General features: G+C 43.0%; 2 protein-coding genes across 5 annotated transcripts; both read right to left on the reverse strand.

The window, feature by feature from the left end:
- Positions 1–20,831: 20,831 nt before the first annotated feature.
- Positions 20,832–46,459, reverse strand: LOC110504814 (putative monooxygenase p33MONOX). 3 transcript variants are annotated; one of them, XM_036969777.2, is made up of 8 exons: positions 46,176–46,459; positions 41,843–41,944; positions 41,419–41,606; positions 41,066–41,183; positions 30,393–30,520; positions 24,121–24,260; positions 22,610–22,797; positions 20,832–22,416 (listed from the first exon to the last, which is right to left on the reverse strand). In XM_036969777.2, exons 2-8 carry the CDS (start codon positions 41,868–41,870, stop codon positions 22,208–22,210), a joined length of 999 nt encoding a protein of 332 aa, XP_036825672.1. In that variant the 5' UTR covers positions 41,871–41,944; positions 46,176–46,459; the 3' UTR covers positions 20,832–22,207. The 3 variants fall into 3 exon arrangements, with proteins under 3 accessions (XP_036825672.1, XP_090075573.1, XP_090075574.1); XM_090219447.1 differs by lacking the exons at positions 30,393–30,520; positions 41,066–41,183; positions 41,419–41,606; positions 41,843–41,944; positions 46,176–46,459 and adding exons at positions 26,310–26,377; positions 27,885–28,044; XM_090219448.1 differs by lacking the exons at positions 30,393–30,520; positions 41,066–41,183; positions 41,419–41,606; positions 41,843–41,944; positions 46,176–46,459 and adding an exon at positions 27,885–28,089.
- A 9,773-nt stretch (positions 46,460–56,232) lies between these two features.
- Positions 56,233–60,395, reverse strand: LOC149971572 (uncharacterized). 2 transcript variants are annotated; one of them, XM_090219450.1, is made up of 2 exons: positions 59,727–60,395; positions 56,233–57,598 (listed from the first exon to the last, which is right to left on the reverse strand). In XM_090219450.1, the coding sequence occupies exon 2, from the start codon at positions 57,585–57,587 to the stop codon at positions 57,078–57,080; it is 510 nt and encodes a 169-aa protein (XP_090075576.1). In that variant the 5' UTR covers positions 57,588–57,598; positions 59,727–60,395; the 3' UTR covers positions 56,233–57,077. The 2 variants fall into 2 exon arrangements, with proteins under 2 accessions (XP_090075576.1, XP_090075575.1); XM_090219449.1 differs by having other exon boundaries at positions 56,233–57,601; positions 59,727–59,929.
- Between the last annotated feature and the right edge of the window lie 11,694 nt (positions 60,396–72,089).

Consider the following 72,089-nt stretch of genomic DNA (forward strand, 5'->3'; position numbering starts at 1 on the left):
ATGTGTGCATGCACCAAAGAAATATATTGGCCATATCATAGAATTACATATAGAAACCCTATTAATTCAATATGATCTATGTGGGCCTTGTCTTAAACATTTGTCAATTAACTTGGACCTTTTATTGTGGCATAAACACAACCAGTCATGATGTTTTCATCTGATTGTCAAACTCACTTCAATGGACTCCTTTACTAGGCTACCTGCACACCTTCATCCACTTGCAATATATTTCCAGCCTCCAAACACTGGTGACTGGAAAGAGTCATCTGTACATGTCTCTCATTACATTTTAAAATGAATTATACAATTGTCCTATCATGGTGGAACTGCATTTTTAAAATAATTGATACATCTCATATATTTTCTTATGGTCTTATATTGACGGGACGGTCCACAACCCTAAACCCTAGATACCCACCTGAACGACCCAGATATTAATGAGAAGTCCCTTTCTATTTTATGGGCTGCTGTAAGAGGCCTGTCCGCAGCCAAAATGCGGTCTGGGACCTTCTAGAGCAACACCGCCCCCTCAAGATTCTGAGCCTGCCTGGCAGGGTTGGTCCTGCAAATCCAGAGCCCCCTGATGAAGAGCTTAATATACAAGGAAATTCTCAAAGCTGCTAATGAGAACCTTGATGACCTTGTACCTAGCCGGTGGGGATTCCGGTGGGGTGTCCCCAACCAGGCAGTGGCAATGCTGGCAACACTAGCTGCTGGGAGGGGGTCACACTCTGACATTCAGAGAAGGGGCATATTATTGTGGCCCTGGTGGCACAGAGATGCTTGGGAATATGGTCACAATGGGGGACCGTGTGGGTGTTTCAGGGGAAGGGGCTATATCTGACCTCCATCACCTAGGATGTGACAATGGTTAAATAAATCTCCCCGTTTCTGCCCTTTTTTTGCTTCATTTTGCAGGTCTTCTCATACAGCTGCAGCTGTATATGCATTCGTAAATCAAGATCTTTCTTGAGTTGGGCTCAGGGATGGTGCAACTGTTGAGAATCTGAGTCTATGGTTGTTATGTGTGTGTGTGTGTGTGTGTGTGTGTGTGTGTGTGTGTGTGTGTGTGTGTGTGTGTGTGTGTGTGTGTGTGTGTGTGTGTGTGTGTGTGTGTGTGTGTGTGTGTGTGTGTGTGTGCATGTGTGTGTATCCAACAACTGTTGCGAGGGAGTAAAAGATGTTAGGGACAATGTAGGTGTCACACCCTGACCTTAGTATTCTTTGTTTTCTTTGTTATTTTGGTTAGGTCAGGGTGTGACATGGGTGATGTATGTGTTTTGGTCTTGTCTAGGAGTTTTGTATGTTTATGGGGGTGTTTTCTATTCTAGGTGTTTTTGTAAGTCTATGGTTGGCTAGATTGGTTCTCAATTAGAGGCAGCTGTCTATCGTTGTCTTTGATTGGGAACCATATTTAGGCAGCCATATTATTTGGGTATTTTGTGGGTGATTGTTCCTGTTACCAGTGTTCCTATGTGTTAGTGTTCACGTTACGGTTTCATCTTTGTTGATTTTTGTCGGTTTATTGTTTTGTTCGTTGTTTAAGTGTCCCATTAAAATATAAAATATGGATTATCATCACGCTGCATTTTGGTCCTCCTCTCTTTCACCCGAAGACAGTCGTTACAGTAGGATGAATCACAAGAATTGTTTGCTAAAATAATAATTGATTGCCATAATGTATTTTGGTAATGGCGATACTGGCGAGAGGTAAAAATCCGTTGCATAAACTGCCTACATTATTACAAATATTAATTAAAAATAAGATAAACAGGATTTTTCTTATATAGGTATGTATTTTAATGGAAGTAAGGATGGTGGAAATGCATTTAGCATCTGATCTGCTTCTGTTCTGATGGTGGCACTATGTGCTCTTTTCGAAGGAAACTCGGGATGAGGAGGGGTCTTGTGGACCAATTGGAGGTTTACTTTGTAGCAATGCAAATATCATGGTACAGCTATATAGACACTCGATCATCACGTTACTTTTTAATGGTACGTTTACAAACATATATTATGATAAATAGAATTAAAACATGTTTCTCATTATGGTAATTGGTGAAATAAGTATAGCCAGTTATAATTGTAATAGCACATAGTAAAAAAAAGATGATCAATATTTACCTGGCTAAAGAGAAGGAATATAATATCTATTGTTGACAGGAAACTGATTCAACTATTTTAGAGGAAGTTTTGAGGAAAAAGGACAGGGGGCAAAATGTATTTCTCCCATGGGCAAAGAAATTCAAAAGGGGTAATGATATTAATTAACAGTCATTTTGATCCAAATGTGCAAATTGTCCAAACAGATCCTCAAGGCAGATGGATGATTTTAAATATGTTATTGGACCATAACCAGATATGGCGTATTAACCTATATGGTCCAAAGCTTCTTTGAAAATACAAATTAGAATTTATCAACTCTACAAGCAACACTAGACTCTATTATTATGGTGGGAGATTTTAATATGGTTTAAAATACCTCTATTGACCATAAAGGAAATCACACTACAGCATATCACCCTCAGGCACTTAAGGATATCCATGAATGTCATGGATATATTGGAATTAGTGGATATATGGAGGCTTAAATACCCTGACCAGGTGAGATATACATGGCGGAGGCTTAATCAAGCTAGTCATCTTGATTACGTTCTTATGTCATTCTCTCTGGCACCAAAAGTCACATAATTGGCACATAATTTATATTACTCTTACAGAATTTCCACGTGGGTGAGGATATTGGAAATGTAATCAAAGCCTACTGGATGATAACTTGTTTTTAACTAGGACAGAAGAATTTATAACTGACTTTTTCCGACATAACATAGGTACAGCAGATCCCCTTATTGTATGGGACACTTTTAAATGTGCATTTAGAGGCCATGCAATTCAGTTCTCATTTATAAAACACAAGGAAATTGAAGGACTAACAGTACAGATAGCTAGCAATAAAAACTGTACCATAGAGGCTCAGAGTAAGTTAGAGGAAAAACAAAAAGAAAGATCCAAGTTCTCCCACTTAAAAAGATGACAGAGGCCTGTAATTTTCATCGTAGGTACACTTCAACTATGACAGACAAAATGAGAAAAAAAATCCAGAAAATCACATTGTAGGATTTTTAATGAATTTCTGGATTTTTTTTTTCATTTTGTCTGTCATAGTTGAAGTGTACCTATGATGAAAATTGGTGGCTGACTAAATACTTGTTTGCCCCACTGTAGATGGGAGCTGACAACAATAAGAGAACAAATGTAAACATACGGGGTCTGTAAAATATATATAGGTTCAGAACTTTTGTGAAATAGCACAGTTACAAATAGAAATCAAACTGGATGGACATTAGAAATAGAGGAAGGCCAGAACTAAAAACAAACAAAATATAACTATTGTAAAATAGATTGTGTCTGTAAAATGTGTATAGTATGTATAAACTGAAGGTAGAATTGATTAGTTTACTCCAATTGGGGGAGGGGTGGTAGGGTTTGCGGGGAATAATAAAGGTATGTTCTAAAAAATTTAAAAGATTAAAAAGACATTTGGTGGTTGTCATTGGGTCAGAATTTATGCCTCCACTGCTGTCCTCGCACGTCTCGGTATCGGCCAATCATCTCTGCCTCGCCAAAATATCAGTTGGGGGTAGAAGCTGTTCAGGTGCCTTTTGTCCCAGACTTGGCGCTACGGTATCGCTTGCCATGAGGTACCAGAGTGAACAGTCTATGGCTTGGGTGGCTGGGGTCTTTGACAATTTTTAGGGCCTTCTTCTGACACCGCCTGGTATAGAGGTCCTGGATGGCAGGGAGCTCGGCCCCAGTGATGTACTAGGCCACTACCCTCTGTAGCGCCTTGTGATCGAGGCGCGGTGCAATTGCCATGCCAAGCGGTGATACAGCCAGTCAAGATGCTCTCAATGGTGCAGCTGTAGAACTTTTTGAGGATGTGAGGGGCCATGCCAAATATTTTTAACCTCCTGAGTAGGAAGAGGTGTAGTCGTGCATGTGTTTTGTGTGCAAGGTGCATGCGCAGATGTGTGTGCGTGCCTGTGAGCATTGGCGTGTTCTTACGATGTGTTCACCATCCCTCCTCCTCATCCTATCAATTCCACCCCAGAGATCAAAGGTTCCCTAATCGCTATGGTGATATGAAAGGATGGGCATCCATTCAGCACTCAGCCATATAAATGAGACAGGGATGGTTTGCTTCAACATTCTGACTTCATCATAATTTTTAAGCCTTTTGTCGAGAACATACTTGGTTTTTACATTAGGGATGGTTTGGGTGGGTTGTATTTGTGTGTATGGATGAGGCATCAACTTGAACTTTATTTTACAGTTCCTCTAACATTGATAACACCATGTTAACCTTGTGAATTTACAAGTTATTAATCAGGGTGAGATAGATTCCAGGTGAGGTGAGAGAGAAAGCAGACAACAATTACTCCTTGGCAGGCAGCAATGAGAGGAAGACTGGCAGTTTATTACCTGTTTTACCCTCCTTTCAGAGGGACAGTTTAATCCCTGATACCCTCCTTTCAGAGGGACAGTTTAATACCTTTGATACCCTACTTTAATTGTTTAACTCACTATCAGATAGCTGCAGTATTTATATTTATTATTTATTTAACCAGGTAGGCCAGTTGAGAACAAGTTCTCATTTACAACTGCGACCTGGCCAAGATAAAGCAAAGCAGTGCGACACAAACAACAACACAGATTTACAGTAGGAGTTATTATTCATACCCATGTGAGAGACGCAGACTCGGTCTCAACCTTTAAGTCTTTACTGAAGACTCATCTCTTCAGTGGGTCATATGATTGAGTGTAGTCTGGCCCAGGAGTGTGAAGATGAACGTAAAGGCTCTGGAGCAACGAACCTCCCTTGCTGTCTCTGCCTGGCCAGTTCCCCTCTTTCCACTGGGATTCTCTGCCTCTAACCCTATTACAGGGGCTGAGTCACTGGCTTACTGGTGCTCTTTCATGCCGTCCTTATGAGGGGTGCGTCACTTGAGTGGGTTGAGTCACTGACGTGATCTTCCTGTCTGGGTTGGCGCCACCCCTTGGGTTGTGCCATGGCGGAGATCTTTGTGGGCTATACTAGGCCTTGTCTCAGGATGGTAAGTTGGTAGTTGTAGATATCCCTCTAGTGGTGTGGGGGCTGTGCTTTGGTAAAGGGGGTGGTGTTATATCGTTCCTGATTGACCTGTCCGGGGGGATCATCGGATGGGGCCACAGTGTCTCCTGACCCCTCCTGTCTCAGCCTCCAGTATTTATGCTGCAGTAGTTTATGTGTCGGGGGGCTAGGGTCAGTTTGTTATATCTGGAGTACGTCTCCTGTCTTATCCGGTGTCCTGTGTGAATTTAAGTATGTTCTCTCCAATTCTCTTTCTCTCTTTCTATCTCTCTCTCGGAGGACCTGAGCCCTAGGACCATGCCTCAGGATTACCTGGCATGACGACTCCTTGCTGTCCCCAGTCCACCTGGCCGTGCTGCTGCTCCAGTTTCAACTGTTCTGCCTGCGGCTATGGAACCCTGACCTGTTCACCGGACGTGCTACCTGTCCCAGACCTGCTGTTTTCACCGCTTTAGAGACAGCAGGAACGGTAGAGATACTCAATGATCGGCTATGAAAAGCCAACTGACATTTACTCCTGAGGTGCTGACTTCCTGCACCCTCGACAACTACTGTGATTATTATTATTTGACCATGGTGGTCATTTATGAACATTTGAACATCTTGGCCAAGTTCTGTTATAATCTCCACCCGGCACAGCCAGAAGAGGACTGGCCACCCCTCATAGCCTGGTTCCTCTCTAGGTTTCTTCTTAGGTTTTGGCCTTTCTAGGGAGTTTTTCCGAGCCACCGTGCTTCTACACCTGCATTGCTTGCTGTTTGGGGTTTTAGGTTGGGTTTCTGTACAGCACTTTGAGATATCAGCTGATGTAAGAAGGGCTATATAAATACATTTGATTTGATTTGATTAGAAACCGGGTAGTTTGGATCCTGGATGCTTATTGGCTTACAGCCTTGGTCTATCAGACTATATACCACAGGTATGATGCAAACTACAGTGGCTTTCGAAAGTATTCACCCCGGTTGGCATTTTTCCTATTTTGTTGCCTTACAATCTGGAATTAAAAATGTTTTTTTGGGGGGGTTCATATCATTTGATTTACAAACATGCCTACCACTTTGAAGATTGATTTATTGTGAAACAAACAAGAAATTAGACAACAAAACTGAAAACTTGAGCGTGCATAACTATTCACTAAAGTCAATACTTTGTAGAGCCACCTCTAGCAAGTACAGCTAAAAGTCTCTTGTGATATGTCTCTATAAGCTTGGCACATCTAGCCACTGGGATGTTTGCCCATTCTTTAAGGCAAACGGCTCCAGCTCCTTCAAGTTGGATAGGTTCTGCAATGTATAGCAATCTTTAAGTTATACCACAGATTCTCAATTGGATTGAGGTCTGGGCTTTGACCAGGCCATTCCAAGACATTTAAATGTTTCCCCTTAAACCACTTGAGTGTTGCTTTAGCAGTATGCTAGGGTCATTGTCCTGCTGAAAGGTGTACCTTCGTCCTAGTCTCAAATCTCTGGAAGACTGAAACAGGTTTCCCTCAAGGATTTCCCTGTATTTAGCGCCATCCATTATTTCTTCAATTCTGACCAGATTCCCAATCCCTGCTGATGAAAAACATCCCCACAGCATGATGCTGCCACCACCATGCTTCTCTGTGGGGATGGTGTTCTTGGGGTGATGAGAGGTTTTGGGTTTGAACCAGACAAAATGTTTTTCTTGATGACCGAAAAGCTACATTTTAGTCCCATCTGACCAGAGTACCTTCTTCCATATGTTTGGGGAGTCTCCCACATGCCTTTTGGCGAACACCAAATGTGTTTGCTTATTTTTTTCTTTAAGCAATGCCTTTTTTTCTGGCCACTCTTCTGTAAAGCCCAGCTCTGTGGAGTGTACGGCTTAAAGGGGTCCTATGGACAGATACTCCAATCTCCGCTGTGGAGCTTTGCAGCTCCTTCAGGGTTATCTTTGGTCTCTTTGCTGCCTCTCTGATTAATGCTCTCCTTGCCTGGTCCGTGAGTTTTGGTGGGCGGCCCTCTCTTGGTAGGTTTGTTTTGGTGCCATATTCTTTACATTTTTTAATAATGGATTTAATGGTGCTCATTGGGATGTTCAAAGTTTCTGATCTTTTATATAACCCAACCCTGATCTGTACTTCCCCACAACAATGTCCCTGACCTGTTTGGAGAGCTCCTTGTTCTCCATGGTGCCGCTTGCTTGGTGGTGCCCCTTGCTTAGTGGTGTTGCAGACTCTGGGGCCTTTCAGAACCGGTGTATACATACTGAGATCATGTGACAGTTAGATTGCACACAGGTGGACTTAATTTAATTACTTATGTGACTTCTGCAGGTAATTAGTTGCACCAGATCTTATTTAGGGGCGTCATAGCAAAGGGGTGAATACATTTACACGCACCACTTTTCCGTTATTTATTTTTTTGAATTTTTAAAAACTAGTTATTTTTAAAATTTCACTTCACCAATTAGGTCTATTTTGTGTATGTCAAATACACGAAATCCAAATAAAAATCCATTTAAATTACAGGTTGTAATGCAACAAAATTGGAAAAATGCCAAGGGGGATGAATACATTTGCAAGGCACTGTACTTGTTTACTGTTCCAATTATGTTGTTATTTGTATTTGTATTTATTGCCAAGGCAAAAGCTACTCTTCCTTGGGTCCAGCAACATTAAGGCAGTTACAGTTGAAGTCGGAAGTTTACATACACCTTAGCCAAAAACATTTAAACTCAGTTTTTTCACAATTCCTGACATTTAATCCTAGTAAAAATGAACTGTCTTAGGTCAGTTAGGATCACCACTTTGTTTTCAGAATGTGAAATGTCAGAATAATAGTAGAGAGAATTATTTACTTCAGCTTTTATTTATTTCATCACATTCCCAATGGGTCAGAAGTTTACACACACTCAATTAGTATTTGGTAGCATTGCCTTTAAATTGTTTATCTTGGGTCAAACATTCCAGGTAGCCTTCCACAAGCTTCCCACAATAAGTTGAGTGAATTCTGGCCCAATCCTCCTGGCAGAGCTGGTGTAACTGAGTCAGGTTTGTAGGCCTCCTTGCTCGCACACGCTTTTTCAGTTCTGCCCACAAATCTTCTATAGGATTGAGGTCAGGACTTTGTAACGGCCACTCCAATACAGTGACGTTGTTGTCCTTAAGCCATTTTGCCACAACTTTGGAGGTATGCTTGGGGTCATTGTCCATTTGGAAGACCCATTTGTGACCAAGCTTTAACTTGACAACCTGACTGATGTCTTGAGATATTGCTTCAATATATCCACATAATTTTCCATCCTCATGATGCCATCTATTGTGTGAAGTGCACCAGTCCCCCCTGCAGCAAAGCACCAGTGCTTCACGGTTGGGATGGTGTTCTTCGGCTTGCAAGCCTCTCCCTTTTTCCTACAAACATAACGATGGTCATTATGGCCAAACAGTTTGTTTTTTGTTTCATCAGTCCAGAGGACATGTCTCCAAAAAGTACGATCTTTGTTTCCATGTGCAGTTGCAAACTGTAGTCTGTTTTTTTTTATGGCGGTTTTGGAGCAGTGGCTTCTTCCTTGCTGAGCGGCCTTTCAGATTATGTGGATATAGGACTCGTTTTACTGTAGATATAGATACTTTTGTACCTGTTTCCTCCAGCTTCTTCACAAGGTCCTTTGCTGTTGTTCTGGGATTGATTTGCACTTTTCGCACCAAATACGTTAATCTCTAGGAGACAGAACGTGTCTCCTTCCTGAGCGGTATGACGGCTGCATGGTCCCATGGTGTACATAGTTGCGTACTATTGTTTGTACAGAAGAATGTGGTACCTTCAGAAAGTTGGAAATTGCTCCCAAGGATGAACCAGACTTCAGGAGGTTTACAATTTTGTTTCTGAGGTCTTGGCTAAAACTTCTGACCCACTGGAATTGTGATTAAGTGAATTATAGGTGAAATAATCTGACTGTAAACAATTGTGGGAAATATTACTTGTGTCATGCACAAAGTAGGTGTCCTAACCGACTTGCCAAAACTAGAGTTTGTTAACTAACAAGAAATTTGTGGAGTGGTTGAAAAATGAGTTGTAATGACTCCAACCTAAGTGCATGTCAACTTCCGACTTCAACTGTACATTGTAACTGCCAACGCCCCTGGGATAATGTACATTTTATGCAGCATTACGACAGCTCAACGACAAAATGTATTTGACCTGGGCTTGAGTCATTGATAAGTCATTGTCTCAACGCAACCTTGAAACGCGTGGACAGGCTTCAGTAGCCAAGATGATTTGGTTGGCCTCCGTCATTCCTGTAGAGCATCTTCTGTTTCCAGAAGGTGTCAAAGTTATCTGTAAAAGTTATTCCAACAGAGCTACAGTAATATTCTAGCCAGGTGTGCAATGCCAGTAGCCTGCTGAATCTTTCACACCCATGGTCGAATGATGGTACTGGACCTGATGGTCAGACCCGATGGACACGAGCCAGCTGTAGTATCCATTGTGGATGCTGAATGGGCTCGGAGTCTCAGACAGCCTCACGGTCCGATGGAGGGGAGCTCAGAGGATATGAACCCGAGGTTGAAGCCATCGGAGAAGAAGACAGAACAAAGGTTGAAGGCGCAAGTAACTCCCGATCTGATCTTGAATTGGAAGAACTCAGGGTAGAAGGCGTTGGAACCTCTGGATCCAGGGCGGCGAAGCTGTTTCTAGTCTGTGTCCAGTCCGGGCTTACCATTGCCAAGGAGGCCCCTATTGCCAGAGGTCGCTGCTTTTGACTTCCGCGGCGAGTGACATATCTCCAAGGCTGGTTTGTAGGATTGAGAATAGGAACATCCACCAAGTCATCCGGAAGCAACCTACTAACTCTGTTATCCAAGGAAGGGGGAAACCACTTTGGGGAGGGATCCCTGCAGAGCAGCGGCCAGTCGGCTGCAGAGCACCGGCCAGCCTGCTGTGGAGAGCCAACACGGCGGTGACACTTCCACCAGGCCAGAGTGGCATCCGGCTACTAGGGTAGTGTAGAAAGAAAAAGTAGGCGGGCATGGATTCCCCAGTAGCGTGTGTAAGTTCAATACTTGTTTGTTAAGAGTAGCCACTTTGCCCCTGTGGTCCTCTGCAAGCACACAGTTGCTACGTTGAAAGTCCGGGCGGTCCACATTGTTCCGCAATAGAGCAAACTAAACACAGCTCCTGCAGCTTTGAAAATGTTTATTGTCATCCTCCATTTGAGGTTACAGGATAGCTAGGCTAACCAGTTTACAGTGTATTTGGAAAGTATTCAGACCCATTTTTCCACATTTTGTTACGTTACAGCCTTATTCTAATATTGATCACATCGTTTTTCCCCTCATCAATCGACACACAATGCCCCATAATGACAAAGCAAACAAACAGGTTTTTAGAAAAATCTGAAATATTACATTTACATAAGTATTCAGACCCTTTACTCAGTACTTTGTTGAAGCACCTTTGACAGCTTTGAGTCTTCTTGGGTATGACTCGACAAGCTTGGCACACCTGTATTTAGGGAGTTTCTCCCATTCTTCTCTGCAGATCCTCTCAAGCTCTGTCAGGTTGGATGGGGAGCGTCGCTGCACAGCTATTTGCAAATCTCTCCAGAGATGGTCTATCTGGTATAAGTCCGGGGTCTGGCTGGGCCACTCAAGGACATTCAGAGACTTGTCCCGAAGCCACTCCTCGGTTGTCTTGGCTGTGTGCTTAGGGTCGATGTCCTGTTGGAAGGTGAACCTTTGCCCCAGTCTGAGGTCCTGAGAGCTCTGGAGAAGGTTTCCGTCAAGGATCTCTCTGTACTTTGCTCCGTTCATCTTTCCCTCAATCCTGACTAGTCTCCTAGTCCCTGCCACTGAAAAACATCCCCACAGCATGATGCTGCTACCACCGTGCTTCACCGTAGGGATGGTGCCAGGTTTCCTCCAGATGTGACACTTGGCATTCAGTTCAATCTTGGTTTCATCAGACCAGAGAATCTTGTTTCTCATGGTCTGACAGTCTTTAGGTGCCTTTTGGCAAACTCCAAGCAGGCTGTCATGTGCCTTTTACTGAGGATTGGCTTCTGTCTGGCCACCGTACCATAAAGGCATGATTGGTGGAGTGCTGGAAAGTTATCCCATCTCCACAGAGGAACTCTAGAACTCTATCAGAGAGACTGATCAGGCTCTTGGTCACCTCACGGTTCAAGACCCTCTCTCCGATTGCTCAGTTTGGCCGGGTGGCCAGCTCTAGGAAGAGTCTTGGTGGTTTCAAACTTCAATTTAAAAATCATGGAGTAAATGTGATACTTCATTTAATTTTTTATAAATTTGTCCCCCCCCCCCACACATTTCTAAAAAACTGTTTTTGCTTTGTCATTATGGGGTATAGATTGTGTAGATTGCTGAGGTGGGAAAAAACACATTTTTTATCATTTTTAGAATAAGTCTGTAACGTAACAAAATGTGGAAAAAGTGAAGGGGTCTGAATACTTTCCGAATGCCCTGTAAATGCTCATCCATACACACCTACAACCTCTGGATTTGAACAGGAGTTCCTGATGGAGTTCCTCTGGATTGGTTTCAAAAAAGTGTTAATTCCACAGTTAAAAAGGACAACCCTTCTATCCCTAACTCAGTGTAGCATAACCCTCCCCTCAGAGGAACAGGGTCACCTCCAGGCTCCAAGCCAGGCTGCCTGAATCACACACAGATGTGGCTATGAAGTCACAGATCATACCACGCACACTTCTCCACACTACACCACCCCCTAACACATGTTAAACCAGCCCTCTTGTCAACCAGCGTCACTAGTTATTTTTGCAAGTGTGTAAAAATTATTGCCTTTCTCTATGACTATCACTAGTTGTTTCTGCAAATGAGTGTCACCTTTGGTTGGTTCCTGTGAATGAGTGCAACTTTTGATTAGTTCCTGTGAATTAGTGTCATTTTTTTATGTTTTTTTGTGAATGAGATTCACCTTTAATTGATTCTTGTGAATGGTTGCCACTTTTGATTGGTTATTGTGAATGAGTGCCACTAGTTGTTCCTGTGAATGAGTGCCACCTTTGATTGGTTCCTGTGAATGAGTGCAACCTTTGATTAGTTCCTGTGAATTAGTGTCATTTTTTTGTGTTTTTTTGTGAATGAGATTCACCTTTAATTGGTTATTGTGAATGGTTGCCACTTTTGATTGGTTCTTGTGAATGAGTGCCACTAGTTGTTCCTGTGAATGAGTGCCACCTTTGATTGGTTCCTGTGAATGAGTGCAACCTTTGATTAGTTCCTGTGAATTAGTGTAATTTTTTTGTGTTTTTTTGTGAATGAGATTCACCTTTAATTGGTTCTTGTGAATGGTTGCCACTTTTGATTGGTTCCTGTGAATGAGTGTCGCAAGTTGTTCTTGTGAATTAGTATCACCTTTGATTGGTTCTTGTGAATGAGTGAAACCTTTGATTGGTTCTTGTGAATGAGTGAAACCTTTGATTGGTTCCTGTGACTGAGTGTCACCGTCGATTGGTTCCTGTGAAACATCAGTACTGTCATTTTTAGTATTTTGGTTAGTTTTCAATAAAACAATTATCAGAGCAGGCTCAAGTGACATAAATGGTCTTCTGTATGTGGACTAGTGTATGTGGACTAGTGTATGTAGACTACTGTAAGTGGACGACTGTATGTAGACTGCTCTATCTGGACTACTTTATGTGGACTACTCTATGTGGACTACTCTATGTGGACAACTGTATATGGACTAGTGGTGTAGACCTTACCGTGAAATGCTTAGAAAATATGTCCTAAATAAACTAGCATTATGACTAATGAATCCAGGTAACATCTCCAGCCCTCTCCAATAGGGCGTAATTTAATAAGGCCGATGGGGTGTGGTAGCTGACCAATATACCACGGCTAAGGGCTGCTCTTAGGCCCAATGTGAAATGTGTGTTATATTATACAGCGCCTTCGGAGAGTATTCAGACCCCTTTACTTATTCCTTTTTACCTTACAGCCTTATTCTAAAATGGATTAAATAAATATGAATACTCAGCAATCCACACACAATACCCCATAATGACAAAGCAAAAACAGGTTTTTAGAAATGTTTGCAAGTTTATTACAAATTAAAAACAGAAATACCTTATTTACATGAGTATTCAGACCCTTTGCTTTGAGACTCGAAATTGAGCTCAGGTGCATCCTGTTTCCATTGATCATCCTTGAGATGTTTCGACAACTTGATTGGAGTCCACCGGTGGTAAATTCAATTGATTGGATATGACTTGGAAAGGCACACACCTATATAAGGTCCCACAGTTGACAGTGCATGTCAGAGCAGAAACCAAGCCATGAGGTCAAAGGAATTGTCCGTAGAGCATCAAGACAGGATTGTGTCGAGACACAGATCTGGGGAAGGGATGAAGGTCCCCAAGAACACAGTGACTTCCATCATTCTTAAATGGAAGAAGTTTGGAACCACCAAGGCTCTTCTTAGATCTGGCCTTCCGGCCAAACTGAGCAATCGGGGGAGAAGGGCCTTAGTCAGGGAGGTGATCAAGAACCCGATTGTCACTCTGACAGAGCTCTAGAGTTCGTCTGTGTAGATGGGAGAACCTTCCAGAAGGATAACCATCTCTGCAGCACTCCACCAATCAGGCCTTTATGGTAGAGTGGCCAGACGGATGCCACTCCTTAGTAAAAGGCACATGACAGCCTGCTTGGAGTTCGCCAAAAGGTACCTAAAGACTCTCCATATGGGAATGTTTTTTAGGGGCAGGGACAGGGAGACTAGTCAGGATCGAGGCAGAGATGAACAGAGCAAAGTACAGAGAGATCCTTGATGAAAACCTGCTTTAGAGCTCTCAGGACCTCAGACTGGAGCAAAGGTTCACCTACCAACACGACAACAACCCTAAGCACACAGCCAAGACAACGCATGAGTGGCTTCGGTACAAGTCTCTGAATGTCCTTTTGTGGCCCAGCCAGAACCAGATTGAACATCTCCGGAGAGACAGCAACTCTCCCCATCCAACCTGACAGAGCTTGAGAGAATCTGCAGAGTAGAATGGGAGAAACCCACAAATATAGGTGTGCCAAGCTTGATGCATCATACCCCAGAAGACTCAAAGCTGTAATCGCTGCCAAAGGTGCTTCAACAAAGTACCGATTGAAGGGTCTCAAAACCTATGCAAATGGTATATTTAAGTTTTTTTTATTATTTAGCAAAATGCCACATTTCTTGTTTTGCTTTGTCATTATGGGATATTGTGTGTAGATTGATGAATTGGAAAAAACTATTTAATACATTTTAGAAAAAGGCTGTAACCTAACAAAATGTAGAAAAAGTCAAGGGGTCTGAATTCTTTCCGAAGGAACTGTATGTTAATAACAGCCTTATGACTTTTGTTTTGTCATTTGCCGTATATCAAGAACAGCGTAGTACTACTCAGCTAGAACCGTAAACAAGTATTTTTGCGTCATACCCATGGTTGCCTATAGTCTGACATACACACGGCTGGAATGCTGTTTTAGGTAATCAGCATCCAGGATCCAAACTACTCGGTTTGTAAACAGAGATGGATCCCTGTGGAGAGACATTGCGCTTTCATCTCCTTTGAACTCTCTGACACAGAATTGCGGTTGGACAAGTTACTCTGTCTTTTAAAATGATGCATAGTTGAGATGTCATCCATGGGGTGTTGTCTGAGTTAGGGTGGATTTAAAAAATATGTTTTGCTGTGTGCTGCGGCCTTAGGGTGCTGGCCTTCACACATCTGTGTGGACCACAGTGCGTGGAATAGGCAGAACGTACTGTTGGAGAAAACAAAAGGTTGGTTTTGGTTGTTTTGGATTAGGACTCCACCGCTCTCTCTCTCTCTCTCTTACTTCTCTCTCTGCTCTCTATTTAAATTTCTCTCTTTCTGCTCTCTCTCTCTCTGCTCTCTATTTGAATTTCTCTCTCTCTCTTTGAATTTATCTGTCTCTGTCCTATGTCTTTCTCTCTCTCTCCTCTCTGGCTCTCTCTTTTCTTTCTCTCCTTCTCCCTCACCCTCTCTTTTGTGTGGGTTTAATGTTACTGAAGTAACTAAGGGAATCCAGCGGTGGTTATGGGCTGAGGCCCCAGCTAATTCTCAGCTGGATGGATTTGTTTTCCTCCAGTGTTGTGGCATCCGCCTGTTTCCCACAGTAACCTGACGAGTGACAGGAGAGGCCTAAAGCTTGCTGCCTCCAGCAACTTTCATCTCTACCACATCCCCATGGTATGGGGTACACAGTGTGTGTGTATTTGTATGTCATGTGCGTGCATGCTTGTTAGTGTGTGAGAGTTGAGTGTATGTGTGTGCTTGTATGCATGTGTGCAGACGTGTGTGTGCAGACGTGTCATGTCCGTAGGGGGCACAAGGGCACGTGCCCCCTCAGATTGTATATTTTTTCTGATATTAATTTACTAAACTTAATTTTTAAGCCCACACTTTATCATAATTATTTATACACTGACGGGACTAGGCGACTCCCCTCCCCACATTCTCCCTAGTAAGTCATTCCTTCCATGGACACACAAAGCATTTGATTTGATTTTAGCTGCCGGTGAAGGGCAGGACTCGCAGCAGGTATGTTTGTAAATTAATTTCCTAAAGCTATTTACCCTATTGATTCTTTCTTGATGAATAAATACAACTAAAATGTTTTTGTTGTGTCTCTGTAACACTAGCCACCTAGACATTTTACGAAGTTGGCTTTAGCTTGCCAACTAGATATATTCTCATAACTAGCTACCAAGCTACTTCAGGAAATCAATCAAGGTAGATTAGCTAGCATGTCAAATTATCTTAGCTGGCATAACTGCCGGCAAGGTTGGTAGACTTTAGAAAATACTAAAATGGCTTTAATTATTGGGTTATGATACTATATGCCAGTGTGGCATTTGTACTACACTCCTAAGGCTTAAAAGTTCTTAAAGAATCAATTCAAATCATAATTGAACAAGAGGTACGCTTAGATAACCTATGCAGAAAAATACACATATTTTTAACATATAATTAGGCATTATGATTATGGCTAAAGATTGCAGGAAAAATCTGTTTCAGGTATTTGAAAAATGCAATATTCTCCATCCCCCTCCATCATCACATACTTTGTACCCCTTCTACAGTAATGGGTGCATGACACCCCTGTGTGTGTGTGCGTGCAGTCGTCTACTCTGCTGTTTAACACCAACATTAAATCGATCTCGCCTGCTGCTCTCCTTCTGTCAACACTTCACTCTCCCTTTCCCGGTTCCTCCTCCCTCTCTCCCGGTCCTCCATTTGGCCTTTCACTAAACACTGCAAACCTCTGGACCTAAGATTGTAACTCATACCTGTACATGCCTGGTCCATTTGATGTCTGCCCTCTCACTCTCTGCACCACTTGAAAATCAGATATGAATGCCCTGAAAGCCTTTAATTAGGCCAAACCAGAGCCATATATTTAGAGAGTTAGGCCAACCGTGAGAATTTGAAAATGGTTCTAATTCTAGATATTCTGTTACATAGCATTGTTTAAAATTTCCCCATGTTAATGGGGAGATAAACATGGCTGCCATAGAACATTGTAGTGTCATGTAAATGCATCATAATGCAGAAACTGCACTGGCCCAACTCTCTAAATACATGGCTTTTGGCCAAACTATAAGTGGAGGGGGTTAGGAAGCTACCTCCAAGGGCATTGGCAACTTCCAAACTAGTAAGGGTCATAGATGAAAGTTGTGCAGGTTGGCATTTATTGTCATGAATCTTGCCCTGAAGGCAGCTCCGCAGAATAGTCACTAGCTGGCACAGCCACACAGTCATTCAATCTGATTTTAAACCTAACCCCAACCTTAAAGTGTCTATCAGAAATGTATAAAACTAGCAAAGCATTTTGGTAAAAAGTTGAGGGAAGGGGCTGAAGAAATGTAACACTCAAATTCATAGACAGAGCTATAGATACATTAGGTGGTGTTTCGAGGCTTTACAGCTTTGCTTACATTGACATTGCTTACAAACATTGCAGTAAAACAAGCTTGTGTTTTGGGTTCTGATAGGGTATGACAGTTGAACTGAGCTCATGAAGAATTTATACTCTTCTTCAAGAATCAATGGATAAATATCATTCATTCAAAAATGGATGCAGCAACTGCAGATTTCACCTTTGACCTTATCCTTAATCACACTGCTAACCCTAATGCCTAACCCTAACCTTCAATTAAGACCTAAAAGCAAATGTTAGTTTTCATTCAATTGTTTTGATATAGACAATTTGGTCTTTGCAGTTGGGCCAAATAGTAGAAATCGCTCAGTTCTGTCTCCAGGGCAAGATTCATGGCAATAAACATCATCCTGCAAAAGTTGCTGGGAAAGTAGCCCTGTTTCTGCCCTAGTCATGACTGTACTATACATGCTGTAAACTACAAAGGGAGAAGCCAAATTCTGAACCACACCCTTCTCAAGTACGTACTCTGATACTCTTCACTCCGTTTTTCCCCCCATTTGACCAGATCTCAGCTATTACCAATGTTATCAGTAATTACTAGCAATTAATTTATCATAAGCAGTTGATATGCTATGACAAAACTCAATAAGTTACTAATTAATGTTGTATCCCTGTTCTGTCTTACTGGTTTCTTGTGGCAGGTGAAGTCTCAAAAAGTACTAAATAACACTGAGTGAACAAAACATTAAGAACACCAGATCTTTCCATGACATAGACTGACCAGGGGACTCCAAGTGAAAGCTATGATCCCTTATTGATGTCACCTGTTAAATCCATTTCAATTGGTTTAGATGAAGGGGAGGAGACAGGCTAAAGAAGGATTTTCAAGCCTTGAGACATGGATTATGAGCGTGCCATTCAGAGGGTGAATGGGCAAGACTAAATATTTAAATGCATTTGAACAGGGAATGGTAGTAGGTGCCAAGCGCACCGGTTTGTGTCTAGAATTGCAATACTGCTGGCTTTTTCACGCCCAACAGTTTCCTGCGTGTATCAAGAATGGTTACACGTGTTCTGCCACTGCGAGGACGATCAGCTGTCCGTCCTGTCTCCCTGTAGCTCTGTCTTAGGAGTCTCACAGTACGGACATTGCACTTTATTGCCCTGGCCACATCTGTAGTCCTCATGCCTCCTTGCAGCATGCCTAAGGCACGTTCACGTAGATTAGCAGGGACCTTGGGCATCTTTCTTTTGGTGTTTTTCAGAGTCAGTAGAAAGGCCTTTTTAGTGTCCTAAGTTTTCAAAACTGTGACCTTAATTGCCAACCGTCTGTAAGCTGTTAGTGTCTTAATGACCATTCCACAGGTGCATGTTCATTAATTGTTTATGGTTCATTGAACAAGCATGGTAAACAGTGTTTAAACCCTTTACAATGAAGATCTGTAAAGTTATTTGGATTTTTACGTATTATCTTTGAAAGACAGGGTCCTTGTTGGGAACCGTTGCTATAGCCTGTCGTACAGGGGTGTTTCTGCCTGGATGAGCAAGCTTCAATTATTACTGTTGACACACAGAGCCTGTCAGTAACTGGTGAGAGATTGATCAAGATTGTAATCATACAATTGCTCATGTCAGTCAGGCCGAGGAAGAAATGGAATCTGCACTTTATCACCAGGAAACAGACTAAGGGAAGGTGTGCCCCTGTCAGACATGTGCATTGGCACACTTTGAATCGCCATTGCAGGTGAATGGTCAGAAAGTCTAATGGGTAAAGTGTTGGTAATGCCCTTCAAATAAATATTGAGCTGGAATATTGTGCTGGAAATGCAGCATCCTATCTAACTATTGTAATGGCTGTTACAATACCCTATAATGTCAAAGTGGAATTATGTTTTTAGAATTTTTTACAAATTAATACAAAATTAAAAGCTGAAGTGTCTTGAGTCAGTTTGTATTTATTATGGATCCCCATTAGTTCCTGCCAAGGCAGCAGCTACTCTTCCTGGGGTTTAATGTGGATCCCCATTAGTTCCTGCCAAGGCTGTAGCTACTCTTCCTGGGGTTTAATGTGGATCCCCATTGGTTCCTGCCAAGGCAGCAGCTACTCTTCCTGGGGTTTAATGTGGATCCCCATTAGTTCCTGCCAAGGCAGCAGCTACTCTTCCTGGGGTTTAATGTGGATCCCCATTAGTTCCTGCCAAGGCAGCAGCTACTCTTCCTGGGGTTTAATGTGGATCCCCATTAGTTCCTGCCAAGGCAGCAGCTACTCTTCCTGGGGTTTAATGTGGATCCCCATTAGTTCCAGCCAAGGCAGCAGCTACTCTTCCTGGGGTCCAAACACATTAAGACACTTACATTACACATAAAACAAGAGATAAACCATCACATAAAATAACACTGTCACACCACCACAACACAAAATGTATACCACTAGACAACAATATTACAATGCACTGGTGTGTAGATTGCGTGTGCTAGCGCTTGTGTGCGTAGGCGTGTCTACCTGTGTGTGTGTCTCTTCACAGTCCTGGCTGTTCCATAAGGTGTATTTTAATCTGTTAACCGATTCTACAGCTTGCATCCGTTTTCTGAGGTGGAATAGAGCCTCATATAGTACTGTGCACATCCCGTAGTCTGTTCTGGAATTGTGAAGGATTGTGAAGACCTCTGGTGGCATGTCTTGTGGGGTATTAATGGGTGTCCGAGTAGTTTAAACAGACAGCTCGGTGCATTCAGCTCTTACAAAGACAAGCAGTGACGAAGTCAATCTCTCCTCCACTTGGAGTCCTGATAGACTGACATGTCTATTATTAATGTTGGCTCTCCGTGTACATTTAAGGGCCAGCCGTGCTGGATCAACAACATTATAGTTACTCCACAATACTGACCTAATTGTCCTGTAGGTTTATGCTCCAACCCTAATCTAGCACACCCGATTCTAATAATCAGCTAGTTGAAGGTAAATCTCCAGTAAGGTAAATCTCAAGGGTTCGAAAAACTCTGCTGTACAGAATAAAAATATTCCAAAATAAAGCAATACAGCAAAAAATGTGGCAAAGGAATGAACTTTTTGTCCTGAACAAGTGTAGTGTTTATGGCATATACAATACATTACTGAGCACCACATATTTTCAAGCAAAGTGGTGGCCTGCATCATGTTATGGGTATGCTTTTAATCATTAAGCACTGGGGAGCTTTTCAGGATAAAAAAAAAAACTAAATGGAGCCAACTAGAGGAAAACCTGGTTGTCTGCTTTCCAAACACAAGGCCAAATCTTTACTGGAGTTGCTTACCAAGAAGACAGTGAACGTTCTGCGTGGCCAAGTTACAGGTTTGACTTAAATCTATGGCAAGATCTGAAAATGGTTGACTAGCTATGATTAAAAACCAATTTCACAGAGCTTGAATAATATAGAAAATAATAAAGTGGGCAAATGTGCCACAATCCAGGTGTGAAAAGCTCTTAAGACACTTATCCAGAAAGACTCTTAATCACTGGAGCCTTGTGCCATCTAGCGTCCATGAGATGCAACTGTCAAATCAGCAAAAGTTTCACAACTTAAATATTTAACCTAACAGCGGACCCTAATGGAGGATTTTAAGACTGTGGAATGTTAGACAATCACGCAACATAAAATACACTAGTTTAGCAACCCCATTCCCCCCAAAAAGTCCATCTTTAAATCGACTGAAGCTGTTTCATAAACAAAGCCTGCCCTGTCCTTTTATATGGTGGGGAGGGGTCTTCCCGGCCCTTTAGAGTTAACCTTTAAGAGTAATAACATTCAGACCAGAAACATTGGGAGTAATTTCGTTTGTGTTGAGTTTATTTACAGCTGAATTCAGTGGGAAAAGCTATCCCTTGTGCAACAAACTATTGGAATTCATAAACATCTTGCAAAAACAGCATTGATTCTAAAATAATAGTTAATATAAAAAAACACATTTCAAATGACTACTTCAATGCATAGGCCTTCATATCTATTATTAAAGCATTACAGACTTGTATATGGAAATATCATAACACACCATTTAATACCAATAACATAATATCTGGATTTTATATTATTATTATTTTTAAAATTCCAGGTTAGCAGTAGCCACACTCTCATCCAATAACTAACTTAAGTAATAGTACTAAGACTGTCAAATAAAAAGTCAACTGATATGGCAGATGTCAGAAGCAAGCTTAGGCACAACATCAGTAAGACCACATCACTGCCCCACCCCCCAAAATAACTATACAAAACTATCAAACTACAAAAACATAAGACTGTCAGAGGTGATGGAGTCTAGTTGAGTGAAATTGCATTGGCTGGGGGCTGTACAGTGCTTTTAGCGAGTTCAATATAATGAACCATGGCGGTTTTTGTCAGTCAGAGCAGGGGACTGATTGAACCAGTAGCTGGGCTTAAGGAGACCATATGACAAGATCTCCTCTGACGCCCGGGATCCTTCAAGTCAAAGTCCCATTAACCAGCTCTTCAAATGTTATGTCAAAATACATTCGGTACTCACCACAATATGCCGTTTCGCAGAGCAACTATCTTCATACTGCCGTTACACACAGTATGTACTTTCAAAAAAGGTAAAAAATAATAAAAAATATTTGTTTTTGACCAAATCCAATGACTCATTACTGCCACGCACAGGTCAGCTGATCCAGCAGCAGTACAGTATCGCAAAACACATTTTTAGGAGGTAAACGCCATGCGTAACGGCAGTATGAAGATAGTTGCTCTGCGAAACGCCATATTGTGGTGAGTACCGAATGTATTTTGACATAACATTTGAAGAACCGGTTAATGGGACTTTGACTTGAAGGACCCTGAGCGTCAGAGAAGATCTCGTCATATTCACGGTTTCCTCAAACACAGGTACTGGTTTAGTGACTCATGAGACATTACGGTTTCCTCAAGCACAGGTACTGGTTTAGTGACTCATGAGACATTATGGTTTCCTCAAGCACAGATACTGGTTCAGTGACTCGTGAGACATCAAAACCACCATTTCAATCTCATGACATCGCAGACGACAATGGCAACCGGGCACCATATGCCAAAGCACCCAGAAACTGAAGAAGTGACCCTCTTGAGGCGAGGTGGTTGGAAATACTCCATTTGGTGCTTTAATTGGACCAAGGAGGGTTGGTAGAATTCAGGAGAAGGGGTTCCTGGGGGTATCAGAATCCTGACGGCGTCAGGACGTTCATGTCCCGGGGTTTGAGTTTGTGTGGGCGAGTCTGGGGGGGTCTCTTACCCTCGATGCCGCTGATCTCGATCTTCGGGGGGTTGAACTTGGCAGGGTCATCCACCATGAGGTTGACCTGGGTCTTAATGCCTTCCATGGTGTTGGACTTTGGCACGCCAAAGTATGACTGTAGAGTGAAGCCTGAGGGACAGCAGAGGAGACAAGGACGTTACTCAACTGACAAAAAGGTATATAATCAATATACCAAAAACAGCAACATCCATTACATTCCAAGTCATTCTTAAAACCATTCTCTCTCGGGAACACAAAGTCCACAATGACAGCTCAGCCAACAGTCATAATAATAGAGACTCCTGAGGGACTGATTTCTCACCTGTGTTGGTTTCTGAACCAGGGTCAGTAGAGGACTTCTGTACTACTGGGCGAGAAGTTCCAAAGAAGCTCCACCTCTCCCCTCCTGCTCCTCCTCCCTCATTGCCTCCCATTTCTGGGCTGAAGTTAGGACTGCCAAGCTCCGGTGTGGTGAGAAACGGTGCTGGACTCAGGCTGTTGAACCAGCTCCTGTGCCCCCACACACATTAACAATATTAGAGACATGGAACAGTTGTACACAAAAGTACCATCTAAAATGAATCTTTGCATCTATTGCTTATTCTGAGGAAAGTGGAGACGTTCTATTCTACTACATACCTGGGGTTGAGTATCAGCGGAGAAGTTCTATTCTACTACATACTTGGGTTGAGTATCAGTGGAGAAATTCTATTCTACTACATACCTGGGGTTGAGTATCAGTGGAGAAGTTCTATTCTACTACATACTTGGGTTGAGTATCAGTGGAGAAATTCTATTCTACTACATACCTGCGGTTGAGTATCAGTGGAGAAGTTCTATTCTACTACATACTTGGGGTTGAGTATCAGTGGAGAAGTTCTATTCTACTACATACCTGGGGTTGAGTATCAGTGGAGAAGTTCTATTCTACTACATACCTGGGGTTGAGTATCAGTGGAGAAGTTATATTCTACTACATACCTGGGGTTGAGTATCAGTGGAGAAGTTATATTCTACTACATACCTGGGGTTGAGTATCAGTGGAGAAGTTCTATTCTACTACATACCTGCGGTTGAGTATCAGTGGAGAAGTTCTATTCTACTACATACCTGGGGTTGAGTATCAGTGGAGAAGTTCTATTCTACTACATACTTGGGTTGAGTATCAGTGGAGAAGTTCTATTCTACTACATACCTGCGGTTGAGTATCAGTGGAGAAGTTCTATTCTACTACATACTTGGGTTGAGTATCAGTGGAGAAGTTCTATTCTACTACATACCTGGGGTTGAGTATCAGTGGAGAAGTTCTATTCTACTACATACTTGGGTTGAGTATCAGTGGAGAAGTTCTATTCTACTACATACCTGCGGTTGAGTATCAGTGGAGAAGTTCTATTCTACTACATACTTGGGTTGAGTATCAGTGGAGAAGTTCTATTCTACTACATACTTGGGTTGAGTATCAGTGGAGAAGTTCTATTCTACTACATACCTGGGGTTGAGTATCAGTGGAGAAGTTCTATTCTACTACATACTTGGGTTGAGTATCAGTGGAGAAGTTCTATTCTACTACATACCTGGGGTTGAGTATCAGTGGAGAAGTTCTATTCTACTACATACTTGGGTTGAGTATCAGTGGAGAAGTTCTATTCTACTACATACCTGGGGTTGAGTATCAGTGGAGAAGTTCTATTCTACTACATACCTGGGGTTGAGTATCAGTGGAGAAGTTATATTCTACTACATACCTGGGGTTGAGTATCAGTGGAGAAGTTCTATTCTACTACATACTTGGGTTGAGTATCAGTGGAGAAGTTCTATTCTACTACATACCTGCGGTTGAGTATCGGTGATGCGTGGGGACTGACGCTGGGGGTAACGGAGGGGGTCCCGGAAGGGGTGCCACAAGGGGTGGATTGAGCTGATGTCGAAAGCCTGTCCTCCTTGAAGTCCCCACTTGGCATTCTCAGCTTCTGCAGAGACAAAGAGGAAGAAAGATGCAGCTTAGAGATGTTGTTCAGTAGCTCCCTGTCTGCAGCCCATGAGGGAGAGAGAGAGGTGTGTGATTTGCAAGACATTTACAGACAACACACATGACAAGAAGACACAGGAAGATTGTGACATTGAGGCGAGTCAAATGATGGCTGGCCACAAACACACAAACCAAAGCCCGGTTTAGCCTGCCCCCCCCCCTTTTTGTTTCTGTGTCAAACTAAGGGTTATTGGAAACCGCTGACCGCCCTTAACCTCAGTCAATGGGAGAGATAGCCACTCAGGGGGCACTGAACAGATGGATTGAAGATTCTCTGGTGGGCCAACAGGCTACAAAGTCCACTGGACCGGCACAAAGACAAATGGCCTTCTAATACCCCTCTCTATGCAGGGATCCCATTCCCATCAGTCCAAAATTAGAAGCTCACTGCATATCAAGTATTTTTATTATGTGTATATCTTAAACGCATCAAGCCAGGGAGTGTTCTTCCTAGGCCAAACAAGACAGGCAAACCACATGTCCTGCTCCCACCCAGAAAGAAACCAAACCACCCTCAAGACCTGTCACCAAACATCCCTATTACCCATATTATCCATAGCAGGATAACCCTGCCAATATGGTTCCCTAGGTAGGTAGCAATTAGAGGTCGACCGATTAATCGGAATGGCCGATTTATTAGGGCCGATTTCAAGTTTTCATAACAATCGGAAATCAGTATTTTTGACCATTTTTTTTATACCTTTATTTAACTAGGCAAGTCAGTTAAGAACACATTCTTATTTTCAATGACGGCCTAGGAACGGTGGGTTAACTGCCTCGATCAGGGGCAGAAAGACAGATTTTCACCATGACAGCTCGGGGGAACCAATCTTGCAACCTTACAGTTAACTAGTCCAACGCAATAACGACCTGCCTCTCTCTCGTTGCACTCCACAAGGAGACTGCCTGTTACGCGAATGCAGTAAGCCAAGGTAAGTTGCTAGCTAGCATTAAACTTATCTTATAAAAAACAATCACTCATAATCACTAGTTAACTACACATTGTTGATGATATTATCTAGCATGTCCTGCATCGCATATAATCTGACTGAGCATACAAGCAGACAAGTATCTAAGGATCTGACTGAGCGGTGGTAGGCAGAAGCAGGCTCGTAAACATTCATTCAAACAGCACTTTCGTGCGTTTTGCCAACAGCTCTTTGTTGTGCATCAAGCATTTAACTGTTTATGACTTCAAGCCTATCAACTCCCGAGATGAGGCTGGTGTAACCGAAGTGAAATGGCTAGCTAGTTAACGCGCGCTAATAGCGTTTCAAACGTCACTCGCTCTGAGCCTTCTAGTAGTTGTTCCCCTTGCTCTGCATGGGTAACACTGCTTTGATGGTGGCTGTTGTTGTTGTGTTGCTGGTTCGAGCCCAGGGAGGAGCGAGGAAAGCTATACCGCTACACTGGCAATACTAAAGTGCCTATAAGAACATCTAATAGTCAAAGGTTAATGAAATACAAATGGTATAGAGGGAAATAGTCCTATAATTCCTATAATAACTACAACCTAAAACTTCTTACCTGGGAATATTGAAGACTCATGTTAAAAGGAACCACTAGCTTTCATATGTTCTCATGTTCTGAGCAAGGAACTGAAACATTAGCTTTCTTACATAGCACATATTGCACTTTTACTTTCTTCTCCAACACTTTGTTTTTGCATTATTTAAACCAAATTGAACATGTTTCATTATTTAGTTGAGGCTAAATTGATTTTATTGATGTATTATATTAAGTTAAAATAAGTGATCATTCAGTATTGTTGTAATTGTCATTATTACAAATAAAATAAAATAAAAAAAATCGGCCGATTAATCGGTATCTGCTTTTTTGGTCCTCCAATAATCGGTATTGGCATTGAAAAATCATAATCGGTCGACCTCTAGTAGCAATATTCACCGAAGATTAGGCAATCTAGAGAGAGTTTCCCAGCAAATAGTCCATAGTCCTATGCTATAGGCTAGTGAAAAAGCTCCAATCTTACCATTTTGAGTCTCTGGATTTTGGTTACTACCATCTCTGGAACAATATTCTCAATGTTCATCCTCCATTCTGTCGAGGAATATTGGGATGAATGAATATTGGGATGAATGATGAATGAATATTGGGATGAATGAATCTCCGTCTGTTCTCCAGGTTGCAATCCTTGCTCTTAAGTTCTGCTCACTGTACTGCTCATCATTCCAATGTGGCTGATGCACTGTCTGTCCCCTCTTGGTTTGCTCTGCTCCTAACATTCTATCTAAGGGTTTCCTCTAGGGTTTCAGCACCTGACCGAAACATAACCTTTTGGAACCCTGCCTGTCGAATCCAAATCTGGTGTCGACCACGGCTCCAGACGGTTGGTCAGGGACCACATGTTTATGTCACACCCATGTACCTGTCAAAGACCCAGGAGGGGGGTAAATCTCTGACCATGTGACATTGATAGAGCACACCCTTTTAGTAGGAAGGGCACTCTGGATTGTGATTTCTGGTATTTCATCAAAATAAATAAATTGCAGCACAATTTCAGACTCATTCCACAGTTTTTACATGATTAAGTACAATACCATTGGAAAGATCCATTTATAATCCTAAAACTTAAATTGAAAATTATGCTATCACTGCTTCCTGTTGACAAGACATTTTGATAAATAGCCAAATGTCAAAACACAGCTTTAACTTGTCCAAATCAAAAACCAATGCGAAGAAACAGTTTGTGATATACTGAAAACATAAAATTTACTATCTACGCTGAGTATACAAAACATTAAGAACACTCCATAACAGACTAACCAGGTGAATCCAATGATCCCTTATTGATGTCACCTGTTAAATCCACTTAAAAAATCTGTTTCCCGTGTGTATCAAGAATGGTCCACCACCCAAAACTGTGGGAAGCATTGTAGTCAACATGGGCTGACATCACTGTGAAATGCTTTATACACCTTGTAGGGTCCATGCCCTGACGAATTCGGGCTGTTCTTATGAACTCAATATTAGGAAGAAGGTGTTCATAATGTTTTGTATACTCAGGGTACACATACATGTGCAGCAAAAGTAACTATTTATTTTAACGTTACTTGTTACAAGTGGCAATAAATCACTCAACTATTAGGAGAAAATGTGGCTGTATGCGCTGTTGAAACGAGCAACAACAACGTCGTATATATTGTATCGACGTGCTACGGAGTCGAAGGTTCGTCAACACACGCTTGGGCCAGACTGGCAAAAACTGGATCTAGCCTGATCAACTGTTTGTTTAACCCGGACCTCACCAAACAACGTCAGCTAGCAAGCTACAGTAGTTGTTAGCTAACGTTAGTTCGCTAGCACAAAGTGGCCCCGTTTCTGTTAGCGGTATAACGTTACCCAGAAGTTAATAAGTATTACCCAATCAGCTATATGACTAGTCATTGTGTACATACTGTATGTTAAATTATATTCGTTTCAGCTTTTTTTGTTGCTAACGTATGGTAGGCCTCCGTTTATATTACTGTTAGGTTAATTTAGCGAACGTTAGGCCTCGACATACAGGATATTGTCAAGGAAAGATTAAACAAATCTAATGAAATACCTTTTCATGAGAAGATTCCTTTGACTTTCCAGTACGATCCACTCTGTCATTTTATCCATTATTCGTATTTTGTATTCAAGTTTAATTGACAAATAAAGCACGGAGGCGGAGGTACAATGATGTGTAGCTAGCTAAGTTAGCTACAAACCGGAAAAAAAAATCCCATTTGTTACAGGCTTTCTGATTGGCTGTTTCAGGAAAATATGGGCGATCGTGTCATTTTAAGTGTGTTGCCTGGCAACATGCAAAGCACAGAGAAATACATTCTAGAACAGACTCATTCTTATTATACCTCAGTGGAACATACGGCATTAGCTATGGTTTACTACAAGTGTCAAAAGAACATCGAAATCGACCATCGAAATCGAATCGAGAACCTGACAACAAATCAGATGATCTAAAAACAAATACATCACACAAGGAAATAGCCCTGCTTTATTGTGGTTGACAATGTATATAAGCTATTGTCGAGCCATTATATGTGTTGATGAAAATGAGTCCACCATATATATATGTGGATACCATTTACCTATAAAATAACTGAATATAGATTATGATTATAGTACTAAAATGACTGTGTAACATGAGTGGATATTGATGGAATTCATATATGTAACAGGGTTGGTTATAATTCTACTTGCTACTTTAGAAAAATGTATTTTAATGTTTTTGTATTCAGATTGATTGGATGACTTTACATGTCAATATAAACTGGGTAGTTTGGTTCCTGGATGCTGATTGGCTGACAGGGAAGGACAAAACATTTATTTGTACTGTTCTAATTACGTTGGTAACCAGTTTATAATAGCAATAAGGCACCTCGGGGGTTTGTGGTATATGGCCAATATACATGGCTAAGGGCGGTATCCAGGCACACCGTGTTGCATCATGCATAACAGCCCTTAGCCGTGGTATATTGGCCATATACCACACCGCCTCGTGCCTTATTGCTTAAATATACCACGGGTATGACGCAAAACTACTTGTTTACTGTTCTAATTACATTGGTAACCGGTTTATAATAACAATATGGCACCTCAGGCATGTGTGGTATATGACCAATATACTACGGCGTTGTGCATTAGAACAGCCCTTAGTCATAGTACAGTATATTGGCCTCATACCATATCCCCTCAGGCCTTATTTCTTAATTATTGAATAATTGTTTCTGATTGGCTTGAAGGGCATTCTAGAATGGGCATTAAAACCATATAATGGACAGTTGGAAAATATATTGGGACACTTTGCAGTCATGACAATATACCCTTGGCCACTGTTGGAGATTCTATCCAGTCAGATATTTACATGCAAGCGGTAGGTCATGTTCTAAAGCAGTGTATTCTATTTATGTACACATGTACAAGTTCAGTATGTACTGTATATATGCATAGCTAAGCTTATATGTAACATATTATATGTGCATATTCAAGAATAGCATGCGATCGGTTGGCTCTATAGAGACATCTTTTCTTTACAAGCAAACGACACATTCGAGCTTTGCACACCCATCCTCGCATCAAAGTGAATAGTGTGTAAGCGATGAATATGAAAATAAACCAGACTGGTGGCTATAGCTATGTACAACAAGTATATTATTGTTCTGGCTTTATCTGGCGCTGTTTGGGATATTTTACCTTGCCTCGCTGGCTTGCTAGTTTGCTAGGTAATCAATTCCATGATGACATCTGCAGTGTTGTAGTTCACGATAACCATCTTTATCTGAAATTGCATGTTGTCGTATTCACTTCAACATAAACAAGCCCCTTTGATGATGCAGCCTGGAAATGGGTCTATGGAATCCAAACTGTTGACACTGGTATGCAACACCTTTGGACAGTCTCATTGACCCCCAAGCCTAATCATGCACCACAGAGACAACAACTGCACAGGCAAGCAGACACACACATGAGGGTTACATTCAAGATTTATATTATACTGGTCTTAAAAAAAAGCAAAAAAGATCCAAGCACACTCTAGAGGAAGACAGCATGTTTCTAGTTCTTCAAGATTGATTGCTCTTATATAACACTATGTCCTGCTCCCATCCACCTATGGTATGTCAGGTAGCATGACTCAGATAGCATGAGTCTGCACTGATCAAAGGACTGGAATTACACCAACTATTTACAAACATTACAGTTTTTCTCAATCGCGCACAAGCATTTCTTGGTTCTGCATTGAAACATACAGTAACAATAGCAGAACAGCTATGATCAAATTCTCAAATACATTTACAGAACTTCTGATAATGTTCTTGCCTTAGTACCTGACTTGCATATCGTAGACCACCTTTAGCTAAACTTTAAATGCAAATGTCATCAGTGAATACAAAATGGTATGTCAGATAGCATGAGTCTGAACTAATATTAACTTATGCATTGATGAGGGGTTTAGCATTACACCCCCCCCACCCCCACCCCTCCAGTGGACAGGGATATGCTTTTTCCAAGGGTAAGCTGATCTTGTATCAGTGCCAACAGTCAATCCTCCAGTCCCTGTCATACTCACAGGCATCTGCCCCTCAGCCAGGCGGTGGAATCGTGTGTCCTCTGCAGAGAGGCCCTTGTGGGGGGTGTAGCCAGCTTCTGTTAGCCCTGCCTGGAGCTCAAACCTCTGGAGGCTCTCCTGGGTCTGCTCTGAAGGACCAAAGTCAGCACAGTCAGCAGTAGGACATACAAGTCTAGTGTGGTGTACTAGTCTAGCGCAGCAATGTTGAATGCAATGATATTACGTCATCCATCCTATCCCATATATCTATCTATGTCATTCCTATCATCTAGAGCAGGGATGGGCAACTTTGATGGGGGTGGGGACAACAACAAAAACTGAACTCCCCCCCCCGTGAGCAAAACATTTTAGCGGCCCCCGTCGTGACAGTGAAGATAAAAATGTTAAGTTTTAAAGTTAATTTACTGCTATTCTACACATTTTGCCATGGGGTGGAGAGAAGATTTTGTAATTTTATAACTAATTTCATACAATTCTAAGAATTTTGCCATGTGGTGGAGAGAATAATGTTCAGTTTTACAGAAAAAAAATTATACCCATTTTACAAACAAATGTTTGCAGTGTTTAATATGAAAATTGATGATCAATGGGCCCGGCTACGGTCAGTCATTGGACCATGCTTACTACAAGTTTAAATAGCTGGCCAATATACTAACTTACCAATCTCAAAAAATTTAGCTGACAATGGCTAATTGAGTGACTGTGTGTTTTCTAATTGAGAGACCTTGGGTATTCTATTATATTAAACTATTCGCAAGTTGCCCATCACTGTGCAATATACAGTGCAACATATACATTTGAAGTTGGAAGTTTACATACACTTAGGTTGGAGTCATTAAAACTCATTTTTCCACTTCTCCACACATTTCTTGTAAAAAAACTATAGTTTTGGCAAGTCGGTTAGGACATCTACCTTGTGCATATGACATCAGTAATTTTTCCAACAATTGTTTACAGACAGATTATTTGAATTATAATTCACTATATCACAATTCCACTGGGTCAGAAGTTTACATACAATAAGTTGACTGTGCCTTTAAACAGTATGGAAAACTCCAGAAAATGATGTAATGGCTTTAGAAGCTTCTGATAGGCTAATTGACATCATCATAATTTGAATCAATTGGAGGTGTAGCTGTGGATATATTTCAAGGACTACCTTCAAACTCAGTGTCTCTTTGCTTGACATCATGGGAAAATCAAAAGAAATCAGCCAAAATTATTTGTAGACCTCCACAAGTCTGGTTCATCCTTGGGAGCAATTTTCAAGTGCCTGAAGGTACCACACTCATCTGTACAAACAATAGTACGCAAGTATAAACACCATGGGAACAAGCAGCCGTCATACCGCTCAGGAAGGAGACACGTTCTCTCCTAGAGATGAACGTACTGTGCAAATCAATCAATCCCAGAACAACAGCAAAGGAGCTTGTGAAGATGCTGGAGGAAGCAGGTACAAAAGTATCTATATCCACAGTAAAACGAGTCCTATATTGACATAACCTGAAAGGACGCTCAGCAAGGAAGAAGCCACTGCTCCAAAACCGCCATTAAAAAGACAGACTATGGTTTGCAAATGCAGATGAGGACAAAGATCGTACTTTTTGGAAAAATGTCCTCTGGTCTGAGGAAACAAAAATAGAACTGTTTGGCCATAATGACCACCGTTATTTTTGGAGGAAAAAGGGAGAGGCTTGCAAGCCAAAGAACACCATCCCAACCGTGAAGCACGGGGGTGGCAGCATCATGTTGTGGGGGTGATTTGCTGCAGGAGAGATTGGTGCACTTCACAAAATAGATGGCATCATGAGGGTGGAAAATTATGTGGATATATTGAAGCAACAGCTCAAGACATCAGTCAGGAAGTTAACGCTTGGTCACAAATGGGTCTTCCAAATGGACAATGACCCCAAGCATACTTCCAAAGTTGTGGCAAAATGGCTTAATGACAACAAAGTCAAGGGTTTGGAGTGGCCATCACAAAGCCCTGACTTCAATCCCATAGAAAATGTGTGGGCAGAACTGAAAAAGCGTGTGCGAGCAAGGAGGCCTACAAACTTGACTCAGTTACACCAGCTCTGTCAGGAGGAATGGGCCAAAATTCACCCAACTTATTGTGGGAAGCTTGTGGAAGGCTACCCGAAACGTTTTATCCAAGTTAAACAATTTAAAGGAAAAGCTACCAAATACTAATTGAGTGTATGTAAACTTCTGACCCAATGGGAATGTGATAAAAGAAATTCAAGCTGAAATAAATCATTCTCTCTACTATTATTCTGACATTTCACAATCTGAAAATAAAGTGGTGATCCTAACTAAGACCTAAGACAGGGAATTTTTTACTAGGATTAAATGTCAGTAATTGTGAGAAATGGAGTTTAAATGTTTTTGGCTAAGGTGTATGTAAACTTCCGACTTCAACTGTATACCATCTATTCTGACATTCCATATAGTATGATCAGAGTGCATCAGGATTTGGGATGTTTTACTGTGTTAGCATGTTGGATGTCTAGTTACTTTGTAAAGTTGACAGGTACAGTGCCTTGTGAAAGTATTCGGCCCCCTTGAACTTTGCGACCTTTTGCCACATTTCAGGCTTCAAACATAAAGATATAAAACTGTATTTTTTTGTGAAGAATCAACAACAAGTGGGACACAATCATGAAGTGGAACGACATTTATTGGATATTTCAAACTTTTTTAACAAATCAAAAACTGAAAAATTGGGCGTGCAAAATTATTCAGCCCCTTTACTTTCAGTGCAGCAAACTCTCTCCAGAAGTTCAGTGAGGATCTCTGAATGATCCAATTGTCACGTTCTGACCTTTATTTCCGTTGTTTTGTATTTATTTAGTATGGTCAGGGCGTGAGTTGGGTGGGCAGTCTATGTTTGTTTTTCTATGTTTTGGGGCATTTCTATGTTTTCGGCCTAGTATGGTTCTCAATCAGAGGCAGGTGTCATTAGTTGTCTCTGATTGAGAATCATACTTAGGTAGCCTGGGTTGCACTGTTTGTTTGTGGGTGATTGTCTATGTTGATGGCCTGTTTCAGCACAGGTCTCATTTTGTAGCTTCACGGTCGAATTTGGTTTATTGTTTTGGTTACTCGTTTGTATAGTGTTCAGTCTTTCTTGATTAAAGATTTGCCATGGACACTTACCACGCCGCGTATTGGTCCTCAGATCCATGTCGTCTCTCCTCTTCAGATGAAGAGGAGGACGGCCGTGACAGAATCACCCACCAACCAAGGACCAAGCGGCGTGGTAGAAAACAGCGACGACAGCAGCAGCAGCAGCAGCAACAACAGCGGCCGGTATCACAGGACTCCTGGACATGGGAGGAGATACTGAACGGAGAGGGACCCTGGGCACAGGCTGGGGAATATCGCCGCCCCAAAGCAGAGCTGGAGGCAGCGAAAGCTGAGCGGCGGCGATATGAGGAGGCAGCACGGCAGTGCGACAGGTACGAGAGACAGCCCCAAAATTTTTTTTGGGGGGGGCACACGAGGGGTGGAGCTAAGCCAGGTAGCAGACCTGCGCTCACTCCTCGTGCTTATTATAAGCAGCGCGATACTGGGCAGGCACCGTGTTATGCGGTTAAGCGCACGGTGTCGCCAGTACGTGGCCATAGCCCGGTGCGCTATAGGACAGCTCCCCGAAAGTGTCATGCGAGTTCGGGCATCGAGCCAGGGCGTATGGTGCCTGCTCAGCGGGTCTGGTCGCCGGCACGCAGTTTTGGTCCAGGGTATCCTGCGCCGGCTCTGCGTGCTGTGTCTCCGGGGCGCTGGGAGGGTGCAGTGCGTCCTCTGCCTGCGCTCCGCTCGTGCCGGGCGAATGTGGGAATGGAGCCTAAGGGAGAGGTGCGTGTAGTAAGCACTAGATCTCCCGTGCTTACCCACAGCCCGGTTCAACCTGTGCCTGCACTCTGGAGGGTCCGGGCTAGAGTGGTTATCCAGCCTGGGGAGGTGGTGCCAAGGTTGCGCACCAGAGCTCCAGTGCTCCCCCACAGCCCGGTCCTTCAGGTGCCTCCTCCTAACCCCAAGCCTCCTGAAGGGCTCCCCAGCCTGGTGGTACCTGTGGCAGCCCCACGCACCAGGCTGTCTCTCTGTCTCCTCCCTGCAGGTGGTCCTGTCTGTCCGGCGCCGCTGCCGGAGTCTCCCGCCTGTCCGGCGCCTCTGCCGGAGCCTCCCGCCTGTCCGGCGCCTCTGCCGGAGCCTCCCGCCTGTCCGGCGCCTCTGCCGGAGCCTCCCGCCTGCCCGGCGCCGCTGCCGGAGCCTCCCGCCTGCCCGGCGCCGCTGCCGGAGCCCCCCGCCTGCCCGGCGCCGCTGCCGGAGCCCCCCGCCTGCCCGGCGCCGCTGCCGGAGCCCCCCGCCTGTCCGGCGCCGCTGCCGGAGCCCCTCTGCCCAGAGCAGCTGTCCCTCTGTCCCGAGCTGCCCCTCTGTCCAGTGGGGTCATTGAGAGGGGTGGTCATGCTGAGAAAGCCACGGAGGCGGACAATAAGGCGGACTAAGACAATGATGAGGTGGGGTCCGCGTCCCGCGCCAGAGCCGCCACCGCGGACAGACGCCCACCCAGACCCTCCCCTATAGGTCAAGGTTTTGCGGCCGGAGTCCGCACCTTTGGGGGGGGGTACTGTCACGTTCTGACCTTTATTTCCGTTGTTTTGTATTTATTTAGTATGGTCAGGGCGTGAGTTGGGTGGGCAGTCTATGTTTGTTTTTATATGTTTTGGGGCATTTCTATGTTTTCGGCCTAGTATGGTTCTCAATCAGAGGCAGGTGTCATTAGTTGTCTCTGATTGAGAATCATACTTAGGTAGCCTGGGTTGCACTGTTTGTTTGTGGGTGATTGTCTATGTTGATGGCCTGTTTCAGCACAGGTCTCATTTTGTAGCTTCACGGTCGAATTTGGTTTATTGTTTTGGTTACTCGTTTGTATAGTGTTCAGTCTTTCTTGATTAAAGATTTGCCATGGACACTTACCACGCCGCGTATTGGTCCTCAGATCCATGTCGTCTCTCCTCTTCAGATGAAGAGGAGGACGGCCGTGACAGAATCACCCACCAACCAAGGACCAAGCGGCGTGGTAGAAAACAGCGACGACAGCAGCAGCAGCAGCAGCAACAACAGCGGCCGGTATCACAGGACTCCTGGACATGGGAGGAGATACTGAACGGAGAGGGACCCTGGGCACAGGCTGGGGAATATCGCCGCCCCAAAGCAGAGCTGGAGGCAGCGAAAGCTGAGCGGCGGCGATATGAGGAGGCAGCACGGCAGTGCGACAGGTACGAGAGACAGCCCCAAAAAAATGTTTTTGGGGGGCACACGAGGGGTGGAGCTAAGCCAGGTAGCAGACCTGCGCTCACTCCTCGTGCTTATTATAAGCAGCGCGATACTGGGCAGGCACCGTGTTATGCGGTTAAGCGCACGGTGTCGCCAGTACGTGGCCATAGCCCGGTGCGCTATAGGACAGCCCCCCGAGAGTGTCATGCGAGTGCGGGCATCGAGCCAGGGCGTATGGTGCCTGCTCAGCGGGTCTGGTCGCCGGCACGCAGTTTTGGTCCAGGGTATCCTGCGCCGGCTCTGCGTGCTGTGTCTCCGGGGCGCTGGGAGGGTGCAGTGCGTCCTCTGCCTGCGCTCCGCTCGTGCCGGGCGAATGTGGGAATGGAGCCTAAGGGAGAGGTGCGTGTAGTAAGCACTAGATCTCCCGTGCTTACCCACAGCCCGGTTCAACCTGTGCCTGCACTCTGGAGGGTCCGGGCTAGAGTGGTTATCCAGCCTGGGGAGGTGGTGCCAAGGTTGCGCACCAGAGCTCCAGTGCTCCCCCACAGCCCGGTCCTTCAGGTGCCTCCTCCTAACCCCAAGCCTCCTGAAGGGCTCCCCAGCCTGGTGGTACCTGTGGCAGCCCCACGCACCAGGCTGTCTCTCTGTCTCCTCCCTGCAGGTGGTCCTGTCTGTCCGGCGCCGCTGCCGGAGTCTCCCGCCTGTCCGGCGCCGCTGCCGGAGTCTCCCGCCTGTCCGGCGCCGCTGCCGGAGTCTCCCGCCTGTCCGGCGCCGCTGCCGGAGTCTCCCGCCTGTCCGGCGCCGCTGCCGGAGTCTCCCGCCTGTCCGGCGCCGCTGCCGAAGCCTCCCGCCTGTCCGGCGCCTCTGCCGGAGCCTCCCGCCTGTCCGGCGCCTCTGCCGGAGCCTCCCGCCTGTCCGGCGCCTCTGCCGGAGCCTCCCGCCTGCCCGGCGCCGCTGCCGGAGCCTCCCGCCTGCCCGGCGCCGCTGCCGGAGCCCCCCGCCTGCCCGGCGCCACTGCCGGAGCCCCCCGCCTGCCCGGCGCCGCTGCCGGAGCCCCCCGCCTGTCCGGCGCCGCTGCCGGAGCCCCTCTGCCCAGAGCAGCTGCCCTCTGTCCCGAGCTGCCCCTCTGTCCAGTGGGGTCATTGAGAGGGGTGGTCATGCTGAGAAAGCCACGGAGGCGGACAATAAGGCGGACTAAGACAATGATGAGGTGGGGTCCGCGTCCCGCGCCAGAGCCGCCACCGCGGACAGACGCCCACCCAGACCCTCCCCTATAGGTCAAGGTTTTGCGGCCGGAGTCCGCACCTTTGGGGGGGGGGGTACTGTCACGTTCTGACCTTTATTTCCGTTGTTTTGTATTTATTTAGTATGGTCAGGGCGTGAGTTGGGTGGGCAGTCTATGTTTGTTTTTCTATGTTTTGGGGCATTTCTATGTTTTCGGCCTAGTATGGTTCTCAATCAGAGGCAGGTGTCATTAGTTGTCTCTGATTGAGAATCATACTTAGGTAGCCTGGGTTGCACTGTTTGTTTGTGGGTAATTGTCTATGTTGATGGCCTGTTTCAGCACAGGTCTCATTTTGTAGCTTCACGGTCGAATTTGGTTTATTGTTTTGGTTACTCGTTTGTATAGTGTTCAGTCTTTCTTGATTAAAGATTTGCCATGGACACTTACCACGCCGCGTATTGGTCCTCAGATCCATCTCGTCTCTCCTCTTCAGATGAAGAGGAGGACGGCCGTGACACCAATGTTGTCCTAAATGACTAATGATGATAAATACAATCCACCTGTGTGTAATCAAGTCTCCGTATAAATGCACCTGCACTGTGATAGTCTCAGAGGTCCGTTAAAAGCGCAGAGAGCATCATGAAGAACAAGGAACACACCAGGCAGGTCCGAGATACTGTTGTGAAGAAGTTTAAAGCAGGATTTGGATACAAAAAGATTTCCCAAGCTTTAAACATCCCAAGGAGCACTGTGCAAGCGATAATATTGAAATGGAAGGAGTATCAGACCACTGCAAATCTACCAAGACCTGGCCGTCCCTCTAAACTTTCAGCTCATACAAGGAGAAGACTGATCAGAGATGCAGCCAAGAGGCCCATGATCACTCTGGATGAACTGCAGAGATCTACAGCTGAGGTGTGAGACTCTGTCCATAGGACAACAATCAGTCGTATATTGCACAAATCTGGCCTTTATGGAAGAGTGGCAAGAAAGCCATTTCTTAAAGATATCCATAAAAAGTGTTGTTTAAAGTTTGCCACAAGCCACCTGGGAGACACACCAAACATGTGGAAGAAGGTGCTCTGGTCAGATGAAACCAAAATTGAACTTTTTGGCAACAATGCAAAACGTTATGTTTGGCGTAAAAGCAACACAGCTCATCACCCTGAACACACCATCCCCACTGTCAAACATTGTGGTGGCAGCATCATGGTTTGGGCCTGCTTTTCTTCAGCAGGGACAGGGAAGATGGTTCAAATTGATGGGAAGATGGATGGAGCCAAATACAGGACCATTCTGGAAGAAAACCTGATGGAGTCTGCAAAAGACCTGAGACTGGGACGGAGATTTGTCTTCCAACAAGACAATGATCCAAAACATAAAGCAAAATCTACAATGGAATGGTTCAAAAATAAACATATCCAGGTGTTAGAATGGCCAAGTCAAAGTCCAGACCTGAATCCAATCGAGAATCTGTGGAAAGAACTGAAAACTGGTGTTCACAAATGCTCTCCATCCAACCTCACTGAGCTCGAGCTGTTTTGCAAGGAGGAATGGGAAAAAATGTCAGTCTCTCGATGTGCAAAACTGATAGAGACATACCCCAAGCGACTTACAGCTGTAATTGTAGCAAAAGGTGGCGCTACAAAGTATTAACTTAAGGGGGCTGAATAATTTTGCACGCCCAATTTTTCAGTTTTTGATTTGTTAAAAAAGTTTGAAATATCCAATAAATGTCGTTCCACTTCATGATTGTGTCCCACTTGTTGATTCTTCACAAAAAAATACAGTTTTATATCTTTATGTTTGAAGCCTGAAATGTGGCAAAAGGTCGCAAAGTTCAAGGGGGCCGAATACTTTCGCAAGGCACTGTAGATACATTGTAAAGTTGTCAAGTGTCTCACTGTGTAACGATGTTGGATGTGTAGATAGACACATTGTAAAGTTGTCAAGTGTCTCACTGTGTAACGATGTTGGATGTGTAGATAGATACATTGTAAAGTTGTCAAGAGTCTCACTGTGTAACGATGTTGGATGTGTAGATAGATACATTGTAAAGTTGTCAAGTGTCTCACTGTGTAACGATGTTGGATGTGTAGATAGATACATTGTAAAGTTGTCAAGAGTCTCACTGTGTAACGATGTTGGATGTGTAGATAGACACATTGTAAAGTTGTCAAGTGTCTCACTGTGTAACGATGTTGGATGTGTAGATAGATACATTGTAAAGTTGTCAAGTGTCTCACTGTGTAACGATGTTGGATGTGTAGATAGATACATTGTAAAGTTGTCAAGAGTCTCACTGTGTAACGATGTTGGATGTGTAGATAGACACATTGTAAAGTTGTCAAGTGTCTCACTGTGTAACGATGTTGGATGTGTAGATAGACACATTGTAAAGTTGTCAAGAGTCTCACTGTGTAACGATGTTGGATGTGTAGATAGATACATTGTAAAGTTGTCAAGTGTCTCACTGTGTAACGATGTTGGATGTGTAGATAGATACATTGTAAAGTTGTCAAGAGTCTCACTGTGTAACGATGTTGGATGTGTAGATAGACACATTGTAAAGTTGTCAAGTGTCTCACTGTGTAACGATGTTGTATGTGTAGATAGATACATTGTAAAGTTGTCAAGTGTCTCACTGTGTAACGATGTTGGATGTGTAGATAGATACATTGTAAAGTTGTCAAGAGTCTCACTGTGTAACGATGTTGGATGTGTAGATAGATACATTGTAAAGTTGTCAAGAGTCTCACTGTGTAACGATGTTGGATGTGTAGATAGACACATTGTAAAGTTGTCAAGTGTCTCACTGTGTAACGATGTTGGATGTGTAGATAGATACATTGTAAAGTTGTCAAGTGTCTCACTGTGTAAACGATGTTGGATGTGTAGACACATTGTAAAGTTGTCAAGTGTCTCACTGTGTAACGATGTTGGATGTGTAGATAGATACATTGTAAAGTTGTCAAGAGTCTCACTGTGTAACGATGTTGGATGTGTAGATAGACACATTGTAAAGTTGTCAAGTGTCTCACTGTGTAACGATGTTGGATGTGTAGATAGATACATTGTAAAGTTGTCAAGTGTCTCACTGTGTAAACGATGTTGGATGTGTAGACACATTGTAAAGTTGTCAAGTGTCTCACTGTGTAACGATGTTGGATGTGTAGATAGATACATTGTAAAGTTGTCAAGAGTCTCACTGTGTAACGATGTTGGATGTGTAGATAGACACATTGTAAAGTTGTCAAGTGTCTCACTGTGTAACGATGTTGGATGTGTAGATAGATACATTGTAAAGTTGTCAAGTGTCTCACTGTGTAACGATGTTGGATGTGTAGATAGACACATTGTAAAGTTGTCAAGTGTCTCACTGTGTAACGATGTTGGATGTGTAGATAGATACATTGTAAAGTTGTCAAGTGTCTCACTGTGTAACGATGTGTGATGTGTAGATAGATACATTGTAAAGTTGTCAAGTGTCTCACTGTGTAACGATGTTGGATGTGTAGACACATTGTAAAGTTGTCAAGTGTCTCACTGTGTAACGATGTTGGATGTGTAGACACATTGTAAAGTTGTCAAGTGTCTCACTGTGTAACGATGTTGGATGTGTAGACACATTGTAAAGTTGTCAAGTGTCTCACTGTGTAACGATGTTGGATGTGTAGATAGATACATTGTAAAGTTGTCAAGTGTCTCACCGTGTAACGATGTTGGATGTGTAGACACATTGTAAAGTTGTCAAGTGTCTCACCGTGTAACGATGTTGGATGTGTAGATAGACACATTGTAAAGTTGTCAAGTGTCTCACTGTGTAACGATGTTGGATGTGTAGATACATTGTAAAGTTGTCAAGAGTCTCACTGTGTAACGATGTTGGATGTGTAGATAGATACATTGTAAAGTTGTCAAGAGTCTCACTGTGTAACGATGTTGGATGTGTAGATAGATACATTGTAAAGTTGTCAAGTGTCTCACTGTGTAACGATGTTGGATGTGTAGACACATTGTAAAGTTGTCAAGTGTCTCACTGTGTAACGATGTTGGATGTGTAGATAGATACATTGTAAAGTTGTCAAGTGTCTCACCGTGTTAGCATGTTGGATGTGTAGATACATTGTAAATTTGACAATGTGAGTTTGTTTGTTTTCCTACTTACTGATCATGAGTGTGTTCATAAGAGAGGAGGCTTTAGCCTTGACCACGGGGACAGGGGGCTTGACCGGTGCTGCTGCTGTTGCCACGTTAAACTGACTGCCAGTGTCACTCTCATCCTCCTTGACATAACAACAGGCCAATGGGTTTAATATGAACACAATACTAGGTGCTTTATGGGTGGTCACTCTCCCAGCAACGGTTCATTAAACTCTACAGTGATAACCTCGGCCAGGTTGGACATTGAGCGTTACAGTTGCCGTTATACAACAAGTACTATTACACAACTTATAAACTTCTATACTGTTTGTAGTAACAGGATAGATAACTAGGAGATACAGTATTTAGGTTCTGTACCTCAACAATCCTCTTGAACTTCCTCTGTGGGATGAGAGGGTCCTTCCATGGGTTGTTGACACACATGTCAGGGGGAGGGGAGTGCATGGGAGCGTCCAGGGCCTCGTCATAGCTAAAGGCTCGTCTGGACATACCAATGGGGGAAGAGAACCCCCCAAAGAATCCCCCCGATACACCAGACTCCAGTGCTGGAATTGGAGACAACGGCAAGATAAACATTAGAGCAACATTTAATGACCTTACCTCATTTATTTGATCGCTAGTGGACCATTTGTGTGTCAAATGAAGAAGCACACCATCACATTGACTATCTTATTGTGTTGGGAATCAAAGTGACGGTACTAGTCATCAATTCTATTTGCTTTCATCTTTGATGATGTGTATCACACGTGATCAATGAAGGAGGATGTTCATCATGTATTACCTGGTATATCACCCTGTCTGGATCCCATTCTGCAGTGTGCTATGGAGGACCAGGATCTATGCGAGTGAAGGTGAATGTGGAGATCTTGACTGGCTTCCTAATCTGCAGAGGACAGCATAAAACCCAACATAACTTAATAAAGGGGCAGAGTTCCAGAGGCCTGGGCCCGTATCCACAAGGCGTCTTCAGAGTAGGAGTGCTGATCTATGATCAGTATTGCCTTTTAGATCATAAAGAATCAAATTATATGGACAGATGGGGACCTGATCCTAGATCAGCACTCTGAGACGCTTTGTGGATAGGGTCCTGATACAACCAAAAAAAATTGCTTTATGAATAATGTCATACAATAATACAATGTGATGTGAGAATCACTGAGGTTATACACACTAATTAAAAAACGTTTGTTTTTATGTTTGTTTTCGGAAGAGCACACTGTCATGGGAGGAGTTCTGACCCCCAAATAGACCCGAGTCTGGTTACCAGAAGCCTATATTACAAAAGGTCACAACATCAGAGAGTCATGTTGTGGAAAGACAGGAAGTCACACTCGTCACACAACCATGTTACAGTGTCCACGCCAGATGGTGAAGGTGAAGCAATGTTTCAATGTATATTTGTAGGCTTTTATGCAAGAATATTAATCAATTGACTTTGTTTTCTTATTGCAAGTTGCAACAGACCAATGCTGTTTGCACAACATGCACTCCTATAACAATTATCCCAGTACTTTGTGGCCTAAACTCTCCTTCATCTACCACAAATCTTACCAACAGATCAGTAACAAATGCAATTCTTTTAACCCCATTCCCCAGATTCTATGAGATTAAATTCCTGAATCGTGGAGCTGCAGGCTGCTGTTTAAAAGGTCAGAAATAGAATAGGGAAGCAGTAATAGGAGGTAAAAAGTATTTGCAGAACATGAGAAACATGCTATTGTCACGATTGTGAAAGTCAAGACAGCATAGCTTTAACCTAAACTGAAATTGACAACGTCAGCAGCAGCATTGCCAGCTGGACAGTGACTTGCACAAATACAACATTGATGTGAAGTTCGCAAACGATTCGTTCTTTTTGAACGACTCTTTTCACTGATTCGAGAGTCATACTTCTTTTCTCCGAGCGACTCGTTCATTTTAGTCGTTCGTTTGACCTGCTGCCCGGCCTGGCCGCAATTAATTCAAAGCAGGATTAATACGCGCTTCTCCGGTTCAGCGGCTCGATGGGACGACAACCAACAGTCCATCATGTGCACAGCAGAAAAAATCATGTTACAGGCATCATAGAGAAGGAAAATAACTGACAAGTTATTGCATTGTGAAACAATGTATTAATGGAATCATTTGATTATTGAATGTTATTGGACACAGCTTTGTAGAACCAAAACACACACAGCCTTCTGCTCAACACTCGAACTCAAGTGCGAATCGTTTGTGTGGCTGCTGCAGTTCTCGAACGATAGCCACTTCATGTTTTTGAGTTAACTGACCTGTAATACCATGCAGGTGTGTTGAATTTAGGCAATCACTGAACAAATACATTAGCTCAGTTAGTCAGGTAGGAATGGGCGATATGGTCAAAATGTCATATTGCAGTATTTTATGTTTTTAGAAAAAAAAGTTTATATTGTAACAACCCTGGGTTTATAAGCGCGGATACCGACTCTGCCGCTCGAGCATGCTTTTGCGGCAGTCAATAGCGCGCTGGACTTCGGCCTAGAAGGTCTAGGGGTCTTTCTCCATTCTGATTGTTTTATACAATTCAACTTCAGCTAAAAAATATCTTCAGCATTTACATCCATTTCTGCCACATAGACATAGACAGATATGGACAAACAATCTAGGCCTTATTTTGAACCAAATGTTGCAATTGAAATTTAATTTAAGATTTAGAGCAAAACACTTGCGTTAACTGATGGTATCGTGGATTATGATTATTGTAATTATATAGTTAGAATATATAGTGGGCACTTTGAATAAGTGTTGTTTGACATGACAACGAATGAAAATACAAGGGGTGAGTTATTGTGACAAGGTAGGAACCAGTGTTAAGTGTTTCCTAGGGGACCCTATAATATTTGGATACATTTAATATTTTCTCTTAGCTACTTCATGTAGTGAACGTATTCATGCTTCGCATATTACTCTTTTGATTTGGAAGATACTGTTACACAAACAACATGCTGATTTAGGTCTATACCATCACTGGTATTATCAGGCTGTATAGCTAACTACATTTGCTCCGACTCAGTACATTTATTAGCTAGTTAGCTAACGTTAGCCAGCCAAACCAGCCAACTAACTAGCGATTACCATTAGCTGCTAACAAGATTTAGGCCCAATTTGTTAATTACCTGTTTGCAGGTGTAAGAACCACAAATTAATAGTGTCTTTATAGAACACTAGTGAATTTATATTAAGAATCAAAGTGAAAACAGCATCGTTGTTCATCAACATTGATACATGTGTTGCATTGACCATGTAGATTGAACGCAAGTGTCTAGTAGTGGTCGAGGAACATCACATGCGCTCCCTGCGTGACAGGGCGGGGCTGGGTCTGTGTGGAAAGCGGCATGGAGAGTGAGAGCCGAGAGAGATGACTCAAGAAGTGAAGTAAACGAAATCGACGTTACACATATCGTATCACATTTAACAAACCAAACATGCAAATACCGTTATCGAAGGTAAAGTAATAACTTAAAACGCTCCTTGCATCAATACTGGTATATCGGAAAATACAGTATACCGCCCAGAGGTGTGCACCACACCTGACCAACTGAGCTAATTGTTGGAGCAAAATCTTGCAGAATATAAACGTAAATTACTTGATCATGTGTCAAGTGTATGTAGACGGGAGGAGTATTATATGCCTGCTGAGCCTAAATGCTGTAATTGTGATTTGTGAACATGCACCCGAATTTCTGAAGTGTCCTGTTAGGCAGGGTGAAGGAAACAGATGCGGCAAGAATAATGGCTGACCAGAATGTGTCCTGTCCAGACGCGGTGAGAAGAGTGGCAGAAAGAAGTGAAGAAGTAATGGTAGTAGGAGTAAAGACACTAGATGATGTCCCTCGTCAACATACGGATCCTGACATGTTGTATGTTAAGAAGGTGGACTTTGTAGCGTTTATTACTTTGTTTATCAACTGCACAGCGCAACGGAGAAAATAGGCATTGTGAATGCGGCTGAGCATTTTTTGGGGGGGACTCGTGGATTTTTCTGCAGAGGCATTACAAGGAATTCTGTCGATGCATGCTCCGTCCTCCCAGGCACCTGAGGCTGTGTAGGGATGTGATTTGAACTGTGACGGAAGGAGTGGGAAGGTTGTTTGATTTATCGCCCCCCCCCCCCCCCCATGGAATATGTTTTTGTTACATTACCCCGTAGGTGTAGTCTGCCATAAACTTTCAAGAAGAAGGACATTGGCTAATCTCCCCCGCGGCTGTCAAACCGTTATATTCTGCCAAGAGTCGTTCTTAATCTAGTCCGGTTGCGCCGCAACTTCAAATCAAATCAAATCAAATTGTATTTGTCACATACACATGGTTAGCAGATGTTAATGCGAGTGTAGCGAAATGCTTGTGCTTCTAGTTCCGACAATGCAGTAATAACCAACAAGTAATCTAACTAACAATTCCAAAACTACTGTCTTGTACACAGTGTGAGGGGATAAAGAATATGTACATAAGGATATATGAATGAGTGATGGTACAGAGCAACTTTGACCTCGTTTCAAAGGTATCAATAAATAATCGTATTTATATGGCTAGCAAACACAAATGTACATTGTTTGAAGCACAGTTTTCACATGTTCTGTCACATATGACAGCTCCGATAAACCCCCTATGGTGAACGAGATGGCTTGTAGAATCATGATTCTTTCGAGTGTTTAGTTCATCGTTCGCCGATAGGGGGTCCTGTGTGCTCTGGGCATGAGGTCTACTGACTCAAATGAACGAAATGAGTCGAAAGATTCGTTCATTTGACTGAACGAGTCGAAAAGATCTGAGTCAGTGTAAAGAGTCAACTCCCAATTTCTAAAATATTACGCGAAAGGCAGGCAGAATACTGGAATTAAATTCATACGATCGGCTACATGCGCCTTAAAAATATTTAATTGATAAACCATGAATATTATAGGCCTACTTATAATACAAATATCATTATATTGATATTAAGGTAGGCTACTATTGCTGAAGGCTATTAAAATATAATTACACATAGGCTATAACCCAACCACCGACGCAATAAAAAATACATGTATTGATCATATTGGTTATTACAAAAACAGAAACATGACAATATGCAATTATAAATTATAGAGATTTCTCACCTATGATGACGATGTACCTGCTATGCCTCAATAAAGTCCACTGACTGTCGTAACTGCGCTGTGTTTGATCCGATTTTGGTGAACAAACAGACAACGGCTTAATCCATGACTTTAGGATGGGCACGCAAATTAACAAGTGCAGTGACAAGCGGTTAAGCACCGGACCAATGAATGAGCATTCTGAAAAATAACGGAAGTGATCATGCTGGAATGGGAATTCTAAAAATGAAAGTCTTGACTCCTCCCTGGTGCATGGGTTTGTCTGTCTTGATTCTAGACATGATGCAGAGACCAGAGAAACGTTTTTGAAATGCATTTTATTTTGTACAATGGTCACACCTCACAGCAACATCCCAATTATTACAATTATATGTATATATTTGAATGTATAGTAAACATGTTATTATATACATTTCAACTTGCTTTGTTGTATCCCTCCATACATTTACCCATACATTCACCCATACATTCACACATACAGTGCATTAGAAAATCATCATGTGGTTGAAGTTCTGTAAAGTTACTTTAGACTCTCTACCACTATCACATAACTTTAATGATGGCAGCACACAGTCATACAATAGCATAGTTTCCCCAATGCAAATAGGGGTTTAGACATATAGGGGGTCAGCCTGACGACGAACAAGATCGACGACCACCACATATATTCTCGAATAGAATAATCATAATATGATTAGCCTGCTTAATTACTTACACATAGCTTAAAACGTTCTGAAATAAAGGTCTACATGTTTTTTACCATTGATCTATGTATCAGATGTCAGGACACAGAATTATAGGCCTCGGGAACTGACAATTCAATCTTGAACTTGCTAGACTGTTAAATTTCACTCTGTACCCAAAGTAGTCACTGTTCTCATTGTTCAGTTGAAAGTTGTCTCAGGTTCATATGGACCAATGTCTGTGATGATGCATGTGTAGGTAATTCAGAATGACTATATCATTTTGAGATTCAGTAGAATAATTTGTGCCTTTGAGCCATGCCTAACAACATGCTCTAACAACATGCTATTGTCCTTGGCTTTTTTAGCTACTTGCCTTTTTACCATCAGGCCTTTAGCATTTTCACACGACCACTTGAACCCGAAAACGTTGTATTATAACTTTTACCTTGACTGGATCCTGAAAGTCAATTCTCCCCTTTTACCTTTTCAAAGTCAACTTGCTACTACACAATTACTGCTTCTACATAATGAAATGATTAACACCCTCCTCTTAGTTTACTGCAAGGAATCCAGGTGACATTATAACCCAGCGTTTCCCAAACTCGTTCCTCGGGACACCAACGGGAGCACGTTTTGTTTTTTGCTGTAGCGCTACACAGCTGATTCAAATAATGAACTAATCATCAAGCTTTAATCATTTGAATCAACTGTGTAGTGCTAGGCCAAAAAACAAAACATTAATCCCCTTGGTGTACAGTAGCAATAAATTCAGCTCTAGCTTTGGAGGATGCAATGAAAGTTATTTTACATTATGCATGATATCAGTGTGGAAGGGACAAGATAACTTCAGTCTCTAAGATTGTAACCGATTTGCACAAGAAAGTGAGGAGACTGCATTAGAAAGTGAGAGACTACATTGGAAAGTGAGGAGACTACATTAGAAAGTGAGGAGACTGCATTAGAAAGTGAGGAGACTGCATTACAAAGTGAGGAGACTGCATTAGAAAGTGAAAGAGACTACATTGGAAAGTGAGGAGACTGCATTAGAAAGTGAAAGAGACTACATTAGAAAGTGAGGAGACTGCATTAGAAAGTGAAAGAGACTGCATTAGAAAGTGAGGAGACTGCATTAGAAAGTGAGGAGACTGCATTAGAAAGTGAGGAGACTGCATTAGAAAGTGAAAGAGACTGCATTAGAAAGTGAGGAGACTGCATTAGAAAGTGAGGAGACTGCATTAGAAAGTAAGGAGACTACATTAGAAAGTGAGGAGACTGCATTACAAAGTGAGGAGACTGCATTAGAAAGTGAAAGAGAATACATTGGAAAGTGAGGAGACTGCATTAGAAAGTGAAAGAGACTACATTGGAAAGTGAGGAGACTACATTAGAAAGTGAGGAGACTACATTAGAAAGTGAGGAGACTACATTAGAAAGTGAGGAGACTGCATTAGAAAGTAAGGAGACTGCATTAGAAAGTGAGGAGACTGCATTAGAAAGTGAGGAGACTGCATTAGAAAGTGAGGAGACTGCATTAGAAAGTGAAAGAGACTGCATTAGAAAGTGAGGAGACTACATTAGAAAGTGAGGAGACTGCATTAGAAAGTGAGGAGACTGCATTAGAAAGTGAGGAGACTGCATTAGAAAGTGAGGAGACTGCATTAGAAAGTGAGGAGACTGCATTAGAAAGTGAGGAGACTACATTAGAAAGTGATGAGACTACATTAGAAAGTGAGGAGACTGCATTAGAAAGTGAGGAGGCTGCATTAGAAAGTGAGGAGACTATATTGGAAAGTGAGGAGACTACATTAGAAAGTGAGGAGACTACATTAGAAAGTGAGGAGACTACATTAGAAAGTGAGGAGACTGCATTAGAAAGTGAGGAGACTACATTAGAAAGTGAGGAGACTGCATTAGAAAGTGTATTGTCTGTGTCTGGGGGCCATGGGGTGTAAAAACAACTCAAGAGTCCCTAACCCTAACCCTTACACCATGGAATGGGAACACATTCTCAACATGGTTAATATCAAAATCCAAAATAACCACAGCACCTCGACGGTCGGTCCGTCTCACTGGATCGGGTTCCCTGTGATATTTGTGAGCATGGGTAGGAGCGTCTAGGACCATGGCATGTGATAGTCCTCAGGCAGAGGAACGTCTGTACAAGATGGAGAGAACACAGATTTATTGGATGCTGGAAAGGGCATCTGCATTCTGTATGATCGTGTCTGCGTTCCAAATGAAACCCTATACCTTTGACGAGAACCTCAATGGGCCCTGGTCAAAAGTAGTGTACTAAATAGTGAATGGGGTATGATTTGGGACACAACTATACTGTATCTGCTAGACTTGCATCCGAAGTAGTCACAATATATTCTTTCCCCCAACCTCACCAACATCATTTGCCTTTCTGAGATATACAGTGCTTTCAGAAAGTATTCAGTCCCCTAGACTTTTTCAATTTTTTTTTACATTACAGCCTTATTCTATTTTAATTGATTAAATGTTTTTTTTCTTCTCATCAGGCTACATACAATACCCCATAACAACAAAGCAAAAACAGGTTTTTAGAAATGTGTGCAAATTTATATTAACCCCCCATGTGGAAGTGGCAGGACTGAGTATTTGTAGAGGTCTTGATTATTGAACAGGTTGCAGCTGGTTGGGATCTGCTCTGAGTCCAGCACACCTGTCTCCGCCCACACAATCACACACAATCACACACACACACACACACACACACAGAGAGAGAGCGCGGGAGAGAGCACTGGGGGAGTGGCGGAAGGTCAAGGAGACACCGGGTGAGCACTAGAGGGCGTGGCAGGAGCAGATTTGGCAAACTGAAACTAGCAACAGCAAGAAAAGGACCCCTTTCTTATACACCGACTTCACTCCTCACTCTGCAACCTCACTTATTATCAAGTTTTAGAGCGGATAATAATAATGATTTTTTTTAGGATTAATAGGAGTTAATTTGACTTTGAGTCACTTTAAATCCTAGTTGAATATATTGTTTAGTCAGATCAAAGGAACTAACTTCCCTTGTTGATGTGGTTCATCTCCCTAATATCAGTTACTGGGAAGTTACAAAACACTAGGAACACCTGCTCTTTCCATGACAAAGACTAACCAGGTGAATCCGGGTGAAAGCAAATGATCCCTTATAGATGTCACCTGTTTAATCCATTTCAATCAGTGTAGATGAATGGGAGGAGACGGGTTAAATAAGTATTTTTAAGCCTTGAGACAATTGAGACATGGATTGTGTTTGTGTGCTGTTCAGAGGGGGAATGGGCAAGACAAAAGGTTTAAGTGCCTTTGAACAGGGTTTGGTAGTAGGTGCCAGGCACACCGGTTTGTGTCAAGAACTGCAACGCTGCTGGGTTTTTCAACAGTTTCCCGGGTGTAACAAGAATGGTCCACCACCAAAAGGAGTCCATGCCCTAACGAATTGAGGCTGTTCTGAGGGCAAGAAGGGTTGCAACTTAATATTAGGATATTAATATTGTTCTTAATGTTTTGTCCACTCAGTGCATATATGTCTTAATATATAATATTTTTATTGATTCTTTCTAATTTCTCAGTATTACAGTGATGTTAATTTAGTCTGTTAAGTAACTGAATAGAATAAATTAGGAACTTAATAAATAGAAATATCATCTCAACCGCTAGAACTACTATGTCTATGAATGGGATGCACAGTATTTTCAATTATCATATGCATTATATTTAATGTCATACTTTTTTTGTCTGAGATGTGGGTGTTAGAATGTTTTTGTGTTTGTTGCGTGCGTGCCTTGCATGTTTTCATGGCTGTGAGGATCCGTTTCCGTAGGTTCGTACGTCTCGGACACCACTGGACAGATTTTGATGAAACGGGTGAATTATGCATTTTGCCGGAGAGATACAATTATTTAGAAAAAATACTCTGATTGGCCCAAGAGGGGCTCTCTAGTAATCAACTGAAATTCCAAACTTTGAAAATTCCTATCTCCTGTCCTGTTTGAGCTACTGTCATGAAATGTTTTACACATGCATCTCCTCGTGAGAAACAAGTTTCCCATAAGGACCTTGATTTTGGAAAAAATATAATCTGCCACTAATCCACACAACAGTTTGAACAAATGTCACTAATCCTTGTTAAGAATTGAAACTCCAACAGTTGTAGTGGAAGGGGGCGGCACTCAGGAGCTGTGTGTGGTTGGCCATGGGGGTGTTTGAGTGACAAAGACTGGAGGAGAACCAACCAGTAAAAACACAGCCACATTCATTATCAATGCATCGTGCCGACAAAATCAAAACAGCCTTTCTGGACTCTGAAATCAGGAGGACTTCGAGTTTGGTATCAGCCAGTCCAGTTCTTTGCGGCTCTGCTCTCATCACACCACTAGTCAACAGAGCCAGTGTGTTTAACACCTCTAGTGCCTCTGCAGCTGTGGTGAAAAGCTTTACAATTCTCACCTTTCTATTCCCTCTCAGAAAATGTGAAACCTCGTGACATGCATTTTTACACCAAGAGTACATTTTCTGGGTTATGTGTTAAGGTCAGTTGACAAACAGAACTTTGCCTCTAGCTCACATTGTGTATATGCTTGATTTGTTGTAATTGTGTGTTCCAATCCATTACATAGTATTTTATTGAGACTAATACTTTTTTGGGCTGAGGTCACATTCTCATTTACAGCAACAACCTGGGGAATAGTTAAAGGGGGACGAATGAGTCAGTTGGAAGCTGGTAATGATTAGGTGGCCATGATGGTATGAGGGCCAGATTGGGAATTCAGCCAGGAAATCAGGGTTAACACCCCTACTCTGACAATAAGTGCCATGGGGTCTTTATTGACCACAGCAAGTCAGGACACCCTTTAACATCCCAGCCAAATGACAGTACCCTACACAGGGCAATCTGGGGCAAGAGTGCCTCCTACTGGCCCTCCAACACCAATTCCAAGCAACATCTGGTCTCCCAACCAGGACCAACACTGCTTAGCTTCAGAGGCAAGCTAGTAGTGGGATGCAGGGTGGTATGCTGCGGACAAATTATGTACATTAATGTTAATGTCTTGGAGCTACTATGAAGAGACTCTTGTCTTTCGGTCTTCATTCATTCTTCATTCTCCCTGTCTCTTTAAAAAAACGTTTTTGGTAAAGGTTATGTCACAAATGTAGAGATAATATCCCCAGAAAGAAGGGGAAACGTTAGTTTCAGGTCCTGTTTTTTGGTCTGTAGTTGCAGAGTGAACGCAGTTCTGGACTAAAAGGGAATGTCTTCTTTGGTGCCATCCTGGGTGAAAAAGAGTCTGGAACAAGCTATGGGAAGTGAAGTGTAGATGGAGTTTCACAGGAAGTGACATGACAGCTTAGAGAAAGTCAAATGAGATGCCTTATGTCTCTGTAGGTCAACCAACACCAAGGTTATGGGAGAGGGGGGAAAGAGACTTATGGCCAGCTGATATAGCGCAACGTTAAAGTAAACATTAAGGTCATTTAGCAGGCACTTTCATTCAAAGCTTCACATGTAACACAGATTGTCGGTTTCAGTGTATGTGTATGCAAGATCAAACCCATAACTTTGGTGACGTACTCAAGCACAGTGCTTTGACCAACTGAGACATTGGAATGAGATGAGAATGACATCTCCACATGGTCAACACTGGAAAGGAAAGGAAAGGGGGATGCCTAGTCAGTTGTACAACTGAATGCATTCAACTGAGATGTGTCTTCCACATTTAACCCAACCCCTCTGAATCAGGTGTGGGGGGCTGCCTTAATCGACATCCACGTCATCAGCAGGGAAAGTATCTAAACAAAGCCCATTCTGACTGAGGAGGCCTGTGGTGAAGTAAGTTTAGCCACTAGCCACACACTGCCTTTATACATTTAAGTTAATTGTAGGCCTCTCATATGCTCTAGAGGCACTTCATCAGGATGTAAAAGCACTTCATAATGACCACTTATAGGGGTTTTGATTTGGAATAAGGCTTTAGACGGGTACTTCCTGTCTTGAATGTTCACATTGTTCTTAAAAAGCAGTGCTTTGAACAAAAGGGTATTTGACGCACTTTCCATTAAAGCTACAGTAGAGACAGCATGCCTGATTTGAGGGTATGTCTGTGTCATATCTCTCAAATCTCATGTAGTCTGGTTTTTCATCCCGACTTGGTTTTCCAATCAGTTAGAAAAGGCCTTAGAGATTTGCTGTGGGCAGATGTAGCCGTAGTTAACCCTGCTCTTTCTCCACTGTAGGCTGCCTTCTGCCAGGTCACACTTCTATGTTAGATACCAGTGAATATTTCATGTTTTTTTTTTTTTATAGCGATGCAAAGTTTACGTGTTCGGATCACCAGTTATAGGTGAGCAAAGGTATACGATGCTCCTGCTGTCTCATTCTAATGAGCGAGGGGAGAAACACTTCAAAGGAGGATGAGGTCATACTTAGAAATTGCTTGCTTCGTTTGTATTGCATATCAAGAACAATAATAATGTTCAAAAAGGCATACACATCAAACTAAAACAGTGATGTTTTTAAAGTAATACATTGGTTTTATTGTCTGTTATCTTTTTGGACTAATACCGTATAGGTAACTGTCTGCCGTCGTTGGAAACATCTTAAATGTCACTTGATATTTGACACTTGACACTCACCTAGCTCAAAACAAAAGCAGGATATCAGTATAAAGCTGACCACAGCTCCAATCCAAACCACTACACAGCAAAAGCACTCTTCCTATACAGAAACAACAGAGAATGAAAACACAGAGGAACACTTAGCTAGAGCGTCATCATCTCTTCCCCCACAGACCAGTAGGAGAGGGCAGATTATTATTGCTCTAATTATGGATGTGACTGTGTAAGCCATTCACTGTATTATGAAAGTATTACTTAAGTATTTTATATTTTCGTATGGGCATATACATTCCTACCTCATTCAAAAAGCATGTTCCCATGGTATATCGAATGTATAAAACCACATGTGCAATGTACTGTACTTCAATAATTGTTTACTGTAACTGAAAGAAAATGCCAATAAAAAGAACTGGACTGAAATGTGTGTTTTCATCTACTAGATAACAAATGACCAAACACACAAGGTCAGTCAAAACACAAACATAATGTACGTCAGTCACCTTATCTCATTCCTTTTTTGGACGGGGTTGATCAGGTTAAACAAACAGTGTGTGTGTGTGTGCGCATGCCTGCCAGTCTGTGGTGTATGCTTAGACTGTGTGTGCTTGTGCGTGTGTAATACTCTTCCTCTCATTATGTGGAGAAAATTGTTTTGTCCTGCTTCTCTCTGACTACAAGTGTAGCCATTTGCTTTGTATATACAGTGAATAAATGTAGAGCCATAGATCTGCTTGTAGAGACTATTTACTAAGTATCATCATAACTGTAGCATCATTAATGAACCTGTCTGAGTGTTGTCTCTTATCAGGAGTCCTCAGGCTGCCCTCTGCTGGTTCATTCTTACCAGGGTTGGTTAATGGACCTGTCTGAGTGTTGTTTCTTATCAGGAGTCCTCAGGCTGCCCTCTGCTGGTTCATTCTTACCAGGGTTGGTTAATGGACCTGTCTGAGTGTTGTCTCGTATCAGGAGTCCTCAGGCTGCCCTCTGCTGGTTCATTCTTACCAGGGTTGGTTAATGGACCTGTCTGAGTGTTGTCTCTTATCAGGAGTCCTCAGGCTGCCCTCTGCTGGTTCATTCTTACCAGGGTTGGTTAATGGACCTGTCTGAGTGTTGTCTCTTATCAGGAGTCCTCAGGCTGCCCTCTGCTGGTTCATTCTTACCAGGGTTGGTTAATGGACCTGTCTGAGTGTTGTCTCGTATCAGGAGTCCTCAGGCTGCCCTCTGCTGGTTCATTCTTACCAGGGTTGGTTAATGGACCTGTCTGAGTGTTGTCTCGTATCAGGAGTCCTCAGGCTGCCCTCTGCTGGTTCATTCTTACCAGGGTTGGTTAATGGACCTGTCTGAGTGTTGTCTCGTATCAGGAGTCCTCAGGCTGCCCTCTGCTGGTTCATTCTTACCAGGGTTGGTTAATGGACCTGTCTGAGTGTTGTCTCTTATCAGGAGTCCTCAGGCTGCCCTCTGCTGGTTCATTCTTACCAGGGTTGGTTAATGGACCTGTCTGAGTGTTGTTTCTTATCAGGAGTCCTCAGGCTGCCCTCTGCTGGTTCATTCTTACCAGGGTTGGTTAATGGACCTGTCTGAGTGTTGTCTCTTATCAGGAGTCCTCAGGCTGCCCTCTGCTGGTTCATTCTTACCAGGGTTGGTTAATGGACCTGTCTGAGTGTTGTTTCTTATCAGGAGTCCTCAGGCTGCCCTCTGCTGGTTCATTCTTACCAGGGTTGGTTAATGGACCTGTCTGAGTGTTGTCTCTTATCAGGAGTCCTCAGGCTGCCCTCTGCTGGTTCATTCTTACCAGGGTTGGTTAATGGACCTGTCTGAGTGTTGTTTCTTATCAGGAGTCCTCAGGCTGCCCTCTGCTGGTTCATTCTTACCAGGGTTGGTTAATGGACCTGTCTGAGTGTTGTCTCTTATCAGGAGTCCTCAGGCTGCCCTCTGCTGGTTCATTCTTACCAGGGTTGGCCATGGCAGATCCTGAGAGGTTAGCCATAACCCTAACACTAGCCTCATGTCCACACCCCGGCTCAACCTTGACCCTAGCTTCATGTCCACACCCTGGCTCAACCTTGACCCTAGCTTCATGTCCACACCCCGGCTCAACCTTGACCCTAGCTTCATGTCCACACCCCAGCTCAAACTTGACCCTAGCTTCATGTCCAAACCTTGGTTCAATCCTAACCCTAGCTTTGTGTCCACACCCTGGCTCAACCCTAACACTAGCCATAACCCTAGCCATAACCCTAACCCTAACACTAGCCATAACACTAACACTAGCCATAACTGTAACCCTAACACTAACACTAGCCATAACGCTAACACTAGCCATAACCCTAACCCTAACACTAGCCATAACCCTAACCCTAGCCATAACCCTAACCCTAGCCATAACTCTAACCCTAACCCTAACACTAGCCATAACCCTAACCCTAGCCATAACTCTAACCCTAGCCATAACCCTAACATTAACACTAGCCATAACCCTAACACTAACACTAGCCATAACCCTAACACTAAAGCCTTGTTTTGTTTGCATATTTAATCTGAAATAACTCCTTATCCAAATTCTGTTGTGCCTTTTTGTCTGTATGTTGATATAGCAGGTTGTTGTTTGTTCTGCGTGCCTCTTCACTCTTGGAATCAAAATGCTTCTATTTGCCTCTTCGGAATCACTCAGCCATTGCCAGAACCAGAGGATATTGGGTTTCTGACACGTGTTCCCACAAACAAATGATCACACCCTGAAAACAGTCTTAGGTTTACAATCATCGGACACTGTATTAAAAACATGTTTTTTTAATCAATTCACTCTACAGATACACAGAGAGGTATAAAAAAGTATGCAGGTATGATCAGTCATGAATTAATTGTATACAGCAACACGAAAATGTCCTTAAGCACACCATAGATACACAATACTTAATCATGTTGTTTTCTTGGCTCAATCTCACATATTATGGTGAATGAAAAGTCTGTTGGTTCCATATGTCTCATTTGGAACAGTCTATTGGCTAGATCTTTATCTATAATACAGTGCCATTTGTCATAGATCAGCATCTATTTGCCATCGTGTCAATTCAGCAGGCACCTACTGTTATAGTGAAACTGTGGTGTCTTGTCATTGTACATCTCATGTCACAAAGATCTATAGTCTGTTGATGAGGTTCAGTGTCTGGTAGCTCTATATACCTGCGAGGATACAAACTCGTACACGGGCCTCCTTCCAGACACAACAACAATCTGAGATCCACTGAGAGATCAGAGATTTTTTTATCGTAGAGCTCTCCCTCTCTCTCTCCTCCTCCTTACTCTCTCTCTCCCTCTCTTCGTCCCCCTTATTTTTATTTGTTTAATAATGGACTACTTATCCTAGCCTGTAGATGTTCTGCAGATCCCTGTCTAGGTGTGCATGTCTGTGGGGGCTGTGTGGTGAGGTCAGAGGGGGAGGAGCCACAGTCAGGGGTTGCTGTGTCACTGAACTTAGGGCAGCTGCTCTTACGATTCTGCTGGAAGTCAGAGGGCAGGTCAGAGAGGCAAGAGCAGGGGTAAATGTGTGTCCGTTGTTGGGACTGGCCCTCAGACACCACCCCATGTCTCCTTAAACCCAATTCCCTGATTGACAGGTGGAGTGGGCGGGGCTGCCGTACAGGAACTCTAAGGGGTCTGACGCACCAAGGCAACCAAACTCAGGCTCATCGCAGTTGGAATCTTTCCCCTGTCTGCCGCATACAGTGATGAAGTCAGAGTACATCCCAGGCCTGTCCTTCCCATGGGACTTTTCCCTGGGACAAAGTGCAGTGGTCTTTGGAGAGTTTTCATCTTGCACAGCAAGCCGCGGCAGCCTTGGCCTCTGGTGCAGCGATACCTGCTGGTGAGGGTTGATGATGCCATTGGTGTGAAGGGAGGTGGGGTGAGCCAGGTGGCAGATGGACAGCAGGTAGTCCTCTGAGGAGAGGGTGTGTGGACAGGGCCCTGGGTGGGCGGTAGGCCGGGCAGAGTGAAGGGTGTTGGACTGGTTCGTCTGGTTCATGTCTCTGACCAGGTCCTCGTAGCCCTCGCTGATAGTGGGCAGCTGTAATCTCCTCTTCTGGGACACCGGTTTGGACATGGGACTCTTGGCTGCTGGGAGAGACGGACAGAAATACGTCAGTCACCAAGAGATAATATTTGAATAATATCGGAGTGACTGTCCTCATGGACGTGGGGTCTGACATTTGGGAAATGGGTATCTTATGCATACTCTGATTAATCATATTAGATAACTGCTCCTTTCAATGCTCCCCATCAACACCATTCTATACCTGGTAAACTAACACCATTCTATACCTGGTAACCTAACACCATTCTATACCAGGTTACCTAACACCATTCTATACCTGGTAACCTAACACCACTCTATACATGGTAAACTAACACCATTCTATACCTGGTAACCAAACACCATTCTATACCTGGTAACCTAACACAATTATATTCTTGGTAACCTAACACCACTCTATACCTGGTAACCTAACACCATTCTATACCTGTTAACATAACACCATTCTATACCTGGTAACCTAACACCAATCTTTACCTGGTAACCTAACACCATTCTATACCTGGTGACCTAACACCATTCTATACCTGGTAACCTAACACCATTCTATACCTGGTAACCTAACACCATTCTATACCAGGTTACCTAACACCATTCTATACCTGGTAACCTAACACCATTCTATACCTGATAACCTAACACCATTCTTTACCTGGTAAACCTAACACCATTCTATACCAGGTAACCTAACACCATTCTATACCTGGTAACCTAACACCACTCTATACCTGGTAACCTAACATCATTCTATACCTGGTAACCTAACACCACTCTATACCTGGTAACCTAACATCATTCTATACCTGGTAACCTAACACCATTCTATACCTGGTAACCTAACACCACTCTATACCTGGTAACCTAACACCATTCTATACCTGGTAACCTAAGCCCCACAGATCCTTCTATTTCTTTACACTTATCCCCGCTCTCCTCTTCTCTCCTCTGTTTCCTCAGAAGGAGCTGTGTAAATAGATCCATGAGACAAACACACCATGACCATAGCTACATAAACACTGGTATATAAATACCATAAGATACCAGACCAGCCAGCCAGAACCTGCCAGAACCAGCCAGAACCACATACTGTAGCCTATATTTTCTTATGCCACCCATATTGTTTCAGCCCTGAATGCAGCCCACAGAGTATTTCAGTACCAACCTCAATGTCAAAAATGGCTCCAGCCAAACCCTAAAGCCAGCCTCTGTCAGTATCCTTCAAGTTGGAACAACTGCTAAATATAGAACCACACCTAGCTGGTATACAGTGACTCAGAACCAGACTAGCATTCTTCCTATACATAGCAAAGACACAGGTAATTGCCAAAATAATGGAAACACCAACATAAAGTGTCTTAATAGGGCATTGGGCCACCACAAACCAGAACAGCTTCAATGCAGCGTGGCATAGATTCTACAAGTGTCTGGAACTCTATTGGAGGGATGCAACACCATTCTCCATTAGAAATTCCAGAATTTGAAGATTTGTTGATGGTGGTGGAAAACACTGTCTCAGGTGCCACCCCAGATTCACCGTTAAGTGTTCAATTGGGTTGAGATCTGGTGACTGAGATGGCCTTGGCATATGGTTTACATAGTTTTCATGCTCATCAAACCATTCAGTGATGACTCATGCCCTGTGGACGGAGGCATTGTCATCCACTCCCATCAGGATAGAAGTGCTTCACCATAGGTTGAAGGTGATTTTATTTATTGTTTATTTAACCTTTATTTAACTAGACAAGTCAGTTATGAACAATTTTTATTTACAATGACGGCCAACCCTGGCCAAACCCTAACCCGGAAGACGCTGGGCCAATTGTGCGCCGCCCTATGGGACTCCCAATGACGGCCGGTTGTGATACAGCCTGGAATCTAACCAGGATCTGTAGTGACGCCTCCAGCACTGAGATGCAGTGCCTTAGACCGCTGTGTATTTATTGGCGTTTACCTTGTCCTCGTAGGGGTTGAGGGAACCTAAACCATGCAAAGAAAAATCACCATAACAGAGCCGCCAGAACTCTCATTTACTGAAGTGTTTCCATTACTTTGGCAGTTACCTGTATATTAGCATTATGTGTATAACCTAATACAGTAGTTAAGCCTGTTGGTTTAATGGTATTTAACACAACTGCTTTGCAGACTCACCTGTATTAAAATGTGTGGTGTATATCCAAGTCTTTTCTCTGCTCCTGTAGCGTGTGGCCTCTCTCGTTAACTCTTCAGGAGAATCTGTGAATGAACGTCTGTGCAGATAAGATCTGGCTGTGTAGCTTTAAAAAAAGAGAAGCAGCGATGCTGGTCTCTGAGCGCGCTCTGTGGCTCAAACTGTCTCTGACTGTGTCTGTCCTGAGGCAGCAGTAGACTGCAGATTTATCTCATCTCTCTCTCTCTCTCTCTCTCTCACTCTCTCTCTCTTTCCCTCTCTCCCTCAGCTTGCCCTCCTTCCCTGATTCTAAATATAGAATCACCCTCCATTTCCTATCCCTGAGCACTGTCATTGGACGATTTTGTTGATGGAGGGTGACAGAAAGAGAGGGGTAGATGAAGAGATTGAGTAAAAAAAGATATAGATATTTTTTAAAGAGAACAGAGGTAAGAGTGGGGGCAGGTTGAGAGTTGCGGTAAAATAACATTTCACAATCAACCCTTGTTTATTGCCGGGCTGTAATTAGCTCAGGTATGGTACATAATAAAGCTTGCATACTACACCAATGTTTCTCTGATAAAAAAGTGTCCTGCAAACCCCTACCTAGTGGTCGTATGTGGTAGAATGTAGCCTCGATATCTCTGATAATATTACTGATGCCGTAATGTCTCCAGGTGGATTTCTGATGTATTGTGTGTGTGTATTATCAGGATTAATCTAGAAGTGTTCACACACATCTTATCTACTCACTTAGAAAGAAAATGACTCAAGTCACCATTCACCATTCAGTTACTATTGGGCAAAACAGAACCCAAAACACATGAAAAACAAACTGCAAATTCATCCAACGAGTTTGTAGAGTCACAAGCTTGATGTAGTCATTGCGTGTAAGGAATATCTACCCTGAACAGCCAGTACCATCAAGGAGCTGTTGAAGAGTTTTGAATCTGCTGTGAATAGTCAGAAGTACCACTTTAACCTATTACAGCCTCTTCTGAACATCAGGACCCAATCAACAACATGAACTATTATTTACATTATATGAACTTTGTACAGTGGACTCTTCACCAGAAGCCAAGTTTACCAACGTTAGTCTGTGTACGTGTATCCTAGGGATTTGTCTGCCGTTAAAGCATTAAGCATTATTTTGTCCAAACAGGGTAGAAAAGTTGCATGTTTGTGTGATTGTTTCCACCCCCCTCCAGGTTTCTCCACCCCCCTCATTCAGAGGGTGAATGGGCAAGACTTAAGATTCAAGTGCCTTTGAACGGGGTGTGGTAGTAGGTGTCAAGCGCACCGGTTTGAGTGTGTCAAGAACTGCAACACTGCTTGGTTTTTCACGCTCAACAGTTTCCTGTGTGCATCAAGAATGGTCCACCACCCAAAGGACATCCAGCCAACTTGACACAACTGTGGGAAGCATTAGAGTCAACATGGGCCAGCATCCCTGGGGAAAGATGTCGACACCTTGTAGAGTCCATGCCCCGACGAATTAAGGCAGTTCTGAGGGCAAAAGAGGGTACAAATCAATATTAGGAAGGTATTCTTAATGTTTGAGTGTATATTTATAGTGTGTATATTTATATCTCTGGATTTTGACATGGCTAGTTCTGATATTTCTTAATTTCATTATTTTTCTGTGTTGGATTTGTCTGTATTGTTTTGTTTTGTGAGTTATTACTGCATTGTTGGAGCTAGAAACGTAAGCATTTTGCTGCACCTGTGAGAAAATCTGCTAAATATGTGTGTGTGTGTGTGTGTGTGTGTGTGTGTGTGTGTGTGTGTGTGTGTGTGTGTGCATATATGAAGAGATAATTTATACTCAATCTTCACATTCCATCTATAGAAAGGTGGGATGTTTTATACTCTAATGTGAGGAGTCAAAAGAAATAGCAGCTAGCGATCACCTCACTCTAAACATTACTTTACACTCACCACACACACACGCAGTGGTTAGATAATAATATGGCCATAAATAAAAAGGTTGAAATGCATGCTATCAGTACAGCGTGACCAGCAATCCATTCATATATATTCATTCATTCCAGGTGTGTGTTTGGGATGAGACCAGTGTGAAATAGGGCAGGGCAGAGATTGTAGGTGTGTGTTCGGGATGAAAACAGCAGTAGTGGGGGGTTCTAGATGTCATAGAAAATGATTAGTGGTGGTGCAGCCTTACGCAGAGAAACACAGTGTGTGTGTGTGTGTGTGTGTGTGTGTGTGTGTGTGTGTGTGTGTGTGTGTGTGTGTGTGTGTGTGTGTGTGTGTGTGTGTGTGTGTGTGTGTGTGTGTGTGTGTGCATATATGAAGAGATAATTTATACTCAATCTTCACATTCCATCTATAGAAAGGTGGGATGTTTTATACTCTAATGTGAGTAGCCAAAAGAAATAGCAGCTAGCGATCACCTCACTCTAAACATTACTTTACACTCAGCACACACTCACGCAGTGGTTAGAGAATAATTTGGCCATAAATAAAAAGGTCAGTAGAGCGTGACCAGCGTTACTTCATCTAGCCCTGATGAACAGGAGGTAGCACAGAGGAACTACAGCCTGGCTCAAAGGTGTTCTCAACAACAATATGATCACATATATGCTCTAAGTTCAATACGGGACAGACATTCATTCAGAAAGAACAGGAATAAATAATTCATAGGAATGCTGCAACATGACATCACAAACTCCCTGTTATGTTTGACAGGCTGAGAAACAATATTGAAGTTAAAGGGAAAATTGTCACACTTAAATTTGCTATAAAATAACCAAATATATCCCCCCCCCCCTCCCCAATTAGAATAGAAGAGATAGGAATTTGGGGAGAGGAGAGAGAGAGGAGACAAAGGAGAGGACACAGAGGAGAGGAGACAGAGGAGAGGAGACAGAGTAGAGGAGAGGAGCCAGAGAGGAGAGAGAGAGGAGACAGAGGAGAGGAGACAGAGAAGAGGACAGAGGAGAGGAGACAGAGGAGAGGAGACAGAGAGGAGAGAGAGAGAGAGGAGAGAGAGAGAAGAGACAGGAGAGGAGACAGAGGAGAGGAGACAGAGGAGAGGAGACAGACAAGAGGAGACAGAGGAGAGGAGAGGAGACAGAGAGGAGAGAGAGAGAGGAGACAGAGGAGTCAACCTGTTTTCTGTGGCATTGTGTGAGACGGACATGTGGTGAGCCATTGATGTCTATCAGCAGGATGTCACTTACCAAATGTATTTTCTCTGAAACGGTGATATAACCAACCTCGTTATATATTTCATGGATTTCATGGAACTGGAGGAAAACAAACATCCTTGTGTGTCAGTTTGAACCAATGACCAGCTATACATACATTTTCCAGAATCCTAAATTGGCACATCTCTTACGTCTTTCCAGAGTTATAAATTGCACAGAAACAACAATAGGCGTCTTTCAGTCTTCCTGTGGCTGATGCTCATACATTGAGGATAGAAATCACTTGGGTTTTTAGAGAGTTCAAAGCACTAACCAATTGTGTGTGACCACTAACTTGCCTCATGTAGCGCGACACATCTCCTTCACATAGAGTTGATCAGGCTGTTGATTGTGACCGTGCAAAGTTGCCGGATATGAGGCAGGAACTGGAACGCGCTGTCATACACGTTGATCCAGAGCATCCCAAACGTGCTAAATGGGTGATATGTCTGGTGAGTATAGCTGTTACGGAGACTGTATCACCGCCACACCAGCAGTCATGAGTCATGACCGCAGTAAAATTCCACATGATCGTTGAGTCATGGTAATCTCCTCTTATGCACTCTGGATATGCGTTGGTAGTACCCAACTTGATAACGACCATCAGGTCCTAATGACCTGGCACTCTAGGGCTCTATTGTCCCTCTAACCGCTCTGACATGAATGAAAATGCAATCAAAAATCACATCAAAACGGTATGGTCCTTTTCAAACTCTCCTCACTGTGATGATCAATTTGAAGAAAGAAGTTCAACAGCAGGTTGAAACTGAGTGTAAAACATGGTCGTTGTGGATGTTGTTTCAAAGCCTAACAAAACAAAATGGACAGCTTTTCTAAGCTGATGATTCATTCAGAACATCCACATGCATCTTAGAGCTCATGCACATGTATAGGTTTATAAGAGCACAAGCCCCCCTAAAATGACCTGAATTCAAATTATTATTGTGCTGTCATACAATAATTAGCCTACCGCATATTACACATGTCTTTGGTACATAATTAGGCTAGCCTATACTCCAAAATTAAACACATTTGAGTAGTGTGGACTGTATTATTATGCATACTGTATGGACTGGTTACCTTATGCTACGCTCCAAAATGTCTATCCATGAGTCTGGGAGAAAACGTATAGTCCTAGCCGATGCTGTTGGTTCATTGATTATGCCAGGTGGCTTACAGTTAGCCTACAATTATGGTGAATTTGTATTTGATGTTGAATAGCCTATTAACAGGTAATTGTTTCATAATTAATTGAGTGACACATTACCTTTAGCTATACATCATCTCTCACCTCCATGTGTTTCTAATCTCCTGCTCTCTCTCCTTTTTTCCTTTCCCCAGCATGCAGAGGGGCTGGCAACAGTTTAGTGAAATACGTTAAGTTGCAAAAACATGTTACTATCGATGTTTCTTAAGCTGTTTCTTAAGACATCACTTGTTTTCCCAAATTAGGCACTGGGTAGCTGCAGGAACATGGTTGGTGAGCCCATGGCATTCGTGGAGTGAAATAAGTTATCTTATATTTATTTCTCAGCTGCTCATATTAAGCACATGCGCCGCTATAAAACCGAAGTAGAAAAACTGCCCTGCGGGAAAGCGTGTGGCCTCCATACACTATTCGAGTGTATAAAGATGTATTTTTCCCATGGCCCTGTTCTTGCCCTTTGATAATGGGCCATTCTAAATAAATAAAAATGAATACATACATTTTTTTTTTAACATATTAGTAAACATAAGATTAAATTGAGAATAGTCTGATGGGTGAAAATATGATCACTTGATGAGAGAACAGCTGTGCAGCCTGAGGCAACCTTCTCAAATCATCAATAGCGTATAGCCGCATAATGTTGCCTATATACAGTATCTTTTGCTTTCTAAGGCATTCTAAGGTTTGTATCATTACAAAAGTTGCCAAATAACTCTAAATTTACCGTTTTAATTTAGCCACATCCTAGGTGCACTCAATTTAGCCACATCCTAGGTGCACTAGCTCCGGAATGGGGAAAATGTAATTTCTATTAAATTCAGCTAAATTAAATTATATTTTTCTTATTATAAAATAATTTAAAGAGGTGTCCATATACTTTGTATATATAGTGTAACCAATAAATGCCTCATAAGCTTAGTTAAACTGTCATACTCCATCAGTTTCCAAAATATAAGCTTGTTTTACTCCAATGTTTGTAAACAATTTAAACGTAAACAAACACTGTATAGCCTCAAAACATGGTTAAAAACAGAATTTTGATATAGAATATTGATATTAGGTTCCCGAGTGGAGCAGGCATTGCATCTCAGTGATAGAGGCCTCACTACAGATCCTGGTTCAATTTCGGGCTGTATCACAACTGGCTGTGATCGGGAGTCCCATAGGGCGGCGCACAATTGGTCCAGCGTCGTCTGGGTTTTACCGGGATAGGCCGTCATTGTAAAATAAGAATTTGTTCTTAACTGAGTTGCCTAGTAAAATAAATGTAAAAAATATTGGATGGATGGTCAGTCCTTGTATCCATAGCTACACTATATACAGTTTAAGATGGAAGTTTACATATACATTAGCCAAATACATTTAAACTAAGTTTTTCACAATTCCTGACATTTTATCCTAGTAAAAATTCCCTGTCTGAGGTCAGTTAGGATCACCACTTTATTTTAAGAATGTGAAATGTCAGAATAATAGAAGAGAGAATCATTAATTTCAGCTTTAATTTCTTTCATCACAATCCCAGTGGGTCAGAAGTTGACATACAATCAATTAGTATTTGTTAGCATTGCCTTTAAATTGTTTAACTTGGATCTCCTTGCTCGCACACGCTTTTTCAGTTCTGCCTACACATTTTCTATAGGATTGAGGTCAGGGCTTTGTGATGGCCACTCCAATACCTAGACTTTGTTGTCCTTAAGCCATTTTGCCACAACTTTGGAAGTATGCTTGAGGTCATTGTCCATAAGGAAGAACCATTTGCGACCAAGCTTTAACTTCCTGACTGATGTCTTGAGATGTTGCTTTAATATATACACAATTTTCCATCATCATGATGCCATCTATTTTGTGAAGTGCACCAGACCCTCCTGCAGCAAAGCACCCCCACAACATGATGCTGCCACCCCCGTGCTTCACGGATGGGATGGTGATCTTCAGCTTGCAAGCCTCCACCTTTTTCCTACAAACATAACGATGGCCATGATGGACAAACAGTTCTATTTTTGTTTCATCAGACCAGAGGACATTTCTCCAAAAAGTACGATCTTTGTCCCCATGTGCAGTTGCAGACTGCAGTCTGGATTATTTTTATGGCGGTTTTGGAGCAGTGGCTTCATCCTTGCTCAACGGCGTTTCAGGTTATGTCGATATAGGACTCGTTTTACTGTGGATATAGATACTTTTGTACCTGTTTCCTCCAGCATCTTCACAAGGTCCTTTGCTGTTGTTCTGGGATTGATTCACACTTTTCGCACCAAAGTACGTTCATCTCTAGGAGACAGAACGCATCTCCTTCCTGAGCGATATGTCGGTTGCGTGGTTCCATGGTGTTTATACTTGCGTACTATTGTTTGTACAGATGAACGTGGTACCTTCAGGCGTTTGTAAATTGCTCCCAAGGATGAACCAGACTTGTGGAGGTCTACAATTTTTTTTCTGAGGTCTTGGCTGATTTCTCTTGATTTTCCCATGATGTCAAGCAAAGAGACACTGAGTTTGAAGGTAGGCCTTGAAATACATCATCAGGTACACCTCCAATTGACTCAAATTATGTCAATTAGCCAATCAGAAGCTTCTAAAGCCATGACATCGTTTTCTGGAATTTTCCAAGCTGTTTATGCACAGTCAACTTAGTGTATGTAAACTTCTAACCGACTGGAATTGTGATAGTGAATTATAAGTGAAATAATCTGTCTGTAAACAATTGTTGGAAAAATTACTTGTGTCATGCACAAAATAGATGTACTAACCGACTTGCCAAAACTAGAGTTTGTTAACAAGAAATGTGTGAAGTGGTTGAAAAACAAGTTTTAATGTATACTTCCGACTTCAACTTTATACAAAAGTATGTTGACATCCCTTCAAATCTGTGGATTCAGCTATTTCAGCCACACCTGTTGCTGACAGGAGTATAAACATCTAGCGCACAGCTATGCAATCTACATGGACAAAACTTGGCAGTAGAATGGCCTTACTGAAGATCTCAGTGACTTTGAACGTGGCACCGTTATAGGATGCCACCTTTCTAACAAGTCAGTTCATCAAATTTCTGCCCTGCTAGAGCTGCCCTGGTCAACTGTAAGTGCTGTTATTGTGAAGTGGAAACGTCTAACAGCTCAGCTGCAAAGTGGTAGGCCACACAAGCTCACAGAATGGGACTGCCGGGTTCTGAAGCGCGTAGTGCATAAATATCGTCTGTCCTGGGTTGCAACACTCACTACCGACTTCCAAACTGCCTTTGGAAGCAACGTCAGCACAATAACTCTTCATCTGGAGCTTCATGAAATGGATTTCCATGGCCAAGCAGCTGCACACAAGCCTAAGATTCCCATGTGCAATGCCAAGCGTCGGCTGGAGTGGTGTAAAACTTGCCGTCATTGGACTCATTGGAGCAGTGGAAACACGTTCTCTGGAGTGTAGATTCATGCTTCACCATCTGCCAGACCGACGGACGAATCTGGGTTTGGCAGATGCCAGGAGAACGCTACTTGCCCCAATGCATAGTGCCGACTGTATTTATTTTTTATTTAACCTTTATTTAACTAGGCAAGTCAGTTAAGAACAAATTCTTATTTAGGATGACGGCCTACCCCGGCCAAACCCTAACCCGGGCAGCGCTGGGCCAATTGCGCGTTGCTCTATGGGATGCTGAGCCACTCGGGAGCCCCTGTAAAGTTTGGTGGATGAGGAATAATGGTCTGAGGCTGTTTTTCATGATTCGAGCTAGGCCCCTTAGTTCCCGTGAAGGGAAATATTAACGCTACAGCATTCAATGACATTTAGACGATTCTGTGCTTCCAACTTTGTGGAAACAATTTTGGGAAGGCCCTTTCCTGTTTCAAAATGACAATGCCCCCGTGCCCAAAGCGAGGTCCATACAGAAATGGTTTGTCGGTCTGGAGGAACTTGACTGGCCTGCACAGAGCCCTGACCTCAACCCCATCAAACACCTTTGGGATGAATTGGAACGCCGACTGCGAGCCAGGCCTTATCACCCAACATCAGTGCCTGACCTCACTAATGCTCTTGTGGCTGAATGGAAGCAAGTCCGCGCAACAATGTTCCAACATCTAGTGGGAAAGCCTTCCCAGAAGAGTGGAGGCTGTTATAGCAGCAAAGGGGGGACCAACTCCATATTAATGCCCATTCATTTTGGAATGAGATGTTTGACAAGCAGGAGTCCACATACTTTTAGTCAAGTAGTGTATGTCTATGCATTTGAGAGGGGTTACATTTCTCCAGGCCCTTTCCTCAGCTTTTGACCAAAACAGAGGCGAGGGTGACCTCTTTGCTATTGTTTCAATTAAAGGACTCTAGCTTTAAATGTTAAAAGAAAATCATCTTAGAACAACAAACAGAAGTTCAGCACAACTGGCTAAGAACAACCTGTTCTTGGTCTGTAACAAACATTTGATCTGGATTTATAAGTGGACGCTCAACTTGAAAGGGACACAATGTAAACCATTACTGTGAATTACCTCCTCACCGACACATGTTTCCTACTGAATTCTGAGAATGTAGAAAGAACATCCTTCTACAGCAGAAATGGTCTAATCTAATATCTATGTTCTTGTTCTGTTCTTGTTGTTCTGTGCCCGTGCTGATAAGATCAGGGTGAGAGAGATTAGAGGAACAACTGCTGCAGCTTTTGGGACACTTAATTCATCAACATGAAGTCAACTCTCACATGCTAAATCACCCATTATAAATAGCCATGTTTTACAGCCCCAGTTATCAAGGCTCTCCCCCTGTCTCCAAACCTTTCATAGTTGTTGTTCTTCATGTGTGATTGGATAGTGTCATAGTGATGTCATAGTGATGGGAAAGACAGCAGTTCAAGTCATGTCTGTCACACTACATCGTGACATATCCATGATCTATCTACAAGGATAATGCACAGTATTCTCACACATATGCGTGTGTGTGTGTGTGTGTGTGTGTGTGTGTGTGTGTGTGTGTGTGTGTGTGTGTGTGTGTGTGTGTGTGTGTATGTGTGTGTATGTGTATGTGTGTGTGTGTGTGTGTGTGTATGTGTGTGTGTGTGTGTGTGTGTGTGTGTGTGTGTGTGTGTGTGTGTGTGTGTGTGTGTGTGTGTGTGTGTGTGTGTGGTCGATCCCATCTGGAGCACTACATGGCAGTTCTGCACACTTCTGTTTCTATGAGCCATGTGTGAAGGGTTTATGGAGAACAAGAAAGGCAGGTGTTGTTATGTGTGAAGGGTTTATGGAGAACAAGAAAGACAGGTGTTGTTATGTGTGAAGGGTTTATGGAGAACAAGAAAGACAGGTGTTGTTATGTGTGAAGGGTTTATGGAGAACAAGAAAGACAGGTGTTGTTATGTGTGAAGGGTTTATGGAGAACAAGAAAGACAGGTGTTGTTATGTGTGAAGGGTTTATGGAGAACAAGAAAGACAGGTGTTGTTATGTGTGAAGGGTTTATGGAGAACAAGAAAGACAGGTGTTGTTATGTGTGAAGGGTTTATGGAGGCAAGTTTTGTTATTAAAAGCAATATGTTAATGCAACAACATAACACTGCACAGGTAGACAGAGAGGTGAAGAGGAATTTTGACTCAAAGCAGAAGCCAGTAAATGGACATGGACTGAGTGGACAAAACATTAAGAACACCTTCCTAATATTGAGTTGCACCCCCTTTTGTCCTCAGAACAGCTTAAATTTGTCGCGGCATGGACTCTACAAGGTGTCGAAAGCATTCCACATGGATACTGGCCCATGTTGACTCCCATGCTTCCCACAGTTGTGTCAAATTGGCTGGATGTCCTTCGGGTGGTGGACCATTCTTGACACACACGGGAAACTGTTGAGCGTGAAAAACCCAGCAGCGTTGAAGTTCTTGACACAAATCGGTGTGTCTGGCACCTACTACCATACCCCGTTCAAAGGCACTTACATATTTTGACTAGCCCATTCACCCTCTGAATGGCACACATACACAATCCATGTCTCAATTGTCTCAAGGCTTAAAAATCCTTCTTTAATTCTCTACGGGATCGGTGTCCCCCACGTGGGACGGTTGAGCTAACGTAGGCTAATGTGATTAGCATGAGGTTATAAGTAACAACAACAAAAAAATCCCAGGACATAGACCTATCTGATATGGGCAGAAAGCTTACATTCTTGTTAATCTAACTGCACTCTCCAATTTACAGTAGCTACTACAGTGAAAGAATACCATGCTATTGTTTGAGGAGAGTGCACAGTTATGAACTTGAAAATGTATTAATAATCCAATTAGGAACATTAGGCAGTCTTGATACAACATTTTGAACAGAAATGCAATGGTTCATTGGATCAGTCAAAAAAATTTGCACATACACTGCTGCCATATAGTGGCCAAAATCTAAATGGTGCCAGGGCTGGAATAATACATTATGGTCTTTCTCTTGCATTTCAAAGATGATGGTACAAAAAAACAAAACAAAAAACACAAAAAAAAAAACGCTTGTTTTTTTCTTTGACTTATCTTTTACCAGATCTAATGTGTTATATTCTCCTACACTAAATTCACATTTCCACAAACTTCAAAGTGTTCTCTTTCAAATGGTATCAAGAATATGCATATCCTTTCTTCAGGTTCTGAGCTACAGGCAGTTAGATTTGGGTATGTAATTTTAGGCAAAAATGTTAACCTGTCTCCCCCCTTCATCTACACTGATTTGTGGATTTAACAAGTGACATCAATAAGAGATCATAGCTTCCACCTGAATTCACCTGGTCAGTCTATGTCATGGATAAGAGCAGGTGTTCATAATGTTTGTACACTCAGTGTACATACTTACTACATCTGCTACTCTGCTTCTCTCTAGTGGTCAGTGAGGAGAGAATGAAAGTGAAAAGAAGAGACAGTGTCACGAACCTCGCCGAGGTTGGTGCCTCTTCCTGTTCGGGCGGTGCTCGGCGGTCGTCGTCGCCGGCCTATTAGCTGCCATCGATTCCCTTTCCGTTTGTTTTGGGTTATTGGTTAATTGGGTACACCTGTTTTGTATTAGGATTTGTTTGTAGGGTATTTAAGGGCACTAGGCCCGCTGGGTATTTGTGCGGGCTTGTTTTTGTTACTCTGTGTTTTGTTGGTGTGATTTATTATTGTATTTATTCTCCGGACTGTTTAGTCCTGTTGTTGTTTTGGACTAGCAACGTATTTACGCCCTGTGTGTTGGCGTGACTGTTTTTGTTGCGCTGGGGAATAAATCTGAGGAAAACGACTGAACCCTGCTCTCTGCGCCTGATTCCACCCACCACACCTAGTAGATCGTAACAGAAGCCCGCACCACCTGAAATGGAGTCAGCAGGAGCAGCGACCACTCCTCTCCCCACTATGGAGGAGCGCATTCATCACCATACAGCTGTCCTCCATCGGATTGGTACCGCGATGGACCAGATGATGGAGAGGATGGAACGATGGGAGCGGAGTGCTCTCCCGACATCTACCCCAGCTCCCCCACTCCCGACACCACCTACTCCACCTACATCGTCCTCTGGGTCCGGCGCACTACGTCTCTCCCCCCCGAGGGAGTACGATGGAGCGGCTGCTGGGTGCCAGGGATTTTTGCTCCAGCTGGAGCTCTACCTGGCTACCGTGCGTCCGGCTCCCTCGGGTGAGGAGAGTGTGAGCCTCCTCGTCTCCTGTTTAACGGGCAGGGCCCTGGACTGGGCTAACGCAGTCTGGAACAGTCCAGACTCAGCTCGGGACAACTACCTGGAGTTCACTCGCCGTTTCCGAGCAGTGTTCGATCATCCACCAGAGGGTAAAGCGGCGGGTGAGCGACTGTTCCACCTCAGACAGGAGACGAGGAGCGCGCAGGACTTCGCGTTGGAGTTTAGGACCCTAGCTGCTGGTGCTGGGTGGAATGACAGGGCCCTGATGGACCATTACCGGTGTAGTCTCCGGGAGGACGTCCGCCGGGAGCTGGCTTGCAGGGACACAACTCTCTCCCT

The sequence above is a fragment of the Oncorhynchus mykiss genome, chromosome 25, assembly GCF_057628025.1.
Source record: "Oncorhynchus mykiss isolate SJ-2025 chromosome 25, ASM5762802v1, whole genome shotgun sequence".
Classification (NCBI taxonomy): Eukaryota; Metazoa; Chordata; class Actinopteri; order Salmoniformes; family Salmonidae; genus Oncorhynchus; species Oncorhynchus mykiss.

Excerpts from the sequence above, each read along its gene's own strand:
- LOC149971572 (XM_090219450.1), bottom strand. The coding sequence starts at position 57,587 with ATGTCCAAACCGGTGTCCCAGAAGAGGAGATTACAGCTGCCCACTATC.
- LOC110504814 (XM_036969777.2), bottom strand. The coding sequence starts at position 41,870 with ATGGGATCCAGACAGGGTGATATACCAG. Across the intron at positions 41,607-41,842 it reads CAGACAGGGTGATATACCAG|CACTGGAGTCTGGTGTATCG; the intron begins GTAATACATGAT and ends CTCCAATTCCAG. Across the intron at positions 22,798-24,120 it reads TCACCGATACTCAACCGCAG|GAGCTGGTTCAACAGCCTGA; the intron begins GTATGTAGTAGA and ends GTGGGGGCACAG.